The sequence below is a fragment of the Leuresthes tenuis genome, unplaced genomic scaffold (genome assembly GCF_036924035.1).
Source record: "Leuresthes tenuis unplaced genomic scaffold, fLeuTen1.0.hap1 SCAF_18, whole genome shotgun sequence".
In the NCBI taxonomy this organism is placed as follows: Eukaryota; Metazoa; Chordata; class Actinopteri; order Atheriniformes; family Atherinopsidae; genus Leuresthes; species Leuresthes tenuis.
The window spans coordinates 26741826-26813914 of record NW_027325372.1 but is presented as its reverse complement, the minus strand read 5'-3'; the positions used below and the strand labels follow the sequence as shown (position 1 = coordinate 26813914).

General features: G+C 42.7%; 10 non-coding genes across 10 annotated transcripts; 5 read left to right on the top strand and 5 right to left on the bottom strand.

Moving 5' to 3' along the window:
- Window positions 1–1658: 1658 nt before the first annotated feature.
- Window positions 1659–1772, bottom strand: LOC140276359 (U5 spliceosomal RNA). The gene has a single exon (XR_011908959.1). It is a non-coding gene; the product is annotated as a U5 spliceosomal RNA (small nuclear RNA).
- A 28838-nt stretch (window positions 1773–30610) lies between these two features.
- Window positions 30611–30724, top strand: LOC140276357 (U5 spliceosomal RNA). The gene has a single exon (XR_011908957.1). It is a non-coding gene; the product is annotated as a U5 spliceosomal RNA (small nuclear RNA).
- Window positions 30725–33978: 3254 nt separating this feature from the next.
- On the bottom strand, window positions 33979–34162 carry LOC140276129 (U2 spliceosomal RNA). Its single transcript, XR_011908813.1, has one exon. It is a non-coding gene; the product is annotated as a U2 spliceosomal RNA (small nuclear RNA).
- Window positions 34163–34470: 308 nt separating this feature from the next.
- On the bottom strand, window positions 34471–34584 carry LOC140275786 (U5 spliceosomal RNA). Its single transcript, XR_011908502.1, has one exon. It is a non-coding gene; the product is annotated as a U5 spliceosomal RNA (small nuclear RNA).
- A 418-nt stretch (window positions 34585–35002) lies between these two features.
- LOC140276128 (U2 spliceosomal RNA) lies at window positions 35003–35186 on the bottom strand. The gene has a single exon (XR_011908812.1). It is a non-coding gene; the product is annotated as a U2 spliceosomal RNA (small nuclear RNA).
- Window positions 35187–35494: 308 nt separating this feature from the next.
- Window positions 35495–35608, bottom strand: LOC140275785 (U5 spliceosomal RNA). The gene has a single exon (XR_011908501.1). It is a non-coding gene; the product is annotated as a U5 spliceosomal RNA (small nuclear RNA).
- An 18631-nt stretch (window positions 35609–54239) lies between these two features.
- On the top strand, window positions 54240–54353 carry LOC140275714 (U5 spliceosomal RNA). The gene has a single exon (XR_011908435.1). It is a non-coding gene; the product is annotated as a U5 spliceosomal RNA (small nuclear RNA).
- Window positions 54354–54661: 308 nt separating this feature from the next.
- On the top strand, window positions 54662–54845 carry LOC140276029 (U2 spliceosomal RNA). Its single transcript, XR_011908721.1, has one exon. It is a non-coding gene; the product is annotated as a U2 spliceosomal RNA (small nuclear RNA).
- A 2267-nt stretch (window positions 54846–57112) lies between these two features.
- Window positions 57113–57226, top strand: LOC140276337 (U5 spliceosomal RNA). The gene has a single exon (XR_011908939.1). It is a non-coding gene; the product is annotated as a U5 spliceosomal RNA (small nuclear RNA).
- A 308-nt stretch (window positions 57227–57534) lies between these two features.
- LOC140276028 (U2 spliceosomal RNA) lies at window positions 57535–57718 on the top strand. The gene has a single exon (XR_011908720.1). It is a non-coding gene; the product is annotated as a U2 spliceosomal RNA (small nuclear RNA).
- Window positions 57719–72089: the final 14371 nt, after the last annotated feature.

The following is a 72089-nucleotide window of genomic DNA, read 5'->3' as shown; positions in this document are numbered from 1 at the left end:
CATTTTATTTTCGTGAGACATGTGCAAGCACCTGTTCATCTACTGTTCTATCACTATGAATTAGTGATCTATTATCAATAAGGATACTTCTACAACTACTATCAAAGTATGTCCGGACTTCTTATGTTGTCAGTTGCTATATATGAATAAGTGGGTAGCTACTGACAAGCATTAAGCATGTCACACAGCCCAAACATATAACATTTCAGGACACACCACACAGTTAACAACCACAGTGAAGCGTGTCAAAGCCCAAACATGTAACATTCAACAGGACACTTACACAACACATTCAAATCAAACAGTCAGACAACATACAAGAACATATACCCCAGCCGGCATTGCTCCCTGCCTATTTTCGTACAGCACACTATGTGTGCGCACACCTTTATTCACAAACTCTTCAACTTATACTCTTTTACCGAAGCTGCTACAGCTCGATTACCACCTTTTAGGTATGTATGGTTGGCATTTGCACCTCTTTTTATACTGATTGCTGAAGATTAAGTTGTACTTTCTCAAACTACAACATTTTTTTATTTGTTGAAACTTGATTTGAAGTGGATAAATAAGGAGGACAAACAGTTTTAAGTCAGGCTGATAGAAGGAATTCATTTTATAGCAAAATCTGTACTTCGTCATATGTCGAGAGATGCTTATTGCTGAAGAAGTTCTTTCTCATTCTACAAAGTACAACGTTGTTTATCGTTGAAACTTGATTAGACATGAATAAATATGAAGGACAAAGCAGTCTTAACTTGGTTTGAGTTAAGGAATTCGTTTTATAGGAGAATCCGAATTCGTGCATAACTCATAAAATAGAGCTTATTTTCGGATTCCTGAAGAATGATTCTGGTTCTTTCTCATAATACAAAGTTTGTTGTTTATTGTTGAAACTTCATCAGAAGTGAAGAAATAAATGAATGCCTATCAACAAATTGACCTTCTGTTGACCTTCGGGGAGGTGAGTATCTTCACTAGACTCACCTGTCTGCTCTTCCTCCTCATTTAGCGTAGCTCCACCCTCTGCCTGTGAATTCTCACAGACTTCAACACTGAGTGGTGAGGCCTCTACAGGCCCCTCCCCTTTTTGCTCCTCACTTCCAATCCAAGCTTTTGGCGGGAAGTTTGAATTTATTGGGTCAACCTCTTCACTTTGTTCACCAACTGCCACCTTTGGTCTTTCTCTTTGTTGGCTTGACTGTGGCTTTACCGTCTTTAATTTGTTTGCAAAAGATTTAGGGCAATCTCTGAAGAGGTGATTTAATTCTCCACAGAGATTACATTTCCTGCCATTTGGACACTCTCCAAAAGTTTGCCCAATTTCTCTGCTCTTCCCACATAACACCTTGGTACAAGCCTCAACCAGGTGCCCATGCTCACCACACTTGCGGCAGAACTTGGGCTGCCCCTGGTAGTGGATGTAACCTCGGTTTTCAAGGTGGCCAGAGTGTCGCCCACCCGCTGCACTGAGCACTCTTCAGCCCTTTTAAATGGTATAACTTTGCACTCCCGCACGCTCCAGCAAGCACCATTCAAGCAACAACTTTGCACTCCAGCTTCGAACATCGGCACAGTCGCAACAAGTAAGGCGACTCTACTCAGAGAAGTCACTCTGCACAGTAAGAAGATTTCTTTTGCACAGACAGAAAGGGCTTCACCCGCAAAGGTAAAGCCTGCCAAAAATAGAAACAACTCATTAGTGCTGCTCTCCACAGAAATCTTTAGTAAAAGGCGAAAGACTTGTACGTTATGAAGAGAAACCAGAGTACGATTATCCATCACTGCGGGAGCAGGGCATCAGGCTAGTTGGCATAGCCACCTTACCCATGGTGAGCTTTGCTTGGTTGAGACGCTTGCTCCCCCCCCTTGCTCCTCGGCTGACCAAGTAGGAACATAATTTGTAAAAAGTGGGTAAGAAAAGGTTCGAATGCCCGACTAAATATTAACAAAAGCGGGAGGAGAGGTCTTCGGATGAGAGTGGAATTTCCTACCATACAAGTATGGTGGAGAGGAAGCTGTGATTGGCCGACAATAGTAAAAAGCAGGTGAGAAAAGGTGCGAATGTCAAAACATACATGATCAAAACAGGGAGCGGAGGTGTTTGGCTGCGACAAGGTGTGAATGTCCACCCATAATTAATGAAAAACGGGCAACAAGTAGGTTCAAATGCCCAACCATACATCATCAAAAGCAGGAGTGGATGTGTTCGGCTTCAAGAAGGTATGAATGTCCATCAATAATTGCTATAAAACATGAAAGAAAATTTTCGAATGTCAAACCGCACATAATCATAAGCGGGAGAGGAGGTGTTCGCTGACTTGATTGTCACAAGAAACAAAGTGTGTTTGATAAGATCCGACCATTTTATTACGGGAGGATCAGTATGTATGGATTCTGATGTGACTGATAAACCCATTCGTATCTTAAGCATAATCTAATACGTGAGACAACGCCCTGGCACACAATCAAAAAAAAAAAGAGAGAGCGGTTTTGTGTCCCCACAGTCCATAATGTAGAAAAGAGAGAAAAAAGCCTTTCTGATTTGGTGTGTGTGCTCATAGTGCAGAGTGTAGAGAAAAGAGAGAAAAGAAAGCCGTTTTGGTGTCACGGGTGTTGTGACTTACACACACACATTTCTGAATTGAGAAAATAAATTATTTTAGAGGAAGCAGTAGAGTTTAGATCCCACATTTGTTGATAGGCATTCATTTATTTCTTCACTTCTGATGAAGTTTCAACAATAAACAACAAACTTTGTATTATGAGAAAGAACCAGACTCATTCTTCAGGAATCCGAAAATAAGCACGAATTCGGATTCTCCTATAAAACGAATTAATTAACTCAAACCAAGTTAAGACTGCTTTGTCCTTCATATTTATTCATGTCTAATCAAGTTTCAATGATAAACAACGTTGTACTTTGTAGAATGAGAAAGAACTTCTTCAGCAATAAGCATCTCTCGACATATGACGAAATACAGATTTTGCTATAAAATTAATTTCTTCTATCAGCGTGACTTAAAACTGTTTGTCCTCCTTATTTATCCACTTCAAATCAAGTTTCAACAATTAAAAAAAAATTGTAGTTTGAGAAAGAACAACTTAATCTTCAGCAATCAGTATAAAAAGAGGGTAACAAAAGGTGCAAATGCCAACCATACATCACTAAAAGGTGGAGCGGAAGTATTCAGCTGCAAGTAGGTGTGAATGTTCGACCATAATTTGTAAAAAGTGGGTAAGAAAAGGTTCGAATGCCCGACTAAATATTAACAAAAGCGGGAGGAGAGGTCTTCGGATGAGAGTGGGTGAGAATTTCCTACCATACAAGTATGGTGGAGAGGAAGCTGTGATTGGCCGACAATAGTAAAAAGCAGGTGAGAAAAGGTGCGAATGTCAAAACATACATGATCAAAACAGGGAGCGGAGGTGTTTGGCTGCGACAAGGTGTGAATGTCCACCCATAATTAATGAAAAACGGGCAACAAGTAGGTTCGAATGCCCAACCATACATCATCAAAAGCAGGAGTGGAAGTGTTCGGCTTCAAGAAGGTATGAATGTCCATCAATAATTGCTATAAAACATGAAAGAAAATTTTCGAATCCGCTGCAAGAAGGTGTGAATATCCACCCATAATTACTGAAAAATGGGTAAGAAAAGGTGCGAATGCCCAACCATACATCATCAAAAGCAGGAGTGGATGTGTTCGGCTACAAGAAGGTTTGACTGTCCGACCATAGTTTGTGAAAAGCGGGTAAGAACAGGTTTGTATAACCGACTGTACACAATCAAAAGAGGGAGCGGAGTTGTTCAGCTACAAGAAGGTGTGAAAGTCCGACCATGGTTTGTAAAAAGCGGGTAAGAAAAGGTTCGTATGCCCGAATATACACCATCAAATGCGGGAGCGGAGGTGTTCGGCTGTGAGTAGGTGTGAATCTCCAACCATAATTGCTGAAAAATGTGTTAGAAAAGGTAAAAATGCCGGTCCATACATCATCAAAAGCGGGAGAGGTGGTGTTCGGCCACAAGTAGGTGTGAATGTCCAGCCATAATTACTCACAAACGGGTAAGAAAAGGTAGTATTGCCAGACCATATATGATCAAAACAGGGAGCGGAGGTGGTTAAGCTGCAAGAAGGTGTTAATGTCCGACTAAAGTTTGTAAAAAGCGGGTAAGAAAAGGTGCGAATGCCCGACAATGTATGATCAAAAGAGGGAGCGGAGGTTTTCGGCTGAAAGAAGGTCTGAATGTCCAACCATAATTTGTAAAAACCGGGGAAGAAAAGGCTCGAAAGCCCGACTATACACCATCAAAAGCTGGAGCGGAGGTGTTCAGCTGCAAGAAGGTCTGAATGTCCATCAATAATTGCTAGAAAACATGAAAGAGAATTTTCGAATATCAAACCGCACATGATAATAAGCGGGAGAGGAGGTGTTCATATGCAAGAAGGTGTGAATGTCCACCCATAATTACTGAAAAATGGGTAAGAAAAGGTGCGAATTCCCAACCATACATCATCAAATGCACGAGTGGATGTGTTCGGCTACAAGATGGTTTGAATGTCCGACCATAGTTTGTAAAAAGCGGGTAAGAAAAGGTTTGAATGCCCAAACATACACCATCAAAAGAGGGAGCGGAGGTGTTCCGCTGTAAGAAGGTGTGAATGTCCGACCATAGTTGGTAAAAAGCGGGTAAGAAAAGGTTAAAATACCCGACTGTACACAATCAATAGCGGGAGCGGAGTTGTTCGGCTACTAAAAGGTGTGAAAGTCCGACCCTGGTTTTCAAAAGCGGGTAAGAAAAGGTTCGAATGCCCGAACATACATCATCAAAAGAGGTAGCGGAGGTGTTCCGCTGTAAGACGGTGTGAATGTCCGATCATAGTTGGTAAAAAGCGGGTAAGAAAAGGTTAAAATACCCGACTGTACACAATCAAAAGAGGGAGCGGAGTTGTTCAGCTAAGAGAAGGTGTGAAAGTCCAACCATGGTTTGTAAAAAGCGGGTAAGAAAAGGTTCGTATGCCCGAATATACACTATCAAAACCGGAAGCGTAGGTGTTCGGCTGCAAGAAGGTGTGAACGTCCGACCAAAGTTTGTGAAAAAGCAGTTAAGAAAAGGTTCGAATATCTAACCAAACATAATCAAAAGCGGGAGCAGAGCTGTTCGACTGCAAGTAGGTGTGAATGTCAGAGAATAATTTGCAAAAAGCTGATGAGAAAGGGTGAGAAATCCCGACTATACACCATCAAATGCGGTAGCGGAGTTGTTCGGCTGTGAGTAGGTGTGATTCTCCAACCATAATTGCTGAAAAATGTGTTAGAAAAGGTAAGAATGCCGGTCCATACATCATCAAAAGCGGGAGAGGTGGTGTTCGGCTGCAAGTAGGTGTGAATGTCCATTAATAATTGCTTTAAAACATGAAAGAAAATTTTCGAATATCAAACCTTACATGATCATTAGCGGGAGAGGAGGTGTTCAGCTGCAAGAAGGTGTGAATATCCACCCATAATTACTGAAAAATGGGTAGGAAAAGATGCGATTGTCCAACCATAAATCATCAAAAGCAGGAGTGGAGTTGTTCAGCTACAAGAAGGTATGAAAGTCCAACCATGGTTTGTAAAAAGCGGGTAAGAGAAGGTTCGAATACCCGAATATATACCATCAAAAGCGGAAGCGGAGGTGTTCGGCTGCAAGAAGGTGTGAACGTCCGACCAAAGTTTGTAAAAAGCAGTTAAGAAAAGGTTTGAATATCCAACCGAACATAATCAAAAGCGGGAGCAGAGCTGTTCGACTGCAAGTAGGTGTGAATGTCAGATCATAATTGCTGAAAAATGTGATAGAAAAGACTAGAATGCCGGACAATACATCATCAAAAGCGGGAGAGGTGGTTTTTCGGCTGCAAGTAGGTGTGAATGTCCAGCCATAATTACTCACAAACGGGGGAAGAAAAGGTAGTATTTCCAGACCACACATGATCAAAACAGGGAATGGAGGTGGTTCAGCTGCAAGGTGTGAATGTCTGACTAAAGTTTGTAAAAACCGTGTAAGACAAGGGGCGAATGCCCGACAATGTATGATCAAAAGAGGGAGCGGAGGTTTATGGCTGCAAGGTCTGAATGTCCAACCACAATTTGTAAAAATCGGGGAAGAAAAGGCTCGAAAGCCCGACTATACACCATCAAAAGCGGGAGCAGAGGTGTTCAGGTGCAAGAAGGTCTGAATGTCCGACCAAAAATTACTGAAAAATGGGTAAGAAAAGGTGCGAATGCCAAATCATACATCATCAAAAGCAGGAGCGGGTGTGTTCGGCTACAAGAAGGTTTGAATGTCCAACCATAGTAAGTAATAGGCGGGTAAGAAAAGGCTCGAATGCCCGACTATATACCATCAAAAGCGGAAGCGGAGGTGTTCGGCTGCAAGACGGTGTGAACGTCCGACCAAAGTTTGTAAAAAGCAGTTAAGAAAATGTTCGAATATCCAACCAAACATAATCAAAAGCGGGAGCAGAGCTGTTCGACTGCAAGTAGGTGTGAATATCAGATCATAATTTGCAAAAAGCTGTTGAGAAAGGGTGAGAATGCCCAACTATACACTATCAAATGTGGGAGCGGAGGTGTTCGTCTGTGAGTAGGTGTGAATATCCGACCATAATTGCTGAAAAATGTGTTAGAAAAGGTAAGAATGCCGGACCATATATCATCAAAAGCGGGAGAGGTTGTGTTCGGCTGCAAGTAGGTGTGAATGTCCAGCCATAATTACTCACAAACGGGTAAGAAAAGGTACTATTGCCAGACCATATATGATCAAAACAGGGAGCGGAGGTGGTTCAGCTGCAAGAAGGTTTGAATGTCCGACTAAAGTTTGTAAAAAGCGGGTAAGACAAGGTGTGAATGCCTGACAATGTATGATCAAAAGAGGAGCGGAGGTTTTCGGCTGCAAGAAGGTCTGAATGTCCACCCATAATTACTGAAAAATGGGTAAGAAAAGGTGCGAAAGCCCAACCGCACATGATCATAAGTGGATGAGAAGGTGTTCGACTGCAAGTAGGTGTGAATGTAAGATCATAATTTGTAAAAAGCGGGTAAGAAAAGGTAAGAATGCCCAACCATAAATTATCAAAAGCGGCAGCAGAGTTTCGGCTGGTATTTATCAATGTCTAGATAGATTTCAACAAAAAACAACGTTGTACTTTGCAATAAAAGAAAGAGCAAATCAAAAGGTTTAGGAATCCGAGAATAAGCTTATTTTCATGAGTTCTGCACGATTTCAGATTTTATGTATAAAATGAATTCATTCACTCAAACCAAGTTAAAACTGCTTTTTCCTTCATATTTATCAATGTCTAGATCGACTTCAACAAAGAACAACATTGTATTTTGCAGTAGAAGAAAGAGCAAAACTGAAGGATCAGGAATCCGAGAATAAGCTTCTTTTCATACGTTCTGCATGATTTGGGATTTTATGTATAAAATGAATTCCTTCACTCAAACTAAGTTAACACTGCTTTGTCCTTCATATGTACCCATTTCTACATATATTTCAAGCATAAACTTCCTCATACTACCCTGAATGAGAAATAGCCACACTTGTGATTAAGCCATACGCCCCTTTTGAGGAGTTCTGCATGATTTGGGATTTTATCTATAAAATCAATTCCTTCACTCAAACTATGTTAAAACGGCGTTTACCTTCATATTTATCAATGTCTCGATAGATTTAAACAAAAAAACAACGTTGTACTTTGCAGTAAAAGAAAGAGCCAATCAAAAGTTTTAGGAATCCGAGAATAAGCTTTTTTTCATGAGTTCTGCACGATTTCGGATTTTATGTATAAAATGAATTCATTCACTCAAACCAAGTTAAAACTGCTTTTTCATTCATATTTATCAATGTCTAGATCGACTTCAACAAAGAACAACATTGTATTTTGCAGTAGAAGAAAGAGCAAAACTGAAGGATCAGGAATCCGAGAATAAGCTTATTTTCTTATGGGCAAGTGGGAACTGCTTTGTCCTTCATATTTATCAATGTGTAGATGGATTTCAACTTCTTCTACTGCTTTTGATGATGTATATTCGGGCATTCGAACCTTTTATTACCCGCTTTTTACAAAACATTGTCGGACTTTCACACCTTCTTGCAGCCGAACACCACCTCTACCGCTTTTGATGATGTATGGTTCAGTATTCTTACCTCTTCTAACACATTTCAGCAATTATGGTCGGACATTCACACCTACTCACAGCTGGACACCTCCGCTCCCGCTTTTGATCATACAATGTCGGGACATCGCTCCTTGTCTTACCAGCTTTTTACAAATTTTAGTCGAACATTCAAACCTTCTTGCAGCTGAACACCTCCGCTCCCGCTTTTGATGATGTATAGTCGGGCTTTCGAGACTTTTCTTACCCGGTTTTTACAAATTATGGTTGGACATTCAGTTGGACCTACTTGCAGTCGAACAGCTCTGCTCCTGCTTTTGATTATGTTTGGTTGGGCATTCGAACCTTTTCTTAACTGCTTTTTCACAAACTTTGGTCGGACGTTCACACCTTCTTGCATCCGAACACCTCCGCTTCCGCTTTTGATGATGTATATTCGGGCATTCGAACCTTTTATTACCCGCTTTTTATAAAACATTGTCGGACTTTCACACCTTTTTGCAGCCGAACACCACCTCTACCGCTTTTGATGATGTATGGTTCAGTATTCTTACCTCTTCTAACACATTTCAGCAATTATGGTCGGACATTCACACCTACTCACAGCTGGACACCTCCGCTCCCGCTTTTGATCATACAATGTCGGGACATCGCTCCTTGTCTTACCAGCTTTTTACAAATTTTAGTCGAACATTCACACCTTCTTGCAGCTGAACACCTCCGCTCCCGCTTTTGATGATGTATAGTCGGGCTTTCGAGACTTTTCTTACCCGGTTTTTACAAATTATGGTTGGACATTCAGTTGGACCTACTTGCAGTCGAACAGCTCTGCTCCTGCTTTTGATTATGTTTGGTTGGGCATTCGAACCTTTTCTTAACTGCTTTTTCACAAACTTTGGTCGGACGTTCACACCTTCTTGCATCCGAACACCTCCGCTTCCGCTTTTGATGATGTATATTCGGGCATTCGAACCTTTTATTACCCGCTTTTTACAAAACATTGTCGGACTTTCACACCTTTTTGCAGCCGAACACCACCTCTCCCGCTTTTGATGATGTATGGTCCAGCATTCTTACCTTTTCTAACACATTCTTCAGCAATTATGGTCGGACATTCACACCTACTCAGAGCCGAACACCTCCGCTCCCGCATTTGATGGTGTATAGTCGGGCATTCTCACCCTTTCTCATCAGCTTTTTACAAATTATGATCTGACATTCACACCTGCTTTTGATAATGTATTGTTAGGCATTCGCACCTTTTTTTTTTACCCATTTTTCATGAATTATGGGTGGACATTCACACCTTCTTGCAGCCGAACACCTCCTCTCCCGCTTATGATCATGTGCGGTTTGATATTCGAAAATTTACTTTCTTGTTTTAAAGCAATTATTGATGGACATTCAAACCTTCTTTTTGATGGTGTATAGTCGGGCTTTCGAGCCTTTTCTTCCCGGTTTTTACAAACCATGGTCGGACTTTCACACCTTCTTGTAGCCGAACAACTCCGCTCCCGCTATTGATTGTGTACAGTCGGGTATTTTAACCTTTTCTTACCCGCTTTTTACCAACTATGGTCGGACATTCACACCGTCTTACAGCGGAACACCTCTGCTCCCGCTTTTGATGGTGTATAGTCGGGCATTCGAACCTTTTCTTACCCGCTTTTTACAAACTATGGTGGGACATTCAAACCTTCTTGTATCCGAAAACCTCCGCTCTCTCTTTTGATCATACATTGTCGGACATTCGCACCTTTTCTTACCCGCTTTTTACAAACCATGGTCGGACTTTCACATCTTCTTGTAGCCGAACACATCCGCTCCCGCTATTGATTGTGTACAGTCGGGTATTTTAACTTTTTCCTTACCCGCTTTTTATCAAGTATGGTCGGACATTCACACCTTCGTACAGCGGAACACCTCCGCTCCCTCTTTTGATGGTGTATGTTCGGGCAGTCAAACCTTTTCTTACCCGCTTTTTCCAAACTATGGTCGGCTATTCACAGCTTCCTCTCCACCATACTTGTATGGTGGGATATTCACACCCACTTGCATCCGAAGACCTCCGCCCCAAATTTTGTTGATATTTAGTCGGACATTCGCACCTTACCCGCTTTTGGCAAACTATGGCCTTCTTGCAGCCAAACACCTCTGATCTCGCTTTTGATGATGTAAGGTTGGGCATTCAGACCTTGCTTCACCTGCTTTTCACCAAATATAGTCGGACATTCACACCTTCTTGCAGCTGAACACTTCCGCTCCACCTTTTAGTGTTCTATCACACCTTTTTTTCACCGCATTTTATACATTATGGTCGGAAATTTTCAACCACTCTCATCCGAAGACCTCTCCTCCCGCTTTTGTTAATATATTTGAACTTTAGTTTGACATTCAAACCTTCTTGTAGCCGAACAACTCCGCTCCCGCTATTGATTGTGTACAGTCGGGTATTTTAACCTTTTCTTACCCGCTTTTTACCAACTATGGTCGGACATTCACACCGTCTTACAGCGGAACACCTCTGCTCCCGCTTTTGATGGTGTATAGTCGGGCATTCGAACCTTTTCTTACCCGCTTTTTACAAACTATGGTGGGACATTCAAACCTTCTTGTATCCGAAAACCTCCGCTCTCTCTTTTGATCATACATTGTCGGACATTCGCACCTTTTCTTACCCGCTTTTTACAAACCATGGTCGGACTTTCACATCTTCTTGTAGCCGAACACATCCGCTCCCGCTATTGATTGTGTACAGTCGGGTATTTTAACCTTTTCTTACCCGCTTTTTACCAAGTATGGTTGGACATTCACACCTTCGTACAGCGGAACACCTCCGCTCCCTCTTTTGATGGTGTATGTTCGGGCATTCAAACCTTTTCTTACCCGCTTTTTCCAAACTATGGTCGACTATTCACAGCTTCCTCTCCACCATACTTGTATGGTGGGATATTCACACCCACTTGCATCCGAAGACCTCCGCCCCAAATTTTGTTGATATTTAGTCGGACATTCGCACCTTACCCGCTTTTGGCAAACTATGGCCTTCTTGCAGCCAAACACCTCTGATCTCGCTTTTGATGATGTAAGGTTGGGCATTCAGACCTTGCTTCACCTGCTTTTCACCAAATATAGTCGGACATTCACACCTTCTTGCAGCCGAACACTTCCGCTCCACCTTTTAGTGTTCTATCACACCTGTTTTTCACCGCATTTTATACATTATGGTCGGAAATTTTCAACCACTCTCATCCGAAGACCTCTCCTCCCGCTTTTGTTAATATATTTGAACTTTAGTTTGACATTCAAACCTTCTTGCAGCTGAACCACCTCCGCTCCCTGTTTTGATCATATATGGTCTGGCTACTACCTTTTCTTACACGTTTGTGAGTAATTATGGCTGGACATTCACACCTACTTGCAGTCGAACACAACCTCTCTCGCTTTTGATGATGTATGGACCGGCATTTTTACCTTTTCTAACACATTTTTCAGCAATTATGGTCGGAGATTCACACCTACTCACAGCCGAACAACTCCGCTCCCGCATTTGATGATGTATAGTCGGGCATTCTCACCCTTTCTCATCAGCTTTTTGCAAATTATGATCTGACATTCACACCTACTTGCAGTCGAACAGCTCTGCTCCCGCTTTTGATTATGTTTGGTTGGATATTCTAACCTTTTCTTAACTTCTTTTTACATATTTTGGTTGGACGTTCACACCTTCTTGTAGCCGAACACTTCCACTCCTGCTTTTGATGATGTATGGTTGGGCATTCACACCTTTTTTTTTCCCATTTTTCAGGAATTATGGGTGGACATTCACACCTTGCAGCTGAACACCTCCTATCCCACTTATGATCATGTGCGGTTTGATTTTCGAAAAGTTTCTTTCATGTTTTCTAGCAATTATTGATGGACATGTAGACCTTCTTGCAGCTGAACACCTCCGCTCCCGCTTTTGATCATACATTGTCAGGCATTCGCACCTTGTCTTACCCACTTTTTACAAACTTTAGTCGAACAGTCACACCTTTTTGCAGCCGAACACCACCTCTCCCGCTTTTGATGATGTATGGTCCAGCATTCTTACCTTTTCTAACACATTCTTCAGCAATTATGGTCGGACATTCACACCTACTCAGAGCCGAACACCTCCGCTCCCGCATTTGATGGTGTATAGTCGGGCATTCTCACCCTTTCTCATCAGCTTTTTACAAATTATGATCTGACATTCACACCTGCTTTTTATAATGTATTGTTAGGCATTCGCACCTTTTTTTTTTTACCCATTTTTCATGAATTATGGGTGGACATTCACACCTTCTTGCAGCCGAACACCTCCTCTCCCGCTTATGATCATGTGCGGTTTGATATTCGAAAATTTACTTTCTTGTTTTAAAGCAATTATTGATGGACATTCAAACCTTCTTTTTGATGGTGTATAGTCGGGCTTTCGAGCCTTTTCTTCCCGGTTTTTACAAACCATGGTCGGACTTTCACACCTTCTTGTAGCCGAACAACTCCGCTCCCGCTATTGATTGTGTACAGTCGGGTATTTTAACCTTTTCTTACCCGCTTTTTACCAACTATGGTCGGACATTCACACCGTCTTACAGCGGAACACCTCTGCTCCCGCTTTTGATGGTGTATAGTCGGGCATTCGAACCTTTTCTTACCCGCTTTTTACAAACTATGGTGGGACATTCAAACCTTCTTGTATCCGAAAACCTCCGCTCTCTCTTTTGATCATACATTGTCGGACATTCGCACCTTTTCTTACCCGCTTTTTACAAACCATGGTCGGACTTTCACATCTTCTTGTAGCCGAACACATCCGCTCCCGCTATTGATTGTGTACAGTCGGGTATTTTAACCTTTTCTTACCCGCTTTTTACCAAGTATGGTCGGACATTCACACCTTCGTACAGCAGAACACCTCCGCTCCCTCTTTTGATGGTGTATGTTCGGGCAGTCAAACCTTTTCTTACCCGCTTTTTCCAAACTATGGTCGGCTATTCACAGCTTCCTCTCCACCATACTTGTATGGTGGGATATTCACACCCACTTGCATCCGAAGACCTCCGCCCCAAATTTTGTTGATATTTAGTCGGACATTCGCACCTTACCCGCTTTTGGCAAACTATAGCCTTCTTGCAGCCAAACACCTCTGATCTCGCTTTTGATGATGTAAGGTTGGGCATTCAGACCTTGCTTCACCTGCTTTTCACCAAATATAGTCGGACATTCACACCTTCTTGCAGCCGAACACTTCCGCTCCACCTTTTAGTGTTCTATCACACCTTTTTTTTCACCGCATTTTATACATTATGGTTGGAAATTTTCAACCACTTTCATCCGAAGACCTCTCCTCCCGCTTTTGTTAATATATTTGAACTTTAGTTTGACATTCAAACCTTCTTGCAGCTGAACCACCTCCGCTCCCTGTTTTGATCATATATGGTCTGGCAATACTACCTTTTCTTACCCGTTTGTGAGTAATTATGGCTGGACATTCACACCTACTTGCAGCCGAACACAACCTCTCTCGCTTTTGATGATGTATGGACCGGCATTTTTACCTTTTCTAACACATTTTTCAGCAATTATGGTCGGAGATTCACACCTACTCACAGCCGAACAACTCCGCTCCCGCATTTGATGATGTATAGTCGGGCATTCTCACCCTTTTGTCATCAGCTTTTTGCAAATTATGATTTGACATTCACACCTACTTGCAGTCGAACAGCTCTGCTCCCGCTCTTGATTATGTTTGGTTGGATATTCGAACCTTTTCTTAACTGCTTTTTACAAACTTTGGTTGGACGTTCACACCTTCTTGTAGCCGAACACATGCACTCCTGCTTTTGATGATGTATGGTTGGGCATTCGCACCTTTTTTTTTTACCCATTTTTCAGGTATTTTGGTTGGACGTTCACACCTTCTTGTAGCCGAACACTTCCACTCCTGCTTTTGATGATGTATGGTTGGGCATTCACACCTTTTTTTTGCCCATTTTTCAGGAATTATGGGTGGACATTCACACCTTGCAGCTGAACACCTCCTATCCCACTTATGATCATGTGCGGTTTGATTTTCGAAAAGTTTCTTTCATGTTTTCTAGCAATTATTGATGGACATGTAGACCTTCTTGCAGCTGAACACCTCCGCTCCCGCTTTTGATCATACATTGTCAGGCATTCGCACCTTGTCTTACCCACTTTTTACAAACTTTAGTCGAACAGTCACACCTTTTTGCAGCCGAACACCACCTCTCCCGCTTTTGATGATGTATGGTCCAGCATTCTTACCTTTTCTAACACATTCTTCAGCAATTATGGTCGGACATTCACACCTACTCAGAGCCGAACACCTCCGCTCCCGCATTTGATGGTGTATAGTCGGGCATTCTCACCCTTTCTCATCAGCTTTTTACAAATTATGATCTGACATTCACACCTGCTTTTTATAATGTATTGTTAGGCATTCGCACCTTTTTTTTTTTACCCATTTTTCATGAATTATGGGTGGACATTCACACCTTCTTGCAGCCGAACACCTCCTCTCCCGCTTATGATCATGTGCGGTTTGATATTCGAAAATTTACTTTCTTGTTTTAAAGCAATTATTGATGGACATTCAAACCTTCTTTTTGATGGTGTATAGTCGGGCTTTCGAGCCTTTTCTTCCCGGTTTTTACAAACCATGGTCGGACTTTCACACCTTCTTGTAGCCGAACAACTCCGCTCCCGCTATTGATTGTGTACAGTCGGGTATTTTAACCTTTTCTTACCCGCTTTTTACCAACTATGGTCGGACATTCACACCGTCTTACAGCGGAACACCTCTGCTCCCGCTTTTGATGGTGTATAGTCGGGCATTCGAACCTTTTCTTACCCGCTTTTTACAAACTATGGTGGGACATTCAAACCTTCTTGTATCCGAAAACCTCCGCTCTCTCTTTTGATCATACATTGTCGGACATTCGCACCTTTTCTTACCCGCTTTTTACAAACCATGGTCGGACTTTCACATCTTCTTGTAGCCGAACACATCCGCTCCCGCTATTGATTGTGTACAGTCGGGTATTTTAACCTTTTCTTACCCGCTTTTTACCAAGTATGGTCGGACATTCACACCTTCGTACAGCAGAACACCTCCGCTCCCTCTTTTGATGGTGTATGTTCGGGCAGTCAAACCTTTTCTTACCCGCTTTTTCCAAACTATGGTCGGCTATTCACAGCTTCCTCTCCACCATACTTGTATGGTGGGATATTCACACCCACTTGCATCCGAAGACCTCCGCCCCAAATTTTGTTGATATTTAGTCGGACATTCGCACCTTACCCGCTTTTGGCAAACTATAGCCTTCTTGCAGCCAAACACCTCTGATCTCGCTTTTGATGATGTAAGGTTGGGCATTCAGACCTTGCTTCACCTGCTTTTCACCAAATATAGTCGGACATTCACACCTTCTTGCAGCCGAACACTTCCGCTCCACCTTTTAGTGTTCTATCACACCTTTTTTTCACCGCATTTTATACATTATGGTCGGAAATTTTCAACCACTCTCATCCGAAGACCTCTCCTCCCGCTTTTGTTAATATATTTGAACTTTAGTTTGACATTCAAACCTTCTTGTAGCCGAACAACTCCGCTCCCGCTATTGATTGTGTACAGTCGGGTATTTTAACCTTTTCTTACCCGCTTTTTACCAACTATGGTCGGACATTCACACCGTCTTACAGCGGAACACCTCTGCTCCCGCTTTTGATGGTGTATAGTCGGGCATTCGAACCTTTTCTTACCCGCTTTTTACAAACTATGGTGGGACATTCAAACCTTCTTGTATCCGAAAACCTCCGCTCTCTCTTTTGATCATACATTGTCGGACATTCGCACCTTTTCTTACCCGCTTTTTACAAACCATGGTCGGACTTTCACATCTTCTTGTAGCCGAACACATCCGCTCCCGCTATTGATTGTGTACAGTCGGGTATTTTAACCTTTTCTTACCCGCTTTTTACCAAGTATGGTTGGACATTCACACCTTCGTACAGCGGAACACCTCCGCTCCCTCTTTTGATGGTGTATGTTCGGGCATTCAAACCTTTTCTTACCCGCTTTTTCCAAACTATGGTCGACTATTCACAGCTTCCTCTCCACCATACTTGTATGGTGGGATATTCACACCCACTTGCATCCGAAGACCTCCGCCCCAAATTTTGTTGATATTTAGTCGGACATTCGCACCTTACCCGCTTTTGGCAAACTATGGCCTTCTTGCAGCCAAACACCTCTGATCTCGCTTTTGATGATGTAAGGTTGGGCATTCAGACCTTGCTTCACCTGCTTTTCACCAAATATAGTCGGACATTCACACCTTCTTGCAGCCGAACACTTCCGCTCCACCTTTTAGTGTTCTATCACACCTGTTTTTCACCGCATTTTATACATTATGGTCGGAAATTTTCAACCACTCTCATCCGAAGACCTCTCCTCCCGCTTTTGTTAATATATTTGAACTTTAGTTTGACATTCAAACCTTCTTGCAGCTGAACCACCTCCGCTCCCTGTTTTGATCATATATGGTCTGGCTACTACCTTTTCTTACACGTTTGTGAGTAATTATGGCTGGACATTCACACCTACTTGCAGTCGAACACAACCTCTCTCGCTTTTGATGATGTATGGACCGGCATTTTTACCTTTTCTAACACATTTTTCAGCAATTATGGTCGGAGATTCACACCTACTCACAGCCGAACAACTCCGCTCCCGCATTTGATGATGTATAGTCGGGCATTCTCACCCTTTCTCATCAGCTTTTTGCAAATTATGATCTGACATTCACACCTACTTGCAGTCGAACAGCTCTGCTCCCGCTTTTGATTATGTTTGGTTGGATATTCTAACCTTTTCTTAACTTCTTTTTACATATTTTGGTTGGACGTTCACACCTTCTTGTAGCCGAACACTTCCACTCCTGCTTTTGATGATGTATGGTTGGGCATTCACACCTTTTTTTTTCCCATTTTTCAGGAATTATGGGTGGACATTCACACCTTGCAGCTGAACACCTCCTATCCCACTTATGATCATGTGCGGTTTGATTTTCGAAAAGTTTCTTTCATGTTTTCTAGCAATTATTGATGGACATGTAGACCTTCTTGCAGCTGAACACCTCCGCTCCCGCTTTTGATCATACATTGTCAGGCATTCGCACCTTGTCTTACCCACTTTTTACAAACTTTAGTCGAACAGTCACACCTTTTTGCAGCCGAACACCACCTCTCCCGCTTTTGATGATGTATGGTCCAGCATTCTTACCTTTTCTAACACATTCTTCAGCAATTATGGTCGGACATTCACACCTACTCAGAGCCGAACACCTCCGCTCCCGCATTTGATGGTGTATAGTCGGGCATTCTCACCCTTTCTCATCAGCTTTTTACAAATTATGATCTGACATTCACACCTGCTTTTTATAATGTATTGTTAGGCATTCGCACCTTTTTTTTTTTACCCATTTTTCATGAATTATGGGTGGACATTCACACCTTCTTGCAGCCGAACACCTCCTCTCCCGCTTATGATCATGTGCGGTTTGATATTCGAAAATTTACTTTCTTGTTTTAAAGCAATTATTGATGGACATTCAAACCTTCTTTTTGATGGTGTATAGTCGGGCTTTCGAGCCTTTTCTTCCCGGTTTTTACAAACCATGGTCGGACTTTCACACCTTCTTGTAGCCGAACAACTCCGCTCCCGCTATTGATTGTGTACAGTCGGGTATTTTAACCTTTTCTTACCCGCTTTTTACCAACTATGGTCGGACATTCACACCGTCTTACAGCGGAACACCTCTGCTCCCGCTTTTGATGGTGTATAGTCGGGCATTCGAACCTTTTCTTACCCGCTTTTTACAAACTATGGTGGGACATTCAAACCTTCTTGTATCCGAAAACCTCCGCTCTCTCTTTTGATCATACATTGTCGGACATTCGCACCTTTTCTTACCCGCTTTTTACAAACCATGGTCGGACTTTCACATCTTCTTGTAGCCGAACACATCCGCTCCCGCTATTGATTGTGTACAGTCGGGTATTTTAACCTTTTCTTACCCGCTTTTTACCAAGTATGGTCGGACATTCACACCTTCGTACAGCAGAACACCTCCGCTCCCTCTTTTGATGGTGTATGTTCGGGCAGTCAAACCTTTTCTTACCCGCTTTTTCCAAACTATGGTCGGCTATTCACAGCTTCCTCTCCACCATACTTGTATGGTGGGATATTCACACCCACTTGCATCCGAAGACCTCCGCCCCAAATTTTGTTGATATTTAGTCGGACATTCGCACCTTACCCGCTTTTGGCAAACTATAGCCTTCTTGCAGCCAAACACCTCTGATCTCGCTTTTGATGATGTAAGGTTGGGCATTCAGACCTTGCTTCACCTGCTTTTCACCAAATATAGTCGGACATTCACACCTTCTTGCAGCCGAACACTTCCGCTCCACCTTTTAGTGTTCTATCACACCTTTTTTTCACCGCATTTTATACATTATGGTCGGAAATTTTCAACCACTCTCATCCGAAGACCTCTCCTCCCGCTTTTGTTAATATATTTGAACTTTAGTTTGACATTCAAACCTTCTTGTAGCCGAACAACTCCGCTCCCGCTATTGATTGTGTACAGTCGGGTATTTTAACCTTTTCTTACCCGCTTTTTACCAACTATGGTCGGACATTCACACCGTCTTACAGCGGAACACCTCTGCTCCCGCTTTTCATGGTGTATAGTCGGGCATTCGAACCTTTTCTTACCCGCTTTTTACAAACTATGGTGGGACATTCAAACCTTCTTGTATCCGAAAACCTCCGCTCTCTCTTTTGATCATACATTGTCGGACATTCGCACCTTTTCTTACCCGCTTTTTACAAACCATGGTCGGACTTTCACATCTTCTTGTAGCCGAACACATCCGCTCCCGCTATTGATTGTGTACAGTCGGGTATTTTAACCTTTTCTTACCCGCTTTTTACCAAGTATGGTCGGACATTCACACCTTCGTACAGCGGAACACCTCCGCTCCCTCTTTTGATGGTGTATGTTCGGGCATTCAAACCTTTTCTTACCCGCTTTTTCCAAACTATGGTCGACTATTCACAGCTTCCTCTCCACCATACTTGTATGGTGGGATATTCACACCCACTTGCATCCGAAGACCTCCGCCCCAAATTTTGTTGATATTTAGTCGGACATTCGCACCTTACCCGCTTTTGGCAAACTATGGCCTTCTTGCAGCCAAACACCTCTGATCTCGCTTTTGATGATGTAAGGTTGGGCATTCAGACCTTGCTTCACCTGCTTTTCACCAAATATAGTCGGACATTCACACCTTCTTGCAGCCGAACACTTCCGCTCCACCTTTTAGTGTTCTATCACACCTTTTTTTCACCGCATTTTATACATTATGGTCGGAAATTTTCAACCACTCTCATCCGAAGACCTCTCCTCCCGCTTTTGTTAATATATTTGAACTTTAGTTTGACATTCAAACCTTCTTGCAGCTGAACCACCTCCGCTCCCTGTTTTGATCATATATGGTCTGGCTACTACCTTTTCTTACACGTTTGTGAGTAATTATGGCTGGACATTCACACCTACTTGCAGTCGAACACAACCTCTCTCGCTTTTGATGATGTATGGACCGGCATTTTTACCTTTTCTAACACATTTTTCAGCAATTATGGTCGGAGATTCACACCTACTCACAGCCGAACAACTCCGCTCCCGCATTTGATGATGTATAGTCGGGCATTCTCACCCTTTCTCATCAGCTTTTTGCAAATTATGATCTGACATTCACACCTACTTGCAGTCGAACAGCTCTGCTCCCGCTTTTGATTATGTTTGGTTGGATATTCTAACCTTTTCTTAACTTCTTTTTACATATTTTGGTTGGACGTTCACACCTTCTTGTAGCCGAACACTTCCACTCCTGCTTTTGATGATGTATGGTTGGGCATTCACACCTTTTTTTTTCCCATTTTTCAGGAATTATGGGTGGACATTCACACCTTGCAGCTGAACACCTCCTATCCCACTTATGATCATGTGCGGTTTGATTTTCGAAAAGTTTCTTTCATGTTTTCTAGCAATTATTGATGGACATGTAGACCTTCTTGCAGCTGAACACCTCCGCTCCCGCTTTTGATCATACATTGTCAGGCATTCGCACCTTGTCTTACCCACTTTTTACAAACTTTAGTCGAACAGTCACACCTTTTTGCAGCCGAACACCACCTCTCCCGCTTTTGATGATGTATGGTCCAGCATTCTTACCTTTTCTAACACATTCTTCAGCAATTATGGTCGGACATTCACACCTACTCAGAGCCGAACACCTCCGCTCCCGCATTTGATGGTGTATAGTCGGGCATTCTCACCCTTTCTCATCAGCTTTTTACAAATTATGATCTGACATTCACACCTGCTTTTGATAATGTATTGTTAGGCATTCGCACCTTTTTTTTTTACCCATTTTTCATGAATTATGGGTGGACATTCACACCTTCTTGCAGCCGAACACCTCCTCTCCCGCTTATGATCATGTGCGGTTTGATATTCGAAAATTTACTTTCTTGTTTTAAAGCAATTATTGATGGACATTCAAACCTTCTTTTTGATGGTGTATAGTCGGGCTTTCGAGCCTTTTCTTCCCGGTTTTTACAAACCATGGTCGGACTTTCACACCTTCTTGTAGCCGAACAACTCCGCTCCCGCTATTGATTGTGTACAGTCGGGTATTTTAACCTTTTCTTACCCGCTTTTTACCAACTATGGTCGGACATTCACACCGTCTTACAGCGGAACACCTCTGCTCCCGCTTTTGATGGTGTATAGTCGGGCATTCGAACCTTTTCTTACCCGCTTTTTACAAACTATGGTGGGACATTCAAACCTTCTTGTATCCGAAAACCTCCGCTCTCTCTTTTGATCATACATTGTCGGACATTCGCACCTTTTCTTACCCGCTTTTTACAAACCATGGTCGGACTTTCACATCTTCTTGTAGCCGAACACATCCGCTCCCGCTATTGATTGTGTACAGTCGGGTATTTTAACCTTTTCTTACCCGCTTTTTACCAAGTATGGTCGGACATTCACACCTTCGTACAGCGGAACACCTCCGCTCCCTCTTTTGATGGTGTATGTTCGGGCAGTCAAACCTTTTCTTACCCGCTTTTTCCAAACTATGGTCGGCTATTCACAGCTTCCTCTCCACCATACTTGTATGGTGGGATATTCACACCCACTTGCATCCGAAGACCTCCGCCCCAAATTTTGTTGATATTTAGTCGGACATTCGCACCTTACCCGCTTTTGGCAAACTATGGCCTTCTTGCAGCCAAACACCTCTGATCTCGCTTTTGATGATGTAAGGTTGGGCATTCAGACCTTGCTTCACCTGCTTTTCACCAAATATAGTCGGACATTCACACCTTCTTGCAGCCGAACACTTCCGCTCCACCTTTTAGTGTTCTATCACACCTTTTTTTCACTGCATTTTATACATTATGGTCGGAAATTTTCAACCACTCTCATCCGAAGACCTCTCCTCCCGCTTTCTTCAATATATTTGAACTTTAGTCGGACATTCAAACCTTCTTGCAGCTGAACCACCTCCGCTCCCTGTTTTGATCATATATGGTCTGGCAATACTACCTTTTCTTACCCGTTTGTGAGTAATTATGGCTGGACATTCACACCTACTTGCAGCCGAACACAACCTCTCTCGCTTTTGATGATGTATGGACCGGCATTTTTACCTTTTCTAACACATTTTTCAGCAATTATGGTCCGAGATTCACAGCTACTCACAGCCGAACAACTCCGCTCCCGCATTTGATGATGTATAGTCGGGCATTCTCACCCTTTCTCATCAGCTTTTTGCAAATTATGATCTGACATTCACACCTACTTGCAGTCGAAAAGCTCTGCTCCCGCTTTTGATTATGTTTGGTTGGATATTCGAACCTTTTCTTAACTGCTTTTTACATATTTTGGTTGGACGTTCACACCTTCTTGTAGCCGAACACTTCCACTCCTGCTTTTGATGATGTATGGTTGGGCATTCACACCTTTTTTTTGCCCATTTTTCAGGAATTATGGGTGGACATTCACACCTTGCAGCTGAACACCTCCTATCCCACTTATGATCATGTGCGGTTTGATTTTCGAAAAGTTTCTTTCATGTTTTCTAGCAATTATTGATGGACATGTAGACCTTCTTGCAGCTGAACACCTCCGCTCCCGCTTTTGATCATACATTGTCAGGCATTCGCACCTTGTCTTACCCACTTTTTACAAACTTTAGTCGAACAGTCACACCTACTTGCAGCCGAACACAACCTCTCTCGCTTTGATGATGTATGGACCGGCATTCTTACCTTTTCTAACACATTTTTCAGCAATTATGGTCGGAGATTCACACCTACTCACAGCCGAACAACTCCGCTCCCGCATTTGATGGTGTATAGTCGGGCATTCTCACCCTTTCTCATCAGCTTTTTACAAATTATGATCTGACATTCACACCTGCTTTTTATAATGTATTGTTAGGCATTCGCACCTTTTTTTTTTTACCCATTTTTCATGAATTATGGGTGGACATTCACACCTTCTTGCAGCCGAACACCTCCTCTCCCGCTTATGATCATGTGCGGTTTGATATTCGAAAATTTACTTTCTTGTTTTAAAGCAATTATTGATGGACATTCAAACCTTCTTTTTGATGGTGTATAGTCGGGCTTTCGAGCCTTTTCTTCCCGGTTTTTACAAACCATGGTCGGACTTTCACACCTTCTTGTAGCCGAACAACTCCGCTCCCGCTATTGATTGTGTACAGTCGGGTATTTTAACCTTTTCTTACCCGCTTTTTACCAACTATGGTCGGACATTCACACCGTCTTACAGCGGAACACCTCTGCTCCCGCTTTTGATGGTGTATAGTCGGGCATTCGAACCTTTTCTTACCCGCTTTTTACAAACTATGGTGGGACATTCAAACCTTCTTGTATCCGAAAACCTCCGCTCTCTCTTTTGATCATACATTGTCGGACATTCGCACCTTTTCTTACCCGCTTTTTACAAACCATGGTCGGACTTTCACATCTTCTTGTAGCCGAACACATCCGCTCCCGCTATTGATTGTGTACAGTCGGGTATTTTAACCTTTTCTTACCCGCTTTTTACCAAGTATGGTCGGACATTCACACCTTCGTACAGCAGAACACCTCCGCTCCCTCTTTTGATGGTGTATGTTCGGGCAGTCAAACCTTTTCTTACCCGCTTTTTCCAAACTATGGTCGGCTATTCACAGCTTCCTCTCCACCATACTTGTATGGTGGGATATTCACACCCACTTGCATCCGAAGACCTCCGCCCCAAATTTTGTTGATATTTAGTCGGACATTCGCACCTTACCCGCTTTTGGCAAACTATAGCCTTCTTGCAGCCAAACACCTCTGATCTCGCTTTTGATGATGTAAGGTTGGGCATTCAGACCTTGCTTCACCTGCTTTTCACCAAATATAGTCGGACATTCACACCTTCTTGCAGCCGAACACTTCCGCTCCACCTTTTAGTGTTCTATCACACCTTTTTTTCACCGCATTTTATACATTATGGTCGGAAATTTTCAACCACTCTCATCCGAAGACCTCTCCTCCCGCTTTTGTTAATATATTTGAACTTTAGTTTGACATTCAAACCTTCTTGTAGCCGAACAACTCCGCTCCCGCTATTGATTGTGTACAGTCGGGTATTTTAACCTTTTCTTACCCGCTTTTTACCAACTATGGTCGGACATTCACACCGTCTTACAGCGGAACACCTCTGCTCCCGCTTTTCATGGTGTATAGTCGGGCATTCGAACCTTTTCTTACCCGCTTTTTACAAACTATGGTGGGACATTCAAACCTTCTTGTATCCGAAAACCTCCGCTCTCTCTTTTGATCATACATTGTCGGACATTCGCACCTTTTCTTACCCGCTTTTTACAAACCATGGTCGGACTTTCACATCTTCTTGTAGCCGAACACATCCGCTCCCGCTATTGATTGTGTACAGTCGGGTATTTTAACCTTTTCTTACCCGCTTTTTACCAAGTATGGTCGGACATTCACACCTTCGTACAGCGGAACACCTCCGCTCCCTCTTTTGATGGTGTATGTTCGGGCATTCAAACCTTTTCTTACCCGCTTTTTCCAAACTATGGTCGACTATTCACAGCTTCCTCTCCACCATACTTGTATGGTGGGATATTCACACCCACTTGCATCCGAAGACCTCCGCCCCAAATTTTGTTGATATTTAGTCGGACATTCGCACCTTACCCGCTTTTGGCAAACTATGGCCTTCTTGCAGCCAAACACCTCTGATCTCGCTTTTGATGATGTAAGGTTGGGCATTCAGACCTTGCTTCACCTGCTTTTCACCAAATATAGTCGGACATTCACACCTTCTTGCAGCCGAACACTTCCGCTCCACCTTTTAGTGTTCTATCACACCTTTTTTTCACCGCATTTTATACATTATGGTCGGAAATTTTCAACCACTCTCATCCGAAGACCTCTCCTCCCGCTTTTGTTAATATATTTGAACTTTAGTTTGACATTCAAACCTTCTTGCAGCTGAACCACCTCCGCTCCCTGTTTTGATCATATATGGTCTGGCTACTACCTTTTCTTACACGTTTGTGAGTAATTATGGCTGGACATTCACACCTACTTGCAGTCGAACACAACCTCTCTCGCTTTTGATGATGTATGGACCGGCATTTTTACCTTTTCTAACACATTTTTCAGCAATTATGGTCGGAGATTCACACCTACTCACAGCCGAACAACTCCGCTCCCGCATTTGATGATGTATAGTCGGGCATTCTCACCCTTTCTCATCAGCTTTTTGCAAATTATGATCTGACATTCACACCTACTTGCAGTCGAACAGCTCTGCTCCCGCTTTTGATTATGTTTGGTTGGATATTCTAACCTTTTCTTAACTTCTTTTTACATATTTTGGTTGGACGTTCACACCTTCTTGTAGCCGAACACTTCCACTCCTGCTTTTGATGATGTATGGTTGGGCATTCACACCTTTTTTTTTCCCATTTTTCAGGAATTATGGGTGGACATTCACACCTTGCAGCTGAACACCTCCTATCCCACTTATGATCATGTGCGGTTTGATTTTCGAAAAGTTTCTTTCATGTTTTCTAGCAATTATTGATGGACATGTAGACCTTCTTGCAGCTGAACACCTCCGCTCCCGCTTTTGATCATACATTGTCAGGCATTCGCACCTTGTCTTACCCACTTTTTACAAACTTTAGTCGAACAGTCACACCTTTTTGCAGCCGAACACCACCTCTCCCGCTTTTGATGATGTATGGTCCAGCATTCTTACCTTTTCTAACACATTCTTCAGCAATTATGGTCGGACATTCACACCTACTCAGAGCCGAACACCTCCGCTCCCGCATTTGATGGTGTATAGTCGGGCATTCTCACCCTTTCTCATCAGCTTTTTACAAATTATGATCTGACATTCACACCTGCTTTTGATAATGTATTGTTAGGCATTCGCACCTTTTTTTTTTACCCATTTTTCATGAATTATGGGTGGACATTCACACCTTCTTGCAGCCGAACACCTCCTCTCCCGCTTATGATCATGTGCGGTTTGATATTCGAAAATTTACTTTCTTGTTTTAAAGCAATTATTGATGGACATTCAAACCTTCTTTTTGATGGTGTATAGTCGGGCTTTCGAGCCTTTTCTTCCCGGTTTTTACAAACCATGGTCGGACTTTCACACCTTCTTGTAGCCGAACAACTCCGCTCCCGCTATTGATTGTGTACAGTCGGGTATTTTAACCTTTTCTTACCCGCTTTTTACCAACTATGGTCGGACATTCACACCGTCTTACAGCGGAACACCTCTGCTCCCGCTTTTGATGGTGTATAGTCGGGCATTCGAACCTTTTCTTACCCGCTTTTTACAAACTATGGTGGGACATTCAAACCTTCTTGTATCCGAAAACCTCCGCTCTCTCTTTTGATCATACATTGTCGGACATTCGCACCTTTTCTTACCCGCTTTTTACAAACCATGGTCGGACTTTCACATCTTCTTGTAGCCGAACACATCCGCTCCCGCTATTGATTGTGTACAGTCGGGTATTTTAACCTTTTCTTACCCGCTTTTTACCAAGTATGGTCGGACATTCACACCTTCGTACAGCGGAACACCTCCGCTCCCTCTTTTGATGGTGTATGTTCGGGCAGTCAAACCTTTTCTTACCCGCTTTTTCCAAACTATGGTCGGCTATTCACAGCTTCCTCTCCACCATACTTGTATGGTGGGATATTCACACCCACTTGCATCCGAAGACCTCCGCCCCAAATTTTGTTGATATTTAGTCGGACATTCGCACCTTACCCGCTTTTGGCAAACTATGGCCTTCTTGCAGCCAAACACCTCTGATCTCGCTTTTGATGATGTAAGGTTGGGCATTCAGACCTTGCTTCACCTGCTTTTCACCAAATATAGTCGGACATTCACACCTTCTTGCAGCCGAACACTTCCGCTCCACCTTTTAGTGTTCTATCACACCTTTTTTTCACTGCATTTTATACATTATGGTCGGAAATTTTCAACCACTCTCATCCGAAGACCTCTCCTCCCGCTTTCTTCAATATATTTGAACTTTAGTCGGACATTCAAACCTTCTTGCAGCTGAACCACCTCCGCTCCCTGTTTTGATCATATATGGTCTGGCAATACTACCTTTTCTTACCCGTTTGTGAGTAATTATGGCTGGACATTCACACCTACTTGCAGCCGAACACAACCTCTCTCGCTTTTGATGATGTATGGACCGGCATTTTTACCTTTTCTAACACATTTTTCAGCAATTATGGTCCGAGATTCACAGCTACTCACAGCCGAACAACTCCGCTCCCGCATTTGATGATGTATAGTCGGGCATTCTCACCCTTTCTCATCAGCTTTTTGCAAATTATGATCTGACATTCACACCTACTTGCAGTCGAAAAGCTCTGCTCCCGCTTTTGATTATGTTTGGTTGGATATTCGAACCTTTTCTTAACTGCTTTTTACATATTTTGGTTGGACGTTCACACCTTCTTGTAGCCGAACACTTCCACTCCTGCTTTTGATGATGTATGGTTGGGCATTCACACCTTTTTTTTGCCCATTTTTCAGGAATTATGGGTGGACATTCACACCTTGCAGCTGAACACCTCCTATCCCACTTATGATCATGTGCGGTTTGATTTTCGAAAAGTTTCTTTCATGTTTTCTAGCAATTATTGATGGACATGTAGACCTTCTTGCAGCTGAACACCTCCGCTCCCGCTTTTGATCATACATTGTCAGGCATTCGCACCTTGTCTTACCCACTTTTTACAAACTTTAGTCGAACAGTCACACCTACTTGCAGCCGAACACAACCTCTCTCGCTTTGATGATGTATGGACCGGCATTCTTACCTTTTCTAACACATTTTTCAGCAATTATGGTCGGAGATTCACACCTACTCACAGCCGAACAACTCCGCTCCCGCATTTGATGGTGTATAGTCGGGCATTCTCACCCTTTCTCATCAGCTTTTTGCAAATTATGATCTGACATTCACACCTACTTGCAGTCGAACAGCTCTGCTCCCGCTTTTGATTATGTTTGGTTGGATATTCGAACCTTTTCTTAACTGCTTTTTACCAACTATGGTTGGACATTCACACCTTCTTACAGCAGAACACCTCCGCTCCCTGTTTTGATTATGTATGGTTTGACATTCGCACCTTCTCTCACCCGCCTTTTACTATGGTCGGCCATTCACAGCTTCCTCTCCACCATACTTGTATGGTGGGATATTCACACCCACTTGCATCCGAAGACCTCCGCCCCCACTTTTGTTGATATTTAGTCGGTCATTCGCACCTTACCCGCTTTTGGCAAACTATGGCCTTCTTGCAGCCAAACACCTCTGATCTCGCTTTTGATGATGTAAGGTTGGGCATTCAGACCTTGCTTCACCTGCTTTTCACCAAATATAGTCGGACATTCACACCTTCTTGCAGCCGAACACTTCCGCTTTTAGTGTTCTATGAGGCATTCACATATTTTTTTTCACCGTATTTTATAGATTATGGTTGGAAATTCTCACCCACTCTCATCCGAAGACCTCTCCTCCCGCTTTTGTTAATATATAGTCGGGCATTCGAACTTTTTCTTACCTGCTTTTTACAAATTATGGTCGAACATTCACACCTACTTGCAGCTGAATACTTCCGCTCCACCTTTTAGGTATGTTTGGTTGGCATTTGCACCTCTTTTTATACTGATTGCTGAAGATTAAGTTGTTCTTTCTCAAACTACAAATTTTTTTTAATTGTTGAAACTTGATTTGAAGTGGATAAATAAGGAGGACAAACAGTTTTAAGTCAGGCTGATAGAAGGAATTAATTTTATAGCAAAATCTGTATTTTGTCATATGTCGAGAGATGCTTATTGCTGAAGAAGTTCTTTCTCATTCTACAAAGTACAACGTTGTTTATCGTTGAAACTTGATTAGACATGAATAAATATGAAGGACAAAGCAGTCTTAACTTGGTTTGAGTTAATGAATTCGTTTTATAGGAGAATCCGAATTCGTGCATAACTCATAAAATAGAGCTTATTTTCGGATTCCTGAAGAATGAGTCTGGTTCTTTCTCATAATACAAAGTTTGTTGTTTATTGTTGAAACTTCATCAGAAGTGAAGAAATAAATGAATGCCTATCAACAAATGTGGGATCTAAACTCTAGTGCTTCCTCTAAAATAATTTCCTTTCACAATTTAGAAATGTGTGTGTGTAAGTCACAACACCCGTGACACCAAAACGGCTTTCTTTTCTCTACACTCTGCACTATGAGCACACACACCAAATCAGAAAGGCTTTTTTCTCTCTTTTCTACATTATGGACTGTGGGGACACAAAACCGCTCTCTCTCTTTTTTTTTTTTTATCGTGTGCCAGGGCGTTGTCTCACGTATTAGATTATGCTTAAGATACGACTGGGTTTATCAGTCACATCAGAATCCATACATACTGATCCTCCCGTAATAAAATGGTCGGATCTTATCAAACACACTTTGTTTCTTGTGACAATCAAGTCAGCGAAACAGCGTATACACGTCAAGACACTGAATCAAGTTTGCCACAAGAACTCATAAGTTTGGCAGTATTGCTCTGCCGTCAGCAATCATACACCCATTTTATTTTCGTGAGACATGTGCAAGCACCTGTTCATCTACTGTTCTATCAATATGAATTAGTGATCTATTATCAATAAGGATACTTCTACAACTACTATCAAAGTATGTCCGGACTTCTTATGTTGTCAGTTGCTATATATGAATAAGTGGGTAGCTACTGACAAGCATTAAGCATGTCACACAGCCCAAACATATAACATTTCAGGACACACCACACAGTTAACAACCACAGTGAAGCGTGTCAAAGCCCAAACATGTAACATTCAACAGGACACTTACACAACACATTCAAATCAAACAGTCAGACAACATACAAGAACATATACCCCAGCCGGCATTGCTCCCTGCCTATTTTCGTACAGCACACTATGTGTGCGCACACCTTTATTCACAAACTCTTCAACTTATACTCTTTTACCGAAGCTGCTACAGCTCGATTGGCCGAATACCCTTTGATCCTATTTCGGTGAATTTGACATCTGCCTTACATATAACAGATTAGCGGTTTAGCAGTTTTAATTTAGTATGAGTGAAGGAATTCATTTTATAGCAAAATCCGAAATCGTGAAGAACTCATGAAAGTAAGCTTATTCTCGGATTCCTGAAACTTTAGATTTGCTCTTTCTTTTACTGCAAAGTACAACGTTGTTTTTTTTGTTTAAATCTTTCTAGACATGGTAAATATTAAGGACAAAGCAGTTTTCACATAGTTTGAGTGAAGGAATTAATTTTATGGATAAAATCCCAAGAGTCTGCTGAGAAAAGAGAGTGAATGCGAAGTAGACTTTAACACGGCTATGGGAGCGAGCCGAGTGTGGGCTAACCGGGAGAATTGCTTGAAAGAAACGCGACACCGAATGAGCGATCAGAACAAAGCCTCAATACGGGATTCTCGTGGTGTTTTTGTTGCTGCCTTGTCTTTTGCACAGAGTAAAAGACAAGGCAGCCATCGAATAGGGCCCGATTGTTCCTAGTTGGTCAGCCGAGGAGCAGGGGGGGGGGGCAAGCGTCTCAACCAAGCAAAGCTCACCATGGGGAAGGTGGCTATGCCAACAAGCCTGATGCCCTGCTCCCGCAGTGACGGATAATCGTACTCTGGTTTCTCTTCATAACGTACAAGTCTTTCGCCTTTTACTAAAGATTTCTGTGGAGAGCAGCACTAATGAGTTGTTTCTATTTTTGGCAGGCTTTACCTTTGCGGGTGAAGCCCTTTCTGTCTGTGCAAAAGAAATCTTCTTACTGTGCAGAGTGACTTCTCTGAGTAGAGTCGCCTTACTTGTTGCGACTGTGCCGATGTTCGAAGCTGGAGTGCAAAGTTGTTGCTTGAATGGTGCTTGCTGGAGCATGCGGGAGTGCAAAGTTATACCATTTAAAAGGGCTGAAGAGTGCTCAGTGCAGCGGGTGGGCGACACTCTGGCCACCTTGAAAACCGAGGTTACATCCACTACCAGGGGCAGCCCAAGTTCTGCCGCAAGTGTGGTGAGCATGGGCACCTGGTTGAGGCTTGTACCAAGGTGTTATGTGGGAAGAGCAGAGAAATTGGGCAAACTTTTGGAGAGTGTCCAAATGGCAGGAAATGTAATCTCTGTGGAGAATTAAATCACCTCTTCAGAGATTGCCCTAAATCTTTTGCCAACAAATTAAAGACGGTAAAGCCACAGTCAAGCCAACAAAGAGAAGGACCAAAGGTGGCAGTTGGTGAACAAAGTGAAGAGGTTGACCCAATAAATTCAAACTTCCCGCCAAAAGCTTGGATTGGAAGTGAGGAGCAAAAAGGGGAGGGGCCTGTAGAGGCCTCACCACTCAGTGTTGAAGTCTGTGAGAATTCACAGGCAGAGGGTGGAGCTACGCTAAATGAGGAGGAAGAGCAGACAGGTGAGTCTAGTGAAGATACTCACCTCCCCGAAGGTCAACAGCCGAAGAGGACGGCATCTGAGCCTCTGATTCCCCAGTGGTATCAGAGAAGAGGGGAAGGGTTAGGTCCCTTTCAGACAGTTCTTCAGTGGAAGAACCTAGAGTCTTCCCCTCCGACTCACGAAATGAGGTCTCCTTTTTAACTTCAGCTCTGCAATCAACCCCCAGGGACTCAAAGTTAAATGCAACATTGCGTCAGAGGCCAACACCGAGAGTCCGAAAAGGAAATATAGATCACCCTACTCACTTTTCACCTAAAGAAATGAAGGAAGAGCTAGTTTCCCAAGAAATAACCTGTGTGTAATTTGTTTTGATAACTTAGAAAAACGAAAATGACATACCTACTTTCCTTTATGCTTTTAATGGTTCTCACCTTCTCAACACTAAATGTGAGAAGTGTGAAATCAAAGACAAGAGCCCAGAGTATTTTATCCTTCTTAGACTCCATTAAATCAGATGTGTTTTTAATACAAGAATGTGGACTACCTTTTTTAAAAAACCATAGACAATGGGAGGAAATGTGGCCCCATTTATCGATATGGAGTGGCTCAAATCAAAATAAAAATGATGGTGTGGCCATTCTAATTAAAAATCCGCATGTTCTGGTGAAAGGTAGCACAGTGGTGAGAGACGGACGGGCACTTTTAGCACACTTGAATTTTATGGGGCAAGACTTTAACCTCTTAAATATTTATGGTTTCAATGGAAAAAATGAAAGGTATGACCTTTTAGAAGATATACAGCTTTACATGCTAGGGCAAGTACCTTTAGTTGTAGGAGGGGATTTTAACTGTATCTTGAGCAGGAAAGATAGAAAAAGAGCAGGGGTAGATTTTAAAGTGGATAAGACTTCGAATTTACTTCAGGGCATATGCAGGGATTTTAAGCTTACTGACTGTTTTAAAACCATGCATCCCAGAGAGGAGGGCTTCACCTGGTTTAGTCATGATGGCACCAGAGCCTCTCGCATTGATTATTTCTTTACTAGAGATTGCCCACCCACTGATGTTAGATTAACCCCTGTTTTCTTTTCAGACCACCTTATGCTCTCCTGCACCCTTTCACCCCCTTCTGGTGTGACGGTAGGAAGTGGTCTGTGGAAACTCAACTGTTCCCTGTTGGAGGATGAAATCATAGTCAGTCAGTACAGGGAATGTTATAAAGAGTGGCAGACCCTTCAAGACCTCTACGAAACACATGCACAATGGTGGGAAATGGTGAAGGAAACGACCCAGACTTTTTTTAAACAGCAAGGTAAACGTAAAAAAAGGAAAGAGAATAGATGTATGATGGGACTACATAAACGCTTACAGCGCTACTTTAAACTAAATCAGTGTGGCATAGACTTTAAAGAAGAAATCAAAGATGTCAAAAAGGAAATGTCAGTTTTAGCAGAAATAAAGAGTAAAGGAATTTTTGTAAGAAGCAGGGAGCAGGAAATTGAGGAAGGTGAAAAAGAAAGAAAGTTATAAATAAAAAGGAGTGTATTCAAAATCTAAAAAGAGAAGATGGGTTTTTAACAAAATCCACACAAGAGATGATTGAAACTGTACATACCTTTTATAGTAACATGTACAAAGAGAAACCAGTGCACTTGGAAACATCGGCAGAAATCTTAAAATTCGTTGACAAAACCGTAAAAGAGAATGCACACTTGACACAGAATTTTACTGCTTTAGAGTTAAAAAAAATGCCTAACAGGTTTTAAGAGAAGTCGAGCTCCGGGTTTAGACGGGCTTCCTGCAGAATTCTATCTGACCTATTGGGACCTTTTATCATCAGACATTTTAGATGTTTTTAAAGATTTTGAAAAACTCGACCGACTGCCTGACAGTTTTAGAGTGGGAATAGTGACTCTACTTTATAAAAAAAATGATAAGACTGACCTAAAGAATTGGAGGCCCATCACACTTTTAAACTTTGACTGTAAACTTTTTAGCAAGGTTTTAGCGACACGGATGTCCTCTGTTTTAGAGGAGGTAATTCACCCAGACCAAGCTTGTGCCATCTCAGGGAGACAACTCACCGACAGCCTCGTACTGATTCGAGACATCATTGATTACGCTAGAGACAGAAACACCCGGCTTGTCATCTTAAATTTAGACTTTGAAAAAACATTTGATCGGGTCTCGCATCAATATCTCTTTCAGGTGTTGCAGCCATCGAAAAGGGCCCGATTGTTCCTACTTGGTGAGCTTTGCTTGGTTGAGACGCTTCCCCCCCCCCCCCCCCCCCCCCGCTCCTCGGCTGACCAAGTAGAAACAATCTACTCGATGGCTGCCTTGTCTTTTACTCTGTGCAAAAGACAAGGCAGCCACAAACACCACGGGAACACCGTATTGAGGCTTTGTTCTGACCACTCATTCGGTGTCGCGTTTCTTTCAAGCAATTCTCCCGGTTAGCCTGCACTCGGCTCGCTCCCAGAGCCGTGTTAAAGTCCACTTCGCATTCACTCTCTTTTCTCAGCAGATTAAAAGAAAGTTTCATCTTGGGCTCCCTGAAACTTCCATCCTGCACCGCTGTTTGCTTTTTCACAAGAGCAGAGGAGAGCGCACCGTTCCCAGCGGCACTGCAGTACCGGGTCGAGGCTTGGAGTGAACGGAGCAAGCTTCTTTTTCAACTCCTATTCTTAAAAATCCATTTAATATGTTGTCCTCGTATAGAGGACATATTAAACTGATAAGAACGGATACTACACTTGATCTTAGCCAAAAGGCCGAGAAGCGATAACTGTCCACTGTTTCAGGTCCGAGGGCCCTTGCTGGCACAATGCGCACTTGTAGCAGTGTTCTTTTTATGGCCATAGGTGGCCAGAGTGTCACGTTGCACCTCCGCCCACCCGCTGCACTGAGCACTCTTCAGCCCTTTTAAATGGTATAACTTTGCACTCCCGCATGCTCCAGCAAGCACCATTCAAGCAACAACTTTGCACTCCAGCTTCGAACATCGGCACAGTCGCAACAAGTAAGGCGACTCTACTCAGAGAAGTCACTCTGCAAAGTAGCAAGATTTCTTTTGCACAGACAGAAAGGGCTTCACCCGCAAAGGTAAAGCCTGCCAATAATAGAAACAACTCATTAGTTCTGCTCTCCACGGAAGTCTTTAGTAAAAGGCGAAAGACTTGTATGTTATGAAGAGAAACCAGAGTACGATTATCCGTCACTGCGGGAGCAGGGCATCAGGCTAGTTGGTATAGCCACCTTCCCCATGGTGAGCTTTGCTTGGTTGAGACGCTTGCCCCCCCCCCCCCCCTTGCTCCTCGGCTGACCAAGTAGGAACAATCGGGCCCTATTCGATGGCTGCCTTGTCTTTTACTCTATGCAAAAGACAAGGCAGCAACAAAAACACCACGAGAATCCCGTATTGAGGCTTTGTTCTGACCTCTCATTCGGTGTCGCGTTTCTTTCAAGCAATTCTCCCGGTTAGCCGACACTCGGCTCGCTCCCAGAGCTGTGTTAAAGTCTACTTCGCATTCACTCTCTTTTCTCAGCAGATTAAAAGAAAGTTTCATCTTGGGCTCCCTGAAACTTCCATCCTGCACCGCTGTTTGCTTTTTCACAAGAGCAGAGGAGAGCGCACCGTTCCCAGCGGCACTGCAGTACCGGGTCGAGGCTTGGAGTGAACGGAGCAAGCTTCTTTTTCAACTCCTATTCTTAAAAATCCATTTAATATGTTGTCCTCGTATAGAGGACATATTAAACTGATAAGAACGGATACTACACTTGATCTTAGCCAAAAGGCCGAGAAGCGATAACTGTCCACTGTTTCAGGTCCGAGGGCCCTTGCTGGCACAATGCGCACTTGTAGCAGTGTTCTTTTTATGGCCATAGGTGGCCAGAGTGTCACGTTGCACCTCCGCCCACCCGCTGCACTGAGCACTCTTCAGCCCTTTTAAATGGTATAACTTTGCACTCCCGCATGCTCCAGCAAGCACCATTCAAGCAACAACTTTGCACTCCAGCTTCGAACATCGGCACAGTCGCAACAAGTAAGGCGACTCTACTCAGAGAAGTCACTCTGCAAAGTAGCAAGATTTCTTTTGCACAGACAGAAAGGGCTTCACCCGCAAAGGTAAAGCCTGCCAATAATAGAAACAACTCATTAGTTCTGCTCTCCACGGAAGTCTTTAGTAAAAGGCGAAAGACTTGTATGTTATGAAGAGAAACCAGAGTACGATTATCCGTCACTGCGGGAGCAGGGCATCAGGCTAGTTGGTATAGCCACCTTCCCCATGGTGAGCTTTGCTTGGTTGAGACGCTTGCCCCCCCCCCCCCTTGCTCCTCGGCTGACCAAGTAGGAACAATCGGGCCCTATTCGATGGCTGCCTTGTCTTTTACTCTATGCAAAAGACAAGGCAGCAACAAAAACACCACGAGAATCCCGTATTGAGGCTTTGTTCTGACCTCTCATTCGGTGTCGCGTTTCTTTCAAGCAATTCTCCCGGTTAGCCGACACTCGGCTCGCTCCCATAGCCGTGTTAAAGTCTACTTCGCATTCACTCTCTTTTCTCTGCAGACTCTTGGGATTTTATCTATAAAATTAATTCCTTCACTCAAACTATGTGAAAACTGCTTTGTCGTTCATATTTACCATGTCTAGAAAGATTTAAACAAAAAAAACAACTTTGTACTTTGCAGTAAAAGAAAGAGCAAATCTAAAGTTTCAGGAATCCGAGAATAAGCTTACTTTCATGAGTGCTTCACGATTTCGGATTTTGCTATAAAATGAATTCCTTCACTCAAACTAAATTAAAACTGCTAAACCGCTAATCTGTTACATGTAAGGCAGATGTCAAATTCACCGAAATAGGATCTAAGGGTATTCGGCCAATCGAGCTGTAGCAGCTTCGGTAAAAGAGTATAAGTTGAAGAGTTTGTGAATAAAGGTGTGCGCACACATAGTGAGCTGTACAAAAATAGGCAGGGAGCAATGCCGGCTGGGGTATATGTTCTTGTATGTTGTCTGACTGTTTGATTTGAATGTGTTGTGTAAGTGTCCTGTTGAATGTTTGGGCTTTGACACTTCACTGTGGTTGTTAACTGTGTGGTGTGTCCTGAAATGTTATATGTTTGGGCTGTGTGACATGCTTAATGCTTGTCAGTAGCTACCCACTTATTCATATATAGCAACTGACAACATAAGAAGTCTGGACATACTTTGATAGTAGTTGTAGAAGTATCCTTATTGATAATAGATAAACTAATTCATAGTGATAGAACAGTAGATGAACAGGTGCCTGCACGTCTCACGAAAATAAAATGGGTGTATGATTGCTGACGGCAGAGCAATACTGCCAAACTTATGAGTTCTTGTGGCAAACTTGATTCAGTGTCTTGACATGTATACGCTGTTTCGCTGACTTGATTGTCACAAGAAACAAAGTGTGTTTGATAAGATCCGACCATTTTATTACGGGAGGATCAGTATGTATGGATTCTGATGTGACTGATAAACCCATTCGTATCTTAAGCATAATCTAATACGTGAGACAACGCCCTGGCACACAATCAAAAAAAAAAGAGAGAGCGGTTTTGTGTCCCCACAGTCCATAATGTAGAAAAGAGAGAAAAAAGCCTTTCTGATTTGGTGTGTGTGCTCATAGTGCAGAGTGTAGAGAAAAGAGAGAAAAGAAAGCCGTTTTGGTGTCACGGGTGTTGTGACTTACACACACACATTTCTGAATTGAGAAAAGAAATTATTTTAGAGGAAACAGTAGAGTTTAGATCCCACATTTGTTGATAGGCATTCATTTATTTCTTCACTTCTGATGAAGTTTCAACAATAAACAACAAACTTTGTATTATGAGAAAGAACCAGACTCATTCTTCAGGAATCCGAAAATAAGCTCTATTTTATGAGTTATGCACGAATTCGGATTCTCCTATAAAACGAATTCATTAACTCAAACCAAGTTAAGACTGCTTTGTCCTTCATATTTATTCATGTCTAATCAAGTTTCAACGATAAACAACGTTGTACTTTGTAGAATGAGAAAGAACTTCTTCAGCAATAAGCATCTCTCGACATATGACGAAATACAGATTTTGCTATAAAATTAATACCTTCTATCAGCCTGACTTAAAACTGTTTGTCCTCCTTATTTATCCACTTCAAATCAAGTTTCAACAATTAAAAAAAATTTGTAGTTTGAGAAAGAACAACTTAATCTTCAGCAATCAGTATAAAAAGAGGTGCAAATGCCAACCAAACATACCTAAAAGGTGGAGCGGAAGTATTCAGCTGCAAGTAGGTGTGAATGTTCGACCATAATTTGTAAAAAGCGGGTAAGAAAAGGTTCGAATGCCCGACTATATATTAACAAAAGCGGGAGGAGAGGTCTTCGGATGAGAGTGGGTGAGAATTTCCAACCATAATCTATAAAATACGGTGAAAAAAAATATGTGAATGCCTCATAGAACACTAAAAGCGGAAGTGTTCGGCTGCAAGAAGGTGTGAATGTCCGACTATATTTGGTGAAAAGCAGGTGAAGCAAGGTCTGAATGCCCAACCTTACATCATCAAAAGCAGGAGTGCATGTGTTCGGCTACAAGAAGGTGTGAACGTCCAACCAAAGTTTGTAAAAAGCAGTTAAGAAAAGGTTCGAATATCCAACCATACATAATCAAAAGCGGGAGCAGAGCTGTTCGACTGCAAGTAGGTGTGAATGTCAGATCATAATTTGCAAAAAGCTGATGAGAAAGGGTGAGAATTCCCGACTATACACCATCAAATCCGGTAGCGGAGTTGTTCGGCTGTGAGTAGGTGTGAATCTCCAACCATAATTGCTGAAAAATGTGTTAGAAAAGGTAAAAATGCCGGTCCATACATAATCAAAATCGGGAGAGGTGGTGTTCAGTTGCAAGAAGGTCTAAATGTCCATCAATAATTGCTAGAAAACATGAAAGAAAATTTTCGAAAATCAAACCACACATGATCATAAGTGGGAGCGGAGTTGTTCGGCTGTGAGTAGGTTTGAATGTCCGACCATAATTGCTGAAAAATGTGTTAGAAAAGGTAAGAATGCCGGTCCATACATCATCAAAAGCGAGAGAGGTTGTGTTCGGCTGCAAGTAGGTGTGAATGTCCAGCCATAATTACTCACAAACGGGTAAGAAAAGGTAGTATTGCCAGACCATATATGATCAAAACAGGGAGCGGAGGTGGTTCAGCTGCAAGAAGGTTTGAATGTCCGACTAAAGTTCAAATATATTAACAAAAGCGGGAGGAGAGGTCTTCGGATGAGAGTGGTTGAAAATTTCCAACCATAATGTATAAAATGCGGTGAAAAAAAGGTGTGATGGAACACTAAAAGGTGGAGCGGAAGTGTTCGGCTGCAAGAAGGTGTGAATGTCCGACTATATTTGGTGAAAAGCAGGTGAAGCAAGGTCTGAATGCCCAACCTTACATCATCAAAAGCGAGAAAAGAGGTGTTTGGCTGCAAGAAGGCCATAGTTTGCCAAAAGCGGGTAAGGTGCGAATGTCCGACTAAATATCAACAAAATTTGGGGCGGAGGTCTTCGGATGCAAGTGGGTGTGAATGTCCGACTATATTTGGTGAAAAGCAGGTGAAGCAAGGTCTGAATGCCCAACCTTACATCATCAAAAGCGAGATCAGAGGTTTTTGGCTGCAAGAAGGCCATAGTTTGCCAAAAGCGGGTAAGGTGCGAATGACCGACTAAATATCAACAAAAGTGGGGGCGGAGGTCTTCGGATGCAAGTGGGTGTGAATATCCCACCATACAAGTATGGTGGAGAGGAAGCTGTGAATGGCCGACCATAGTAAAAGGCGGGTGAGAGAAGGTGCGAATGTCAAACCATACATAATCAAAACAGGGAGCGGAGGTGTTCTGCTGTAAGAAGGTGTGAATGTCCAACCATAGTTGGTAAAAAGCGGGTAAGAAAAGGTTAAAATACCCGACTGTACACAATCAATAGCGGGAGCGGAGTTGTTCGGCTACTAAAAGGTGTGAAAGTCCGACCATGGTTTGTAAAAAGCGGGTAAGAAAAGGTGCGAATGCCCGACAATGTATGATCAAAAGAGGGAGTGGAGGTTTTCGGCTGCAAGAAGGTCTGAATGTCCAACCATAATTTGTAAAAACCGGGGAAGAAAAGGCTCGAAAGCCCGACTATACACCATCAAAAGTGGGAGCGGAGGTGTTCAGCTGCAAGACGGTCTGAATGTCCATCAATAATTGCTAGAAAACATGAAAGAAAATTTTCGAATATCAAACTGCACATGATCATAAGCGGGAGAGGAGGTGTTCAGCTGCAAGGTGTGAATGTCCACCCATAATTCCTGAAAAATGGGAAAAAAAAAGGTGTGAATGCCCAACCATACATCATCAAAAGCAGGAGTGGAAGTGTTCGGCTACAAGAAGGTGTGAACGTCCAACCAAAATATGTAAAAAGAAGTTAAGAAAAGGTTAGAATATCCAACCAAACATAATCAAAAGCGGGAGCAGAGCTGTTCGACTGCAAGTAGGTGTGAATGTCAGATCATAATTTGCAAAAAGCTGATGAGAAAGGGTGAGAATGCCCGACTATACATCATCAAATGCGGGAGCGGAGTTGTTCGGCTGTGAGTAGGTGTGAATCTCCGACCATAATTGCTGAAAAATGTGTTAGAAAAGGTAAAAATGCCGGTCCATACATCATCAAAAGCGAGAGAGGTTGTGTTCGACTGCAAGTAGGTGTGAATGTCCAGCCATAATTACTCACAAACGTGTAAGAAAAGGTAGTAGCCAGACCATATATGATCAAAACAGGGAGCGGAGGTGGTTCAGCTGCAAGAAGGTTTGAATGTCCGACTAAAGTTCAAATATATTAACAAAAGCGGGAGGAGAGGTCTTCGGATGAGAGTGGTTGAAAATTTCCAACCATAATGTATAAAATGCGGTGAAAAAAAGGTGTGATGGAACACTAAAAGGTGGAGCGGAAGTGTTCGGCTGCAAGAAGGTGTGAATGTCCGACTATATTTGGTGAAAAGCAGGTGAAGCAAGGTCTGAATGCCCAACCTTACATCATCAAAAGCGAGAAAAGAGGTGTTTGGCTGCAAGAAGGCCATAGTTTGCCAAAAGCGGGTAAGGTGCGAATGTCCGACTAAATATCAACAAAATTTGGGGCGGAGGTCTTCGGATGCAAGTGGGTGTGAATGTCCGACTATATTTGGTGAAAAGCAGGTGAAGCAAGGTCTGAATGCCCAACCTTACATCATCAAAAGCGAGATCAGAGGTTTTTGGCTGCAAGAAGGCCATAGTTTGCCAAAAGCGGGTAAGGTGCGAATGACCGACTAAATATCAACAAAAGTGGGGGCGGAGGTCTTCGGATGCAAGTGGGTGTGAATATCCCACCATACAAGTATGGTGGAGAGGAAGCTGTGAATGGCCGACCATAGTAAAAGGCGGGTGAGAGAAGGTGCGAATGTCAAACCATACATAATCAAAACAGGGAGCGGAGGTGTTCTGCTGTAAGAAGGTGTGAATGTCCAACCATAGTTGGTAAAAAGCGGGTAAGAAAAGGTTAAAATACCCGACTGTACACAATCAATAGCGGGAGCGGAGTTGTTCGGCTACTAAAAGGTGTGAAAGTCCGACCATGGTTTGTAAAAAGCGGGTAAGAAAAGGTGCGAATGCCCGACAATGTATGATCAAAAGAGGGAGTGGAGGTTTTCGGCTGCAAGAAGGTCTGAATGTCCAACCATAATTTGTAAAAACCGGGGAAGAAAAGGCTCGAAAGCCCGACTATACACCATCAAAAGTGGGAGCGGAGGTGTTCAGCTGCAAGACGGTCTGAATGTCCATCAATAATTGCTAGAAAACATGAAAGAAAATTTTCGAATATCAAACTGCACATGATCATAAGCGGGAGAGGAGGTGTTCAGCTGCAAGAAGGTGTGAATGTCTACCCATAATTACTGAAAAATGGGTAAGAAAAGGTGCGAATGCCTAACCATACATCATCAAAATAGGGAGCGGAGGTGTTCCGCTGTAAGACGGTGTGAATGTCCGACCATAGATGGTAAAAAGCGGGTAAGAAAAGGTTAAATTACCCGACTGTACACAATCAAAAGAGGGAGCGGAGTTGTTCAGCTAAGAGAAGGTGTGAAAGTCCGACCTTGGTTTGTAAAAAGCGGGTAAGAAAAAGTTCATATGCCCGAATATACACCATCAAAAGCGGAAGCAGAGGTGTTCGGCTGCAAGATATTGTGAACGTCCGACCAAAGTTTGTAAAAAGCAGTTAAGAAAAGGTTCGAATATCTAACCATACATAATCAAAAGCGGGAGCAGAGCTGTTCGACTGCAAGTAGGTGTGAATGTCAGATCATAATTTGCAAAAAGCTGATGAGAAAGGGTCAGAATGCCCGACTATACACCATCAAATGCGGTAGCGGAGTTGTTCGGCTGTGAGTAGGTGTGAATCTCCAACCATAATTGCTGAAAAATGTGTTAGAAAAGGTAAAAATGCCGGTCCATACATCATCAAAATCGGGAGAGGTGGTGTTCAGCTGCAAGAAGGTCTAAATGTCCATCAATAATTGCTAGAAAACATAAAGAAAATTTTCGAAAATCAAACCACACATGATCATAAGTGGGAGAGGAGGTGTTCAGCTGCAAGACGGTGTGAATGTCCACCCATAATACCTGAAAAATGGGTAAAAAAAAGGTGCGAATGCCCAACCATACATCATCAAAAGCAGGAGTGCATGTGTTCGGCTACAAGAAGGTGTGAACGTCCAACCAAAGTTTGTAAAAAGCAGTTAAGAAAAGGTTCGAATATCATACCAAACATAATCAAAAGCAGGAGCAGAGCTGTTCGACTGCAAGTAGGTGTGAATGTCAGATCATAATTTGCAAAAAGGTGATGAGAAAGGGTGAGAATGCCCGACTATACACCATCAAATGCGGGAGCGGAGTTGTTCGGCTGTGAGTAGGTGTGAATCTCCGACCATAATTGCTGAAAAATGTGTTAGAAAAGGTAAGAATGCCGGTCCATACATCATCAAAAGCGAGAGAGGTTGTGTTCGGCTGCAAGTAGGTGTGACTGTCCAGCCAAATATTACTCACAAACGGGTAAGAAAAGGTACTATTGCCAGACCATATATGATCAAAACAGGGAGCGGAGGTGGTTCAGCTGCAAGAAGGTTTGAATGTCCGACTAAAGTTTGTAAAAAGCGGGTAAGACAAGGTGTGAATGCCCGACAATGTATGATCAAAAGAGGAGCGGAGGTTTTCGGCTGCAAGAAGGTCTGAATGTCCACCCATAATTACTGAAAAACGGGTAAGAAAAGGTGCGAAAGCCCAACCGCACATGATCATAAGTGGATGAGAAGGTGTTCGACTGCAAGTAGGTTTTAATGTAATCAATGTCTAGATAGATTTCAACAAAAAACAACGTTGTACTTTGCAGTAAAAGAAAGTGCACATCAAAAGTTTTAGGAATCCGAGAATAAGCTTATTTTCATGAGTTCTGCACGATTTCGGATTTTATGTATAAAATGAATTTCTTCACTCAAACTAAGTTAACACTGCTTTGTCCTTCATATGTACCCATTTCTACATATATTTCAAGCATAAACTTCCTCATATTACCCTGAATGAGAAAGAGCCACACTTGTGATTAAGCCATACCTCCCTTTTGAGGAGTTCTGCATGATTTGGGATTTTATCTATAAAATTAATTCCTTCACTCAAACTATGTTAAAATGGCTTTTACCTTCATATATATCAATGTCTCGATAGATTTAAACAAAAAAAAACAACGTTGTACTTTGCAATAAAAGAAAGAGCAAATCAAAAGTTTTAGGAATCCGAGAATAAGCTTATTTTCATGAGTTCTGCACGATTTCGGATTTTATGTATAAAATGAATTCATTCACTCAAACCAAGTTAAAACTGCTTTTTCCTTCATATTTATCAATGTCTAGATCGACTTCAACAAAGAACAACATTGTATTTTGCAGTAGATAGAAAGAGCAAAACTGAAGGATCAGGAATCCGAGAATAAGCTTCTTTTCATACGTTCTGCATGATTTGGGATTTTATGTATAAAATGAATTCCTTCACTCAAACTAAGTTAACACTGCTTTGTCCTTCATATGTACCCATTTCTACATATATTTCAAGCATAAACTTCCTCATATTACCCTGAATGAGAAAGAGCCACACTTGTGATTAAGCCATACCTCCCTTTTGAGGAGTTCTGCATGATTTGGGATTTTATCTATAAAATTAATTCCTTCACTCAAACTATGTTAAAACGGCTTTTACCTTCATATATATCAATGTCTCGATAGATTTAAACAAAAAAAAACAACGTTGTACTTTGCAATAAAAGAAAGAGCAAATCAAAAGTTTTAGGAATCCGAGAATAAGCTTATTTTCATGAGTTCTGCACGATTTCGGATTTTATGTATAAAATGAATTAATTCACTCAAACCAAGTTAAAACTGCTTTTTCCTTCATATTTATCAATGTCTAGATCGACTTCAACAAAGAACAACATTGTATTTTGCAGTAGAAGAAAGAGCAAAACTGAAGGATCAGGAATCCGAGAATAAGCTTCTTTTCATACGTTCTGCATGATATGGGATTTTATGTATAAAATGAATTCCTTCACTCAAACTAAGTTAACACTGCTTTGTCCTTCATATGTACCCATTTCTACATATATTTCAAGCATAAACTTCCTCATACTACCCTGAATGAGAAAGAACCACACTTGTGATTAAGCCATACGCCCCTTTTGAGGAGTTCTGCATGATTTGGGATTTTATCTATAAAATCAATTCCTTCACTCAAACTATGTTAAAACGGCTTTTACCTTCATATTTATCAATGTCTCGATAGATTTAAACAAAAAAAACAACGTTGTACTTTGCAGTAAAAGAAAGAGCTAATCAAAAGTTTTAGGAATCCGAGAATAAGCTTATTTATATGAGTTCTGCACGATTTCGGATTTTATGTATAAAATGAATTAATTCACTCAAACCAAGTTAAAACTGCTTTTTCCTTCATATTTATCAATGTCTAGATCGACTTCAACAAAGAACAACATTGTATTTTGCAGTAGAAGAAAGAGCAACACTGAAAGATCAGGAATCCGAGAATAAGCTTATTTTCTTATGGGCAAGTAGGAACTGCTTTGTCCTTCATATTTATCAATGTGTAGATGGATTTCAACTTCTTCTACTGCAAAGTCCAATGTTTTTCTTTGTAGAAGTCGATCTAGACATTGATGAATATGGAAGGACAAAGCAGTTTTAACTTGGTTTGAGCAAAGCAATTCATTTTATAGCAAAATCCGAAATCGTGCAGAACTCATGAAAGCAGGCTTATACTCGGATTCCTGAAACTAGATTTGCTCTTTCTTTTACTGCAAAGTACAACGTTGTTTTTTTGTTTAAATATTTCTAGACATGGTAAATATGAAGGACAAATCAGTTTTAACATAGTTTGAGTGAAGTAATGCATTTTATAAGCAAAATCCCAAATCATGCAGAACTCACGAAATGCTTTTTCTCGCTTTTCACTGCTTTTTACAAACTTTGGTCGGACGTTCACACCTTCTTGCATCCGAACACCTCCGCTTCCGCTTTTGATGATGTATATTCGGGCATTTGAACCTTTTTTTACCCGCTTTTTAAAAACCATTGTCGGACTTTCACACCTTCTTGCAGCCGAACACCACCTCTCCCGCTTTTGATGATGTATGGTCCAGTATTCTTACCTTTTCTAACACATTTTTCAGCAATTATGGTCGGACATTCACATCTACTCACAGCTGGACACCTCCGCTCCCGCTTTTGATCATACAATGTCGGGACATCGCTCCTTGTCTTACCAGCTTTTTACAAACTTTAGTCGAACATTCACACCTTCTTGCAGCTGAACACCTCCGCTCCCGCTTTTGATGATGTATAGTCGGGCTTTCGAGCCTTTTCTTACCCGGTTTTTACAAATTATGGTTGGACATTCAGACCTTGCAGCCGAACACCTCCGCTCTCTCTTTTGATCATACATTGTTGGGCATTCGCACCTTGTCTTACCCGCTTTTTACAAACTATAGTCAGACATTAACACCTTGCAGCTGAACCTCTGCTCCCTGTTTTGATCATGTATGGTCTGGCAATACTACCTTTTCTTCCCCCGTTTGTGAGTAATTATGGCTGGACATTCACACCTACTTGCAGTCGAACAGCTCTGCTCCCGCTTTTGATTATGTTTGGTTGGATATTCGAACCTTTTCTTAACTGCTTTTTACAAACCATGGTCGGACTTTCACACCTTCTTGTAGCCGAACAACTCCGCTCCCGCTATTGATTGTGTACAGTCGGGTATTTTAACCTTTTCTTACCCGCTTTTTACCAACTATGGTCGGACATTCACACCGTCTTACAGCGGAACACCTCCGCTCCCGCTTTTTATGGTGTATAGTCGGGCATTCGAACCTTTTCTTACCCGCTATTTACAAACTATGGTAGGACATTCAAACCTTCGTGTATCCGAAAACCTCCGCTCTCTCTTTTGATCATACATTGTCGGACATTCGCACCTTTTCTTACCCGCTTTTTACAAAACATGGTCGGACTGTCACACCTTCTTGTAGCCGAACACATCCGCTCCCGCTATTGATTGTGTACAGTCGGGTATTTTAACCTTTTCTTACCCGCTTTTTACCAAGTATGGTCGGACATTCACACCTTCGTACAGCGGAACACCTCCGCTCCCTCTTTTGATGGTGTATGTTCGGGCATTCAAACCTTTTCTTACCCGCTTTTTCCAAACTATGGTCAGCTATTCACAGCTTCCTCTCCACCATACTTGTATGGTGGGATATTCACACCCACTTGCATCCGAAAACCTCCGCCCCAAATTTTGTTGATATTCAGTCGGACATTCGCACCTTACCCGCTTTTGGCAAACTATGGCCTTCTTGCAGCCTAACAACTCTGATCTTGCTTTTGATGATGTAAGGTTGGGCATTCAGACCTTGCTTCACCTGCTTTTCACCAAATATAGTCGGACATTCACACCTTCTTGCAGCCGAACACTTCCGCTCCACCTTTTAGTGTTCTATCACACCTTTTTTTTCACCGCATTTTATACATTATGGTTGGAAATTTTCAACCACTTTCATCCGAAGACCTCTCCTCCCGCTTTTGTTAATATATTTGAACTTTAGTTTGACATTCAAACCTTCTTGCAGCTGAACCACCTCCGCTCCCTGTTTTGATCATATATGGTCTGGCAATACTACCTTTTCTTACCCGTTTGTGAGTAATTATGGCTGGACATTCACACCTACTTGCAGCCGAACACAACCTCTCTCGCTTTTGATGATGTATGGACCGGCATTTTTACCTTTTCTAACACATTTTTCAGCAATTATGGTCGGAGATTCACACCTACTCACAGCCGAACAACTCCGCTCCCGCATTTGATGATGTATAGTCGGGCATTCTCACCCTTTCTCATCAGCTTTTTGCAAATTATGATCTGACATTCACACCTACTTGCAGTCGAACAGCTCTGCTCCCGCTTTTGATTATGTTTGGTTGGATATTCGAACCTTTTCTTAACTTCTTTTTACATATTTTGGTTGGACGTTCACACCTTCTTGTAGCCAAACACTTCCACTCCTGCTTTTGATGATGTATGGTTGGGCATTCACACCTTTTTTTTGCCCATTTTTCAGGAATTATGGGTGGACATTCACACCTTGCAGCTGAACACCTCCTATCCCACTTATGATCATGTGCGGTTTGATTTTCGAAAAGTTTCTTTCATGTTTTCTAGCAATTATTAATGGACATGTAGACCTTCTTGCAGCTGAACACCTCCGCTCCCGCTTTTGATCATACATTGTCAGGCATTCGCACCTTGTCTTACCCACTTTTTACAAACTTTAGTCGAACAGTCACACCTTTTTGCAGCCGAACACCACCTCTACCGCTTTTGATGATGTATGGTCCAGCATTCTTACCTTTTCCAACACATTCTTCAGCAATTATGGTCGGATATTCACACCTACTCAGAGCCGAACACCTCCGCTCCCGCAGTTGATGGTCTATAGTCGGGCATTCTACAGCGGAAAAGACTCATTCTTATGTTTGGTTAGATATTCAAACCTTTTCTTAACTGCTTTTTACAAAATTTGGTCGGACGTTCACAGTATCTTGCAGCCGAACACCTCCGCTTCCGCTTTTGATGGTGTATATTCGGGCATACGAACCTTTTCTTACCCACTTTTTACAAACCAAGGTCGGACTTTCACACCTTCTCTTAGCTGAACAACTCCGCTCCCTCTTTTGATTGTGTACAGTCGGGTAATTTAACCTTTTCTTACCCGCTTTTTACCATCTATGGTCGGACATTCACACCGTCTTACAGCGGAACAACTCCGCTCCCTCTTTTGATGATGTATGGTTAGGCATTCGCACCTTTTCTTACCCATTTTTCAGTAATTATGGGTAGACCTTCTTGCAGCTGAAATCCTCCTCTCCTGCTTATGATCATGTGCAGTTTGATATTTGAAAATTTTCTTTCATGTTTTCTAGCAATTATTGATGGACATTCAGACCGTCTTGAAGCTGAACACCTCCGCTCCCACTTTTGATGGTGTATAGTCGGGCTTTCGAGCCTTTTCTTCCCCGGTTTTTACAAATTATGGTTGGACATTCAGACCTTCTTGCAGCCGAAAACCTCCACTCCCTCTTTTGATCATACATTGTCGGGCATTCGCACCTTTTCTTACCCGCTTTTTACAAACCATGGTCGGACTTTCACACCTTCTTGTAGCCGAACAACTCTGCTCCCGCTATTGATTGTGTACAGTCGGGTATTTTAACCTTTTCTTACCCGCTTTTTACCAACTATTGTTGGACATTCACACCGTCTTACAGCGGAACACCTGCGCTCCCTCTTTTGATGGTGTATGTTCGGGCACTCGAACCTTTTCTTACCCGCTTTTTACAAACTATGGTCAGACATTCAAACCTTCTTGTAGCCGAACACATCCACTCCTGCTTTTGATGATGGGTATTCAAACCTACTTGTTGCCCGATTTTCATTAATTATGGGTGGACATACACACCTTGTCGCAGCCAAACACCTCCGCTCCCTGTTTTGATCATGTATGATTGGACATTCGCACCTTTTCTCACCCGCTTTTTACTATGGTCGGCCATTCACAGCTTCCTCTCCACCATACTTGTATGGTGGGATATTCACACCCACTTGCATCCGAAGACATCCGCCCCCACTTTTGTTGATATTTAGTCGGTCATTCGCAGCTTACCCGCTTTTGGCAAACTATGGCCTTCTTGCAGCCAAACACCTCTGATCTCGTTTTTGATGATGTAAGGTTGGGCATTCAGACCTTGCTTCACCTGCTTTTCACCAAATATAGTCGAACAGTCACACCTTCTTGCAGCCGAACACTTCTGCTCCATCTTTTAGTGTTCTATGGGGTATTCACACCTTTTTTTTCACCGCATTTTATTGATTATGGTTGGAAATTCTCACCCACTCTTATCCGAAGACCTCTCCTCCTGCTTTTGTTAATATATAGTCGAGCATTCAAACCTTTTCTTACCCGCTTTTTACAAATTATGGTCGAACATTCACACCTACTTGCAGCCGAACACCTCCGCTCCCGCTTTTGATGGTGTATAGTCGGGCTTTCGAGCCTTTTCTTCCCCGGTTTTTACAAATTATGGTTGTATATTCAGACCTTGCAGCCGAAAACCTCCGCTCCCTCATTTGATCATACATTGTCAGGCATTCGCACCTTGTCTTACCCGCTTTTTATAAACTTTAGTCAGACATTCACACCTTGCAGCTGAACCACCTCCGCTCCCTGTTTTGATAATGTATGGTCTGGCAATACTACCTTTTCTTACCGGTTTGTGAGTAATTATGGCTGGACATTCACACCTACTTGCAGCCGAACACCACTTTTCCCGCTTTTGATGATGTATGGTCCGGCATTCTTGTCTTTTCTAACACATTTTTCAGCAATTATGGTCGGAGATTCACACCTACTTGCAGTCGAACAGCTCTGCTCCCGCTTTTGATTATGTTTGGTTGGATATTCGAAACTTTTCTTCACTGCTTTTTACAAACTTTGGTCGGACGTTCACACCTTCTCTCAGCCGAACACCTCCGCTTCCGCTTTTGATGGTATATATTCGGGCATTCGAACCTTTTCTTACCCGCTTTTTACAAACCATGGTCGGACTTTCACACCTTTTTGTAGCCGAACAACTCCGCTCCCGCTATTGATTGTGTACAGTCGGGTATTTTAACCTTTTCTTACCCGCTTTTTACCAACTATTGTTGGACATTCACACCGTCTTACAGCGGAACACCTCCGCTCCCTCTTTTGATGGTGTATGTTCGGGAATTCGAACCTTTTCTTACCGGCATTTTACGAACTTTGGTCGGACATTCAAACCTTCTTTTAGCCGAACACATCCACTCCTGCTTTTGATGATGTATGGTTGAGCATTCGCACCTTTTCTTACCCATTTTTTACAAACTATGGTCGGACATTCACACCTTCTTGCAGCTGAACACCTCCTCTCCCGCTTATGATGATGTGTGGTTTGATATTCGAAAATTTTCTTTCATGTTTTCTAGCAATTATTGATGGACATTCAGACCTTCTTGCAGCTGAACACCTCCGCTCCCGCTTTTGATGATGTATAGTCGGGCTTTCGAGCCTTTTCTTCCCCGGTTTTTACAAAATTATTGTTGGACATTCAGACCTTCTTGCAGCCGAAAACCTCCGCTCCCTCTTTTGATCATACATTGTCGGGCATTCGCACCTTCTCTTACCCGCTTTTTACAAACCAGGGTCGGACTTTCACACCTTTTAGTAGCCGAACAACTCCGCTCCCGCTATTTATTGTGTACAGTCGGGTATTTTCACCTTTTCTTACCCGCTTTTTACCAACTATGGTCAGACATTCACACCTTCTTACAGTGGAACACCTCCGCTTCCTCTTTTGATGGTGTATGTTCGGGCATTCGAACCTTTTCTTACCCGCTTTTTACAAACTATGGTCGGACATTAAAACCTTCTTGTAGCCGAACACATCCACTCCTGCTTTTGATGATGTATGGTTGGGCATTCGTACCTTTTCTTACCCATTTTGCAGTAATTATGGGTGGACATTCACACCTTTTTGCATTTTAACACCTCCTCTCCCGCTTATGATCATGTGCGGTTTGATATTCGAAAATTCTCTTCCATGTTTTCTAGCAATTATTGATGGACATTCAGACCTTCTTGCAGCTGAACACCTCCGCTCTAGCTGTTGATGGTGTATAGTCGGGCTTTCGAGCCTTTTCTTCCCCGATTTTTACAAATTATGGATGGACATTCAGACCTTCTTTCAGCCGAAAACCTCCACTCCCTCTTTTGATCATACATTGTCGGGCATTCGCACCTTTTCTTACCCGCTTTTTACAATTCATGGTCGGACTTTCACACCTTTTAGTAGCGGAACAACTCTGCTCCCGCTATTGATTCTGTACAATAGGGTATTTTAACCTTTTCTTACCTGCTTTTTGCCAATTATGGTTGGACATTCACACCTTCTTACAGCGGAACACCTCCGCTCCCTCCTTTGATGGTGTATGTTCGGGCATTCAAACCTTTTCTTACCCGCTTTTTACAAACTATGGTCAGACATTCAAACCTTCTTGTAGCCGAACACATCCACTCCTGCTTTTGATGATGGGTATTCAAACCTACTTGTTGCCCGCTTTTCATTAATTATGGGTGGACATACACACCTTGTCGCAGCCAAACACCTCCGCTCCCTGTTAGGATCATGTATGGTTGGGCATTCGTACCTTTTCTTACCCATTTTGCAGTAATTATGGGTGGACATTCACACCTTCTTGCATTTGAACACCTCCTCTCCCGCTTATGATCATGTGCGGTTTGATATTCGAAAATTCTCTTCCATGTTTTCTAGCAATTATTGATGGACATTCAGACCTTCTTGCAGCTGAACACCTACGCTCCAGCTGTTGATGGTGTATAGTCGGGCTTTCGAGCCTTTTCTTCCCAGATTTTTACAAAATATGGATGGACATTCAGACCTTGTTTCAGCCGAAAACCTCCGCTCCCTCTTTTGATCATACATTGTCGGGCATTCGCACCTTTTCTTACCCGCTTTTTACAAACCATGGTCGGACTTTCACACCTTTTAGTAGCGGAACAACTCTGCTCCCGCTATTGATTGTGTACAATCGGGTATTTTAACCTTTTCTTACCTGCTTTTTGCCAACTATGGTCGGACATTCACACCTTCTTACAGCGGAACACCTCCGCTCCCTCCTTTGATGGTGTATGTTCGGGCATTCAAACCTTTTCTTACCCGCTTTTTAAAAACTATGGTCAGACATTCACACCTTCTTGCAGCCGAACACTTCCGCTCTACCTTTTAGTGTTCTATGGGGTATTCACACCTTTTTTTTCACCGCATTTTATAGATTATGGTTGTAAATTCTCACCCACTCTTATCCGAAGACCTCTCCTCCTGCTTTGGTTAATATATAGTCGGGCATTCGAACCTTTTCTTACCCGCTTTTTACAAATTATGGTCGAACATTCACACCTACTTGCAGCCGAACACCTCCGCTCCCGCTTTTGATGGTGTATAGTCGGGCTTTCGAGCCTTTTCTTCCCCGGTTTTTACAAATTATGGTTGGACATTCAGACCTTGCAGTCGAAAACCTCCGCTCCCTCTTTTGATCATACATTGTCAGGCATTCGCACCTACTTGCAGACGAATACTTCCGCTCCACCTTTTAGTGATGTATGGTTGGCATTTGCACCTTTTCTTACCCTTTCTTACCCTACTGATTGCTTAAGATTAAGTTGTTTTTTCTCAAACTACAACATTTTTTTAATTGTTGAAACTTGATTTGAAGTGGATAAATAAGGAGGACAAACAGTTTTAAGTCAGGCTAATAGAAGGAATTCATTTTATAGCAAAATCTGTATTTCGTCATATGTCGAGAGATGCTTATTGCTGAAGAAGTACAAAGTACAACGTTGTTTATCGTTGAAACTTGATTAGACATGAATAAATATGAAGGACAAAGCAGTCTTAACTTGGTTAGAGTTAAGGAATTCGTTTTATAGGAGAATCCGAATTCGTGCATAACTCGTAAAATAGAGCTTATTTTCGGATTCCTGAAGAATGAGTCTGGTTCTTTCTCATAATACAAAGTTTGTTGTTTATTGTTGAAACTTCATCAGAAGTGAAGAAATAAATGAATGCCTATCAACAAATGTGGGATCTAAACTCTAGTGCTTCCTCTAAAATAATTTCCTTTCTCAATTCAGAAATGTGTGTGTGTAAGTCACAACACCCGTGACACCAAAACGGCTTTCTTTTCTCTCTTTTCTCTACACTCTGCACTGTGAGCACACACACCAAATCAGAAAGGCTTTTTTCTCTCTTTTCTACATTATGGACTGTGGGGACACAAAACCGCTCTCTCTTTTTTTTTTTGATTGTGTGCCAGGGCGTTGTCTCACGTATTAGATTATGCTTACGATACGAATGGGTTTATCAGTCACATCAGAATCCATACATACTGATCCTCCCGTAATAAAATGGTCGGATCTTATCAAACACACTTTGTTTCTTGTGACAATCAAGTCAGCGAAACAGCGTATACACGTCAAGACACTGAATCAAGTTTGCCACAAGAACTCATAAGTTTGGCAGTATTGCTCTGCCGTCAGCAATCATACACCCATTTTATTTTCGTGAGACATGTGCAGGCACCTGTTCATCTACTGTTCTATCACTATGAATTAGTTTATCTATTATTAATAAGGATACTTCTACAACTACTATCAAAGTATGTCCAGACTTCTTATGTTGTCAGTTGCTATATATGAATAAGTGGGTAGCTACTGACAAGCATTAAGCATGTCACACAGCCCAAACATATAACATTTCAGGACACACCACACAGTTAACAACCACAGTGAAGTGTCAAAGCCCAAACATGTAACATTCAACAGTACACTTACACAACACATTCAAATCAAACAGTCAGACAACATACAAGAACATATACCCCAGCCGGCATTGCTCCCTGCCTATTTTCCTACAGCTCACTATGTGTGCGCACACCTTTATTCACAAACTCTTCAACTTATACTCTTTTACCAAAGCTGCTACAGCTCGATTGGCCGAATACCCTTAGATCCTATTTCGGTGAATTTGACATCTGCCTTACATGTAACAGATTAGCGGTTTAGCAGTTTTAATTTAGTTTGAGTGAAGGAATTCATTTTATAGCAAAATCCGAAATCGTGAAGAACTCGTGAAAGTAAGCTTATTCTCGGATTCCTGAAACTTTAGATTTGCTCTTTCTTTTACTGCAAAGTACAACGTTGTTTTTTTTTTTGTTTAAATCTTTCTAGATATGGTAAATATGAAGGACAAAGCAGTTTTAACATAGTTTGAGTGAAGGAATTCATTTTATAGATAAAATCCCAAGAGTCTGCTGAGAAAAGAGAGTGAATGCGAAGTAGACTTTAACACGGCTCTGGGAGCGAGCCGAGTGTGGGCTGACCGGGAGAATTGCTTGAAAGAAACGCGACACCGAATGAGCGGTCAGAACAAAGCCTCAATACGGTGTTCCCGTGGTGTTTTTGTTGCTGCCTTGTCGATTGCACAGGGGCAAGCGTTTCAACCAAGCAACGCTCACCATTGGGAAGGTGGCTATGGCAACTAGCCTGATGCCCTGCTCCCGCAGTGACGGATAATCGTACTCTGGTTTCTCTTCATAACATACAAGTCTTTCGCCTTTTACTAAAGACTTTCGTGGAGAGCAGCACTAATGAGTTGTTTCTATTTTTGGCAGGCTTTACCTTTGCGGGTGAAGCCCTTTCTGTCTGTGCAAAAGAAATCTTGTTACTGTGCAGAGTGACTTCTCTGAGTAGAGTCGCCTTACTTGTTGCGATTGTGCCGATGTTCGAAGCTGGAGTGCAAAGTTGTTGCTTGAATGGTGCTTGCTGGAGCATGCGGGAGTGCAAAGTTATACCATTTAAAAGGGCTGAAGAGTGCTCAGTGCAGCGGGTGGGCGGAGGTGCAACGTGACACTCTGGCCACCTATGGCCATAAAAAGAACACTGCTACAAGTGCGCATTGTGCCAGCAAGGGCCCTCGGACCTGAAACAGTGGACAGTTATCGCTTCTCGGCCTTTTGGCTAAGATCAAGTGTAGTATCTGTTCTTATCAGTTTAATATGTCCTCTATACGAGGACTACATATTAAATGGATTTTTAAGAATAGGAGTTGAAAAAGAAGCTTGCTCCGTTCACTCCAAGCATCGACCCGGTACTGCAGTGCCGCTGGGAACGGTGCGCTCTTCTCTGCTCTTGTGAAAAAGCAAACAGCGGTGCAGGATGGAAGTTTCAGGGAGCCCAAGATGAAACTTTCTTTTAATCTGCTGAGAAAAGAGAGTGAATGCGAAGTAGACTTTAACACAGCTCTGGGAGCGAGCCGAGTGTGGGCTAACCGGGAGAATTGCTTGAAAGAAACGCGACACCGAATGAGTGGTCAGAACAAAGCCTCAATACGGTGTTCCCGTGGTGTTTGTGGCTGCCTTGTCTTTTGCACAGAGTAAAAGACAAGGCAGCCATCGAATAGGGCCCGATTGTTCCTACTTGGTCAGCCGAGGAGCAAGGGGGGGGAGCAAGCGTCTCAACCAAGCAAATCTCACCAAGTAGGAACAATCGGGCCCTATTCGATGGCTGCAACACCTGAAAGAGATATTGATGCGAGACCCGATCAAAAGCTTTTTCAAAGTCTAAATTTAAGATGACAAGCCGGGTGTTTCTGTCTCTAGCGTAATCAATGATGTCTCGAATCAGTACGAGGCTGTCGGTGAGTTGTCTCTCTGAGATGGCACAAGCCTGGTCTGGGTGAATTACCTCCTCTAAAACAGAGGACATCCGTGTCGTTAAAACCTTGCTAAAAAGTTTACAGTCAAAGTTTAAAAGTGTGATGGGCCTCCAATTCTTTAGGTCAGTCTTATCATTTTTATCAGAAGTGAAGAAATAAATGAATGCCTATCAACAAATGTGGGATCTAAACTCTAGTGCTTCCTCTAAAATAATTTCCTTTCACAATTTAGAAATGTGTGTGTGTAAGTCACAACACCCGTGACACCAAAACGGCTTTCTTTTCTCTACACTCTGCACTATGAGCACACACACCAAATCAGAAAGGCTTTTTTCTCTCTTTTCTACATTATGGACTGTGGGGACACAAAACCGCTCTCTCTTTTTTTTTTTGATTGTGTGCCAGGGCGTTGTCTCACGTATTAGATTATGCTTACGATACGAATGGGTTTATCAGTCACATCAGAATCCATACATACTGATCCTCCCGTAATAAAATGGTCGGATCTTATCAAACACACTTTGTTTCTTGTGACAATCAAGTCAGCGAAACAGCGTATACACGTCAAGACACTGAATCAAGTTTGCCACAAGAACTCATAGGTTTGGCAGTATTGCTCTGCTGTCAGCAATCATACACCCATTTTATTTTCGTGAGACATGTGCAGGCACCTGTTCATCTACTGTTCTATCACTATGAATTAGTTTATCTATTATTAATAAGGATACTTCTACAACTACTATCAAAGTATGTCCAGACTTCTTATGTTGTCAGTTGCTATATATGAATAAGTGGGTAGCTACTGACAAGCATTAAGCATGTCACACAGCCCAAACATATAACATTTCAGGACACACCACACAGTTAACAACCACAGTGAAGCGTGTCAAAGCCCAAACATGTAACATTCAACAGGACACTTACACAACACATTCAAATCAAACAGTCAGACAACATACAAGAACATATACCCCAGCCGGCATTGCTCCCTGCCTATTTTCCTACAGCTCACTATGTGTGCGCACACCTTTATTCACAAACTCTTCAACTTATACTCTTTTACCAAAGCTGCTACAGCTCGATTGGCCGAATACCCTTAGATCCTATTTCGGTGAATTTGACATCTGCCTTACATGTAACAGATTAGCGGTTTAGCAGTTTTAATTTAGTTTGAGTGAAGGAATTCATTTTATAGCAAAATCCGAAATCGTGAAGAACTCATGAAAGTAAGCTTATTCTCGGATTCCTGAAACTTTAGATTTGCTATTTCTTTTACTGCAAAGTACAACGTTGGTTTTTTTGTTTAAATCTTTCAAGACATGGTAAATATGAAGGACAAAGCAGTTTTAACATAGTTTGAGTGAATTTATTCATTTTATTGATAAAATCCCAAGAGTCTGCTGAGAAAAGAGAGTGAATGCGAAGTAGACTTTAACACGGCTCTGGGAGCGAGCCGAGTGCGGGCTAACCGGGAGAATTGCTTGAAAGAAACGCGACACCGAATGAGCGGTCAGAACAAAGCCTCAATACGGGATTCTCGTGGTGTTTTTGTTGCTGCCTTGTCTTTTGCACAGAGTAAAAGACAAGGCAGCCATCGAATAGGGCCCGATTGTTCCTACTTGGTCAGCCGAGGAGCAAGGGGGGGAGCAAGCGTCTCAACCAAGCAAAGCTCACCATGGGGAAGGTGGCTATGGCAACTAGCCTGATGCCCTGCTCCCGCAGTGACGGATAATCGTACTCTGGTTTCTCTTCATAACATACAAGTCTTTCGCCTTTTACTAAAGACTTCCGTGGAGAGCAGCACTAATGAGTTGTTTCTATTATTGGCAGGCTTTACCTTTGCGGGTGAAGCCCTTTCTGTCTGTGCAAAAGAAATCTTGCTACTTTGCAGAGTGACTTCTCTGAGTAGAGTCGCCTTACTTGTTGCGACTGTGCCGATGTTCGAAGCTGGAGTGCAAAGTTGTTGCTTGAATGGTGCTTGCTGGAGCATGCGGGAGTGCAAAGTTATACCATTTAAAAGGGCTGAAGAGTGCTCAGTGCAGCGGGTGGGCGGAGGGGCAACGTGACACTCTGGCCACCTATGGCCATAAAAAGAACACTGCTACAAGTGCGCATTGTGCCAGCAAGGGCCCTCGGACCTGAAACAGTGGACAGTTATCGCTTCTCGGCCTTTTGGCTAAGATCAAGTGTAGTATCTGTTCTTATCAGTTTAATATGTCCTCTATACGAGGACTACATATTAAATGGATTTTTAAGAATAGGAGTTGAAAAAGAAGCTTGCTCCGTTCACTCCAAGCATCGACCCGGTACTGCAGTGCCGCTGGGAACGGTGCGCTCTTCTCTGCTCTTGTGAAAAAGCAAACAGCGGTGCAGGATTGAAGTTTCAGGGAGCCCAAGATGAAACTTTCTTTTAATCTGCTGAGAAAAGAGAGTGAATGCGAAGTAGACTTTAACACAGCTCTGGGAGCGAGCCGAGTGTGGGCTAACCGGGAGAATTGCTTGAAAGAAACGCGACACCGAATGAGTGGTCAGAACAAAGCCTCAATACGGTGTTCCCGTGGTGTTTGTGGCTGCCTTGTCTTTTGCACAGAGTAAAAGACAAGGCAGCCATCGAATAGGGCCCGATTGTTCCTACTTGGTCAGCCGAGGAGCAAGGGGGGGGAGCAAGCGTCTCAACTAAGCAAATCTCACCAAGTAGGAACAATCGGGCCCTATTCGATGGCTGCAACACCTGAAAGAGATATTGATGCGAGACCCGATCAAAAGCTTTTTCAAAGTCTAAATTTAAGATGACAAGCCGGGTGTTTCTGTCTCTAGCGTAATCAATGATGTCTCGAATCAGTACGAGGCTGTCGGTGAGTTGTCTCTCTGAGATGGCACAAGCCTGGTCTGGGTGAATTACCTCCTCTAAAACAGAGGACATCCGTGTCGTTAAAACCTTGCTAAAAAGTTTACAGTCAAAGTTTAAAAGTGTGATGGGCCTCCAATTCTTTAGGTCAGTCTTATCATTTTTATCAGAAGTGAAGAAATAAATGAATGCCTATCAACAAATGTGGGATCTAAACTCTAGTGCTTCCTCTAAAATAATTTCCTTTCACAATTTAGAAATGTGTGTGTGTAAGTCACAACACCCGTGACACCAAAACGGCTTTCTTTTCTCTACACTCTGCACTATGAGCACACACACCAAATCAGAAAGGCTTTTTTCTTTCTTTTCTACATTATGGACTGTGGGGACACAAAACCGCTCTCTCTTTTTTTTTTTATCGTGTGCCAGGGCGTTGTCTCACGTATTAGATTGTGCTTAAGATACGAATGGGTTTATCAGTCACATCAGAATCCATACATACTGATCCTCCCGTAATAAAATGGTCGGATCTTATCAAACACACTTTGTTTCTTGTGACAATCAAGTCAGCGAAACAGCGTATACACGTCAAGACACTGAATCAAGTTTGCCACAAGAACTCATAAGTTTGGCAGTATTGCTCTGCCGTCAGCAATCATACACCCATTTTATTTTCGTGAGACATGTGCAAGCACCTGTTCATCTACTGTTCTATCACTATGAATTAGTGATCTATTATCAATAAGGATACTTCTACAACTACTATCAAAGTATGTCCGGACTTCTTACGTTGTCAGTTGCTATATATGAATAAGTGGGTAGCTACTGACAAGCATTAAGCATGTCACACAGCCCAAACATATAACATTTCAGGACACACCACACAGTTAACAACCACAGTGAAGCGTGTCAAAGCCCAAACATGTAACATTCAACAGGACACTTACACAACACATTCAAATCAAACAGTCAGACAACATACAAGAACATATACCCCAGCCGGCATTGCTCCCTGCCTATTTTCGTACAGCACACTATGTGTGCGCACACCTTTATTCACAAACTCTTCAACTTATACTCTTTTACCGAAGCTGCTACAGCTCGATTGGCCGAATACCCTTTGATCCTATTTCGGTGAATTTGACATCTGCCTTACATATAACAGATTAGCGGTTTAGCAGTTTTAATTTAGTTTGAGTTGTTTTTTTTGTTTAAATCTTTCTAGACATGGTAAATATTAAGGACAAAGCAGTTTTCACATAGTTTGAGTGAAGGAATTCATTTTATAGATAAAATCCCAAGTCATGCAGAACTCACGAAATGCTTTTTCTCGCTTTTCACTGCTTTTTACAAACTTTGGTCGGACGTTCACACCTTCTGGCATCCGAACACCTCCGCTTCCGCTTTTGATGGTGTATAGTCGGGCATTAGAACCTTTTTTTACCCGCTTTTTAAAAACCATTGTCGGACTTTCACACCTTCTTGCAGCCGAACACCACCTCTCCCGCTTTTGATGATGTATGGTCCAGTATTCTTACCTTTTCTAATACATTTTTCAGCAATTATGGTCGGACATTCACACCTACTCAGAGCCGAACACCTCCGCTCCCGCATTTGATGGTCTATAGTCGGGCATTCTACAGCGGAAAAGACTCATTCTTATGTTTGGTTAGATATTCGAACCTTTTCTTAACTGCTTTTTACAAACTTTGGTCGGACGTTCACAATATCTTGCAGCCGAAAACCTCCGCTTCCGCTTTTGATGGTGTATATTCGGGCATACGAACTTTTTCTTACCCGCTTTTTACAAACCAAGGTCGGACTTTCACACCTTCTCTTAGCTGAACAACTCCGCTCCCTCTTTTGATTGTGTGCAGTCGGGTAATTTAACCTTTTCTTAACCGCTTTTTACCATCTATGGTCGGACATTCACACCGTCTTACAGCGGAACACCTCCGCTCCCTCTTTTGATGATGTATGGTTAGGCATTCGCACCTTTTCTTACCCATTTTTCAGTAATTATGGGTAGACATTCACACCTTCTTGCAGCTGAACACCTCCTCTCCTGCTTATGATCATGTGCAGTTTGATATTCGAAAATTTTCTTTCATGTTTTCTAGCAATTATTGATGGACATTCAGACCGTCTTGAAGCTGAACACCCCCGCTACCACTTTTGATGGTGTATAGTCGGGCTTTCGAGCCTTTTCTTCCCCGGTTTTTACAAATTATGGTTGGACATTCAGACCTTCTTGCAGCCGAAAACCTCCACTCCCTCTTTTGATCATACATTGTCGGGCATTCGCACCTTTTCTTACCCGCTTTTTACAAACCATGGTCGGACTTTCACACCTTCTTGTAGCCGAACAACTCCGCTCCCGCTATTGATTGTGTACAGTCGGGTATTTTAACCTTTTCTTACCCGCTTTTTAGAAACTATTGTTGGACATTCACACCGTCTTACAGCGGAACACCTCCGCTCCCTCTTTTGATGGTGTATGTTCGGGCACTCGAAACTTTTCTTACCCGCTTTTTACAAACTATGGTCAGACATTCAAACCTTCTTGTAGCCGAACACATCCACTCCTGCTTTTGATGATGGGTATTTAAACCTACTTGTTGCCCGCTTTTCATTAATTATGGGTGGACATACACACCTTGTCGCAGCCAAACACCTCCGCTCCCTGTTTTGATCATGTATGATTGGACATTCGCACCTTTTCTCACCCGCTTTTTACTATGGTCGGCCATTCACAGCTTCCTCTCCACCATACTTGTATGGTGGGATATTCACACCCACTTGCATCCGAAGACCTCCGCCCCCACTTTTGTTGATATTTAGTCGGTCATTCGCACCTTACCCGCTTTTGGCAAACTATGGCCTTCTTGCAGCCAAACACCTCTGATCTCGTTTTTGATGATGTAAGGTTGGGCATTCAGACCTTGCTTCACCTGCTTTTCACCAAATATAGTCGAACATTCACACCTTCTTGCAGCCGAACACTTCTGCTCCACCTTTTAGTGTTCTATGGGGTATTCACACCTTTTTTTTCACCGCATTTTATTGATTATGGTTGGAAATTCTCACCCACTCTTATCCGAAGACCTCTCCTCCTGCTTTTGTTAATATATAGTCGGGCATTCAAACCTTTTCTTACCCGCTTTTTACAAATTATGGTCGAACATTCACACCTACTTGCAGCCGAACACCTCCGCTCCCGCTTTTGATGGTGTACAGTCGGGCTTTCGAGCCTTTTCTTCCCCGGTTTTTACAAATTATGGTTGTACATTCAGACCTTGCAGCTGAAAACCTCCGCTCCCTCATTTGATCATACATTGTCAGGCATTCACACCTTGTCTTACCCGCTTTTTATAAACTTTAGTCAGACATTCACACCTTGCAGCTGAACCACCTCCGCTCCCTGTTTTGATAATGTATGGTCTGGCAATACTACCTTTTCTTACGGGTTTGTGAGTAATTATGGCTGGACATTCACACCTACTTGCAGCCGAACACCACTTTTCCCGCTTTTGATGATGTATGGTCCGGCATTCTAGTCTTTTCTAACACATTTTTCAGCAATTATGGTTTGACATTCACACCTACTCACAGCCGAACACTTCCGCTCCCGCATTTGATGGTGTATAGTCGGGCATTCTCACCCTTTCTTATCAGCTTTTTGCAAATTATGATCTGACATTCACACCTACTTGCAGTCGAACAGCTCTGCTCCCGCTTTTGATTATGTTTGGTTGGATATTCGAAACTTTTCTTCACTGCTTTTTACAAACTTTGGTCGGACGTTCACACCTTCTTGCAGCCGAACACCTCCGCTTCCGCTTTTGATGGTATATATTCGGGCATTCGAACCTTTTCTTACCCGCTTTTTACAAACCATGGTCGGACTTTCACACCTTCTTGTAGCCGAACAACTCCGCTCCCGCTATTGATTGTGTACAGTCGGGTATTTTAACCTTTTCTTACCCGCTTTTTACCAACTATTGTTGGACATTCACACCGTCTTACAGCGGAACAACTCCGCTCCCTCTTTTGATGGTGTATGTTCGGGCATTCGAACCTTTTCTTACCTGCATTTTACGAACTATGGTCGGACATTCAAACCTTCTTTTAGCCGAACACATCTACTCCTGCTTTTGATGATGTATGGTTGAGCATTCGCACCTTTTCTTACCCATTTTTTACAAACTATGGTCGGACATTTACACCTTCTTGCAGCTGAACACCTCCTCTCCCGCTTATGATGATGTGTGGTTTGATATTCGAAAATTTTCTTTCATGTTTTCTAGCAATTATTGATGGACATTCAGACCTTCTTGCAGCTGAACACCTCCGCTCCCGCTTTTGATGATGTATAGTCGGGCTTTCGAGCCTTTTCTTCCCCGGTTTTTACAAAAATTATTGTTGGACATTCAGACCTTCTTGCAGCCGAAAACCTCCGCTCCCTCTTTTGATCATACATTGTCGGGCATTCGCACCTTCTCTTACCCGCTTAATACAAACCAGGGTCGGACTTTCACACCTTTTAGTAGCCGAACAACTCCGCTCCCGCTATTGATTGTGTACAGTCGGGTATTTTCACCTTTTCTTACCTGCTTTTTACCAACTATGGTCAGACATTCACACCTTCTTACAGTGGAACACCTCCGCTCCCTCTTTTGATGGTGTATGTTCGGGCATTCGAACCTTTTCTTACCCGCTTTTTACAAACTATGGTCGGACATTAAAACCTTCTTGTAGCCGAACACATCCACTCCTGCTTTTGATGATGTATGGTTTGGCATTCGTACCTTTTCTTACCCATTTTGCAGTAATTATGGGTGGACATTCACACCTTTTTGCATTTTAACACCTCCTCTCCCACTTATGATCATGTGCGGTTTGATATTCGAAAATTCTCTTCCATGTTTTCTAGCAATTATTGATGGACATTCAGACCTTCTTGCAGATGAACACCTCCGCTCCCTCCTTTGATGGTGTATGTTCGGGCACTCGAACCTTTTCTTACCCGCTTTTTACAAACTATGGTCAGACATTCAAACCTTCTTTTAGCCGAACGCATCCACTCCTGCTTTTGATGATGGGTATTCAAACCTACTTGTTGCCCGCTTTTCATTAATTATGGGTGGACATACACACCTTGTCGCAGCCAAACACCTCCGCTCCTTGTTAGGATCATGTATGGTTGGGCATTCGTACCTTTTCTTACCCATTTTGCAGTAATTATGGGTGGACATTCACACCTTCTTGCATTTGAACACCTCCTCTCCCGCTTATGATCATGTGCGGTTTGATATTCGAAAATTCTCTTCCATGTTTTCTAGCAATTATTGATGGACATTCAGACCTTCTTGCAGCTGAACACCTCCGCTCCAGCTGTTGATGGTGTATAGTCGGGCTTTCGAGCCTTTTCTTCCCAGATTTTTACAAAATATGGATGGACATTCAGACCTTGTTTCAGCCGAAAACCTCCGCTCCCTCTTTTGATCATACATTGTCGGGCATTCGCACCTTTTCTTACCCGCTTTTTACAAACCATGGTCGGACTTTCACACCTTTTAGTAGCGGAACAACTCCGCTCCCGCTATTGATTGTGTACAATCGGGTATTTTAACCTTTTCTTACCTGCTTTTTGCCAACTATGGTCGGACATTCACACCTTCTTACAGCGGAACACCTCCGCTCCCTCCTTTGATGGTGTATGTTCGGGCATTCAAACCCTTTCTTACCCGCTTTTTACAAACTATGGTCAGACATTCACACCTTCTTGCAGCCGAACACTTCCGCTCTACCTTTTAGTGTTCTATGGGGTATTCACACCTTTTTTTTCACCGCATTTTATAGATTATGGTTGTAAATTCTCACCCACTCTTATCCGAAGACCTCTCCTCCTGCTTTGGTTAATATATAGTCGGGCATTCGAACCTTTTCTTACCCGCTTTTTAAAAATTATGGTCGAACATTCACACCTACTTGCAGCCGAACACCTCCGCTCCCGCTTTTGATGGTGTATAGTCGGGCTTTCGAGCCTTTTCTTCCCCGGTTTTTACAAATTATGGTTGGACATTCAGACCTTGCAGCCGAAAACCTCCGCTCCCTCTTTTGATCATACATAACTCGTAAAGCACGAAGAAAAGGTTAGTAGCCGAGAGTTGTTCGGCTACTAAAAGGTGTGAAAGTCCGACCCTGGTTTGTAAAAAGCGGGTAAGAGAAGGTGCGAATGCCCGACAATGTATGATCAAAAGAGGGAGCGGAGGTTTTCAGCTGCAAGAAGGTCTGAATGTCCAACAATAATTTTGTAAAAACCGGGGAAGAAAAGGCTCTAAAGCCCGACTATACATCATCAAAAGCGGGAGCGGAGGTGTTCAGCTGCAAGAAGGTCTGAATGTCCATCAATAATTGCTAGAAAACATGAAAGAAAATTTTCGAATATCAAACCACACATCATCATAAGCGGGAGAGGAGGTGTTCAGCTGCAAGAAGGTGTGAATGTCCGACCATAGTTTGTAAAAAATGGGTAAGAAAAAGTGCGAATGCTCAACCATACATCATCAAAAGCAGGAGTGAATGTGTTCCGCTGTAAGACGGTGTGAATGTCCGACCATAGATGGTAAAAAGCGGGTAAGAAAAGGTTAAATTACCCGACTGTACACAATCAAAAGAGGGAGCGGAGTTGTTCAGCTAAGAGAAGGTGTGAAAGTCCGACCTTGGTTTGTAAAAAGCGGGTGAGAAAAGGTTCGTATGCCCGAATATACACCATCAAAAGCGGAAGCGGAGGTGTTCGGCTGCAAGATATTGTGAACGTCCGACCAAAATATGTAAAAAGAAGTTAAGAAAAGGTTCGAATATCCAACCAAACATAATCAAGAGCGGGAGCAGAGCTGTTCGACTGCAAGTAGGTGTGAATGTCAGATCATAATTTGCAAAAAGCTGATGAGAAAGGGTGAGAATGCCCGACTATACATCATCAAATGCGGGAGCGGAGTTGTTCGGCTGTGAGTAGGTGTGAATCTCCGACCATAATTGCTGAAAAATGTGTTAGAAAAGGTAAAAATGCCGGTCCATACATCATCAAGAGCGAGAGAGGTTGTGTTCGGCTGCAAGTAGGTGTGAATGTCCAGCCATAATTACTCACAAACGGGTAAGAAAAGGTAGTATTGCCAGACCATATATGATCAAAACAGGGAGCGGAGGTGGTTCAGCTGCAAGAAGGTTTGAATGTCAAACTAAAGTTCAAATATATTAACAAAAGCGGGAGGAGAGGTCTTCGGATGAAAGTGGTTGAAAATTTCCAACCATAATGTATAAAATGCGGTGAAAAAAAAGGTGTGATAGAACACTAAAAGGTGGAGCGGAAGTGTTCGGCTGCAAGAAGGTGTGAATGTCCGACTATATTTGGTGAAAAGCAGGTGAAGCAAGGTCTGAATGCCCAACCTTACATTATCAAAAGCGAGATCAGAGTTGTTTGGCTGCAAGAAGGCCATAGTTTGCCAAAAGCGGGTAAGGTGCGAATGTCCGACTAAATATCAACAAAAGTGGGGGCGGAGGTTTTCGGATGCAAGTGGGTGTGAATGTCCGACTATATTTGGTGAAAAGCAGGTGAAGCAAGGTCTGAATGCCCAACCTTAAATCATCAAAAGCGAGATCAGAGGTGTTGGGCTGCAAGAAGGCCATAGTTTGCCAAAAGCGGGTAAGGTGCGAATGACCAACTAAATATCAACAAAAGTGGGGGCGGAGGTCTTCGGATGCAGGTGGGTGTGAATATCCCACCATACAAGTATGGTGGAGAGGAAGCTGTGAATGGCCGACCATAGTAAAAGGCGGGTGAGAGAAGGTGCGAATGTCAAACCATACATAATCAAAACAGGGAGCGGAGGTGTTCTGCTGTAAGAAGGTGTGAATGTCCAACCATAGTTGGTAAAAAGCGGGTAAGAAAAGGTTAAAATACCCGACTGTACACAATCAATAGCGGGAGCGGAGTTGTTCGGCTACTAAAAGGTGTGAAAGTCCGACCATGGTTTGTAAAAAGCGGGTAAGAAAAGGTGCGAATGCCCGACAATGTATGATCAAAAGAGGGAGTGGAGGTTTTCGGCTGCAAGAAGGTCTGAATGTCCAACCAAAATTTGTAAAAACCGGGGAAGAAAAGGCTCGAAAGCCCGACTATACACCATCAAAAGTGGGAGCGGAGGTGTTCAGCTGCAAGACGGTCTGAATGTCCATCAATAATTAATAGAAAACATGAAAGAAAATTTTCGAATATCAAACTGCACATGATCATAAGCGGGAGAGGAGGTGTTCAGCTGCAAGAAGGTGTGAATGTCTACCCATAATTACTGAAAAATGGGTAAGAAAAGGTGCGAATGCCTAACCATACATCATCAAAAGAGGGAGCGGAGGTGTTCCGTTGTAAGACGGTGTGAATGTCCGACCATAGATGGTAAAAAGCGGGTAAGAAAAGGTTAAATTACCCGACTGTACACAATCAAAAGAGGGAGCGGAGTTGTTCAGCTAAGAGAAGGTGTGAAAGTCCGACCTTGGTTTGTAAAAAGCGGGTAAGAAAAGGTTCGTATGCCCGAATATACACCATCAAAAGCGGAAGCGGAGGTGTTCGGCTGCAAGATATTGTGAACGTCCGACCAAAGTTTGTAAAAAGCAGTTAAGAAAAGGTTCGAATATCTAACCAAACATAATCAAAAGCGGGAGCAGAGCTTTTCGACTGGAAGTAGGTGTGAATGTCAGATCATAATTTGCAAAAAGCTGATGAGAAAGGGTGAGAATGCCCGACTATACACCATCAAATGCGGTAGCGGAGTTGTTCGGCTGTGAGTAGGTGTGAATCTCCAACCATAATTGCTGAAAAATGTGTTAGAAAAGGTAAAAATGCCGGTCCATACATCATCAAAAGCGAGAGAGGTTGTGTTCGGCTGCAAGTAGGTGTGAATGTCCAGCCATAATTACTCACAAACGGGTAAGAAAAGGTAGTATTGCCAGACCATATATGATCAAAACAGGGAGCGGAGGTGGTTCAGCTGCAAGAAGGTTTGAATGTCCGACTAAAGTTCAAATATATTAACAAAAGCGGGAGGAGAGGTCTTCGGATGAGAGTGGTTGAAAATTTCCGACCATAATGTATAAAATGCGGTGAAAAAAAGGTGTGATAGAAGACTAAAAGGTGGAGCGGAAGTGTTCGGCTGCAAGAAGGTGTGAATGTCCGACTATATTTGGTGAAAAGCAGGTGAAGCAAGGTCTGAATGCCCAACCTTACATCATCAAAAGCGAGATCAGAGGTGTTTGGCTGCAAGAAGGCCATAGTTTGCCAAAAGCAGGTAAGGTGCGAATGTCCGACTAAATATCAACAAAATTTGGGGCGGAGGTCTTCGGATGCAAGTGGGTGTGAATATCCCACCATACAAGTATGGTGGAGAGGAAGCTGTGAATAGCCGACCATGGTTTGGAAAAAGCGGGTAAGAAAAGGTTTGAATGCCCGAACATACACCATCAAAAGAGGGAGCGGAGGTGTTCCGCTGTACGAAGGTGTGAATGTCCGACCATACTTGGTAAAAAGCGGGTAAGAAAAGGTTAAAATACCCGACTGTACACAATCAATAGCGGGAGCGGATGTGTTCGGCTACAAGAAGATGTGAAAGTCCGACCATGGTTTGTAAAAAGCGGGTAAGAAAAGGTGCGAATGTCAGACAATGTATGATCAAAAGAGAGAGCGGAGGTTTTCGGATACAAGAAGGTTTGAATGTCCCACCATAGTTGGTAAAAAGCGGGTAAGAAAAGCTTCGAATGCCCGACTATACACCATCAAAAGCGGGAGCAGAGGTGTTCCGCTGTAAGACGGTGTGAATATCCGACCATAGTTGGTAAAAAGCGGGTAAGAAAAGGTTAAAATACCCGACTGTACACAATCAAAAGCGGGAGCGGAGTTGTTCGGCTACAAGAAGGTGTGAAAGTCCGACCATGGTTTGTAAAAACCGGGAAGAAAAGGCTCGAAAGCCCGACTATACACCATCAAAAAGAAGGTTTGAATGTCCATCAATAATTGCTTTAAAACAAGAAAGTAAATTTTCGAATATCAAACCGCACATGATCATAAGCGGGAGAGGAGGTGTTCGGCTGCAAGAAGGTGTGAATGTCCACCCATAATTCATGAAAAATGGGTAAAAAAAAAGGTGCGAATGCCTAACAATACATTATCAAAAGCAGGTGTGAATGTCAGATCATAATTTGTAAAAAGCTGATGAGAAAGGGTGAGAATGCCCGACTATACACCATCAAATGCGGGAGCGGAGGTGTTCGGCTCTGAGTAGGTGTGAATGTCCGACCATAATTGCTGAAGAATGTGTTAGAAAAGATAAGAATGCTGGACCATACATCATCAAAAGCGGGAGAGGTGGTGTTCGGCTGCAAAAAGGTGTGACTGTTCGACTAAAGTTTGTAAAAAGTGGGTAAGACAAGGTGCGAATGCCTGACAATGTATGATCAAAAGCGGGAGCGGAGGTGTTCAGCTGCAAGAAGGTCTACATGTCCATCAATAATTGCTAGAAAACATGAAAGAAACTTTTCGAAAATCAAACCGCACATGATCATAAGTGGGATAGGAGGTGTTCAGCTACAAGGTGTGAATGTCCACCCATAATTCCTGAAAAATGGGCAAAAAAAAGGTGTGAATGCCCAACCATACATCATCAAAAGCAGGAGTGGAAGTGTTCGGCTACAAGAAGGTGTGAACGTCCAACCAAAATATGTAAAAAGAAGTTAAGAAAAGGTTCGAATATCCAACCAAACATAATCAAAAGCGGGAGCAGAGGTGTTCGACTGCAAGTAGGTGTGAATGTCAGATCATAATTTGCAAAAAGCTGATGAGAAAGGGTGAGAATGCCCGACTATACATCATCAAATGCGGGAGCGGAGTTGTTCGGCTGTGAGTAGGTGTGAATCTCCGACCATAATTGCTGAAAAATGTGTTAGAAAAGGTAAAAATGCCGGTCCATACATCATCAAAAGCGAGAGAGGTTGTGTTCGACTGCAAGTAGGTGTGAATGTCGAGCCATAATTACTCACAAACGGGTAAGAAAAGGTAGTAGCCAGACCATATATGATCAAAACAGGGAGCGGAGGTGGTTCAGCTGCAAGAAGGTTTGAATGTCAAACTAAAGTTCAAATATATTAACAAAAGCGGGAGGAGAGGTCTTCGGATGAGAGTGGTTGAGAATTTCCAACCATAATCTATAAAATGCGGTGAAAAAAAAGGTGTGATAGAACACTAAAAGGTGGAGCGGAAGTGTTCGGCTGCAAGAAGGTGTGAATGTCCGACTATATTTGGTGAAAAGCAGGTGAAGCAAGGTCTGAATGCCCAACCTTACATCATCAAAAGCAAGAGCAGAGTTGTTTGGCTGCAAGAAGGCCATAGTTTGCCAAAAGCGGGTAAGGTGCGAATGTCCGACTAAATATCAACAAAATTTGGGGTGGAGGTCTTCGGATGCAAGTGGGTGTGAATATCCCACGATACAAGTATGGTGGAGAGGAAGCTGTGAATAGCCGACCATAGTTTGGAAAAAGCGGGTAAGAAAAGGTTTGAATGCCCGAACATACACCATCAAAAGAGGGAGCGGAGGTGTTCCGCTGTACGAAGGTGTGAATGTCCAACCATACTTGGTAAAAAGCGGGTAAGAAAAGGTTAATATACCCGACTGTACACAATCAATAGCGGGAGCGAATGTGTTCGGCTACAAGAAGATGTGACAGTCCGACCATGGTTTGTAAAAAGCGGGTAAGAAAAGGTGCGAATGTCCGACAATGTATGATCAAAAGAGAGAGCGGAGGTTTTCGGATACACGAAAGTTTGAATGTCCTACCATAGTTTGTAAATAGCGGGTAAGAAAAGGTTCGAATGCCCGACTATACACCATAAAAAGCGGGAGCGGAGGTGTTCCGCTGTAAGATGGTGTGAATGTCCAACCATAGTTGGTAAAAAGCGGGTAAGAAAAGGTTAAAATACCCGACTGTACACAATCAATAGCGGGAGCGGAGTTGTTCGGCTACAAGAAGGTGTGAAAGTCCGACCATGGTTTGTAAAAACCAGGAAGAAAAGGCTCGAAAGCCCGACTATACACCATCAAAAAGAAGCTTTGAATGTCCACCAATAATTGCTTTAAAACAAGAAAGTAAATTTTCGAATATCAAACCGCACATGATCATAAGCGGGAGAGGAGGTGTTCGGCTGCAAGAAGGTGTGAATGTCCACCCATAATTCCTGAAAAATGGGTAAAAAAAAAGGTGCGAATGCCTAACAATACATCATCAAAAGCAGGTGTGAATGTCAGATCATAATTTGTAAAAAGCTGATGAGAAAGGGTGAGAATGCCCGACTATACACCATCAAATGCGGGAGTGGAGGTGTTCGGCTCTGAGTAGGTGTGAATGTCCGACCATAATTGCTGAAGAATGTGTTAGAAAAGGTAAGAATGCTGGACCATACATCATCAAAAGCGGGAGAGGTGGTGTTCGGCTGCAAAAAGGTGTGACTGTTCGACTAAAGTTTGTAAAAAGTGGGTAAGACAAGGTGCGAATGCCTGACAATGTATGATCAAAAGCGGGAGCGGAGGTGTTCAGCTGCAAGAAGGTCTACATGTCCATCAATAATTGCTAGAAAACATGAAAGAAACTTTTCGAAAATCAAACCGCACATGATCATAAGTGGGATAGGAGGTGTTCAGCTGCAAGGTGTGAATGTCCACCCATAATTCCTGAAAAATGGGCAAAAAAAAGGTGTGAATGCCCAACCATACATCATCAAAAACCTTCAAAAACATTCACACCTACTTCCAGTCGAAAAGCTCTGCTCCCGCTTTTGATTATGTTTGGTTAGATATTCGAACCTTTTCTTAACTGCTTTTTACAAACTTTGGTCGGACGTTCACAATATCTTGCAGCCGAACACCTCCGCTTCCGCTTTTGATGGTGTATATTCGGGCATACGAACCTTTTCTTACCCGCTTTTTACAAACCAAGGTCGGACTTTCACACCTTCTCTTAGCTGAACAACTCCGCTCCCTCTTTTGATTGTGTACAGTCGGGTAATTTAACCTTTTCTTACCCGCTTTTTACCATCTATGGTCGGACATTCACACCGTCTTACAACGGAACACCTCCGCTCCCTCTTTTGATGATGTATGGTTAGGCATTCGCACCTTTTCTTACCCATTTTTCAGTAATTATGGGTAGACATTCACACCTTCTTGCAGCTGAACACCTCCTCTCCCGCTTATGATCATGTGCAGTTTGATATTCGAAAATTTTCTTTCATGTTTTCTATTAATTATTGATGGACATTCAGACCGTCTTGCAGCTGAACACCTCCGCTCCCACTTTTGATGGTGTATAGTCGGGCTTTCGAGCCTTTTCTTCCCCGGTTTTTACAAATTTTGGTTGGACATTCAGACCTTCTTGCAGCCGAAAACCTCCACTCCCTCTTTTGATCATACATTGTCGGGCATTCGCACCTTTTCTTACCCGCTTTTTACAAACCATGGTCGGACTTTCACACCTTTTAGTAGCCGAACAACTCCGCTCCCGCTATTGATTGTGTACAGTCGGGTATTTTAACCTTTTCTTACCCGCTTTTTACCAACTATGGTTTGACATTCACACCTTCTTACAGCAGAACACCTCCGCTCCCTGTTTTGATTATGTATGGTTTGACATTCGCACCTTCTCTCACCCGCCTTTTACTATGGTCGGCCATTCACAGCTTCCTCTCCACCATACTTGTATGGTGGGATATTCACACCCACTTGCATGCGAAGACCTCCGCCCCCACTTTTGGCAAACTATGGC